Source organism: Notolepis coatsorum (assembly GCF_963971535.1).
Source record: "Notolepis coatsorum genome assembly, chromosome: 9".
Taxonomy (NCBI): Eukaryota; Metazoa; Chordata; class Actinopteri; order Aulopiformes; family Paralepididae; genus Notolepis; species Notolepis coatsorum.
This window is the reverse complement of record NC_140173.1, coordinates 45,186,583-45,258,671: the sequence shown is the minus strand read 5'-3', so window position 1 is coordinate 45,258,671 and position 72,089 is coordinate 45,186,583.

Here is a 72,089-nt window from a genome sequence, read left to right as displayed (position 1 = left end):
CTATGCCCCAAAACTATGGAACAAACTACCCCAAAACATCAGGGAAGCCAACTCGCTAGACATCTTTAAAAGACAGCTTAAAACTTATCTCTTTGCTCAGGCATTTCACTGATAGATATCTGCTACCACCGAGTGGCAAGAGGAAACATCAGGGATATCCTGACACAACTTGTATTTACCTGCACTATTCTTACCCTGCCTACTCTTATACACTGCCTATCAAATTCATGTGTCGGTTATTGCACTTTTTACTTCTTACTGATGACTATTTTTAAACTGAATCATTTTAAACTATTTTTATTATTTGCTAGATCCAAATGTGAAACACTGTGATTATTTGTTCATGCAATAGGTCCCACTATTTAGTATGGGTTCGAGTCCCTGTGATCTAATATCACTAAAGTTACAGTGTGGGTTCGAGTCCCTGTGATCTAGTATCACTAAAGTTACAGTGTGGGTTCGAGTCCCTGTGATCTAGTATCACTAAAGTTACAGTGTGGGTTTGAGTCCCTGTGATCTAGTATCACTAAAGTTACAGTGTGGGTTCGAGTCCCTGTGATCTAGTATCACTAAAGTTACAGTGTGGGTTCGAGTCCCTGTGATCTAGTATCACTAAAGTTACAGTGTGGGTTCGAGTCCCTGTGATCTAGTATCACTAAAGTTACAGTGTGGGTTTGTGTCCCTGTGATCTAATATCACTAAAGTTACAGCAATATGTACTGTGAAGTATGTTGGGAATTACAGGAGTATTACTGAATAGAGAGCCTATTAGGATGCTAGATCCTAATGTGAAACACTGTGATTTGCCATATCTTGCTATGCTCGCTCATGCCTGTATTTTTTTATGTCCGTTCTATTTTATAATTTTTTGACTATTTTTAAACTGAATCATTTTAAACAATTTTTACTATTTGTGTTACTGAAAACTGTAAGCGGAGAGCCTATTGGGATGCTAGATCCTAATGTGAAACACTGTGATTCTACCTGTCTATCTTTTTATGCTCGCTTATGCCTGTATTTTTTACTGTTGTGAAGCACTTTGAACTGCAACCTCTGTATGAAAAGTGCTATACAAATAAAGTTATTATTATTTATTATTATTATAAATACATGGTTCCCAAAGTATTCAAGGCGCGACCCCCGAAATAACATGTCAGAGAGGGTTGGAGGCTATACAGTTTCACTATTAATCAGGTTTTAATCTGTTTCGGACATCATCCATACATGCATTGAATTGATTAACCTTTGGTTTATACCAGTGACACCAGTCATGTTCATCACCCTCTTGTTCATCATCAGATAACAGTGCTTGAACAGATAAATGCATTTTCTCAAATTCATTCATCAAAACGTCAAAGGCTTGCAATTGCTCATTCACTTTTCTCAAGTCACGTCCACGTCATCAAATCCGTCAAATCGTGCATCTCCTCAGACATTTTAATCCCAGTTACAATATCACAATAACGTGTGAGTGACAGTGATACAATCCACAGATTCAGAGTTTTCGTAATTCATGCATAAAGATAAAGATGCTTCAATTTATGCTTGAATGAAACACATTCCGGGCGTTCCGTTAAGCAAATACATCCACAGCGGAGAATATGAAACGAATCAGAGCCAAACGCCCGATAGGTTTCATTCATTAAAAATATCCCGCGGGATTCACATTTGCAATGCTCCATTATTAAAATAACCACATAGTTTGTGTCGCGACTTGCGAGCGCCGTATAGCTATGACGTGCATTATTTAGGACAAAGTAAGTCCATAGGCTGAATATGATTTATTATCAGCATTTTGGGTCTATTACTTTACATTTCAAAAGCCCCCTCTAGAAAGACGAAGCACACAAATATAATTCAGAATGGGATCTGTGAGGAAGAGAGCTGGTTTTTTGGCCAGTTTATCCAGCTAACTGAACTAAAGCCTGCGCTGGAGCAGGTTAAAACTTTTTGATCTGTTGCCATCAGGGCTTGACGTTAACTTTTGACGTTAACCCATAAAGTAACAAATATAGGTCATTGGACAATGTAACTGCAAGCATTTGTTTGGACATATGATTTTATCTTAATTTAGATTGGAAATACTTTGGCAATTGTATCGACTAGCTGTTATATCTATTTGCAATTATGAAGAATGGTGAGTTGAAGGGGAAAGTCTAATCATTATATAGTCGACTACTGCTATTAATGTCTTGGTTGGAATGATTCCCCCCCTTTTGTGCAGCAACAATCAGAATGCCAGGGCCCTCATTCATCAACGTGGCGTAGAAAATGTTCTATTTCCACACGTAAGCACAGAATTTAGAATCAGTGCACGCACAAAAAAAACGGGATTTACCACACGTGCGTACGCAGGTTCTACGCACATCTGTCATGATAAATATCACCTTGGCCCTGCGCCGAGGCTCGTGCACACTTTCACGTATTTGCATACCAAAACCGCCCCGATTAACCATATACGGTAATGGGCACCCCCATGAAATGTGGAAGAATGGACTAAACCGAGGGAAGCGTGTTATTAGACAGGCTGACAGTGTACACGTACGGTGATGTCGGATATGATATCTATTAACCATTGCTGCCTGGGCAGCGCAAACACTAATAAAGACCGTGCTGGAATATGACTGCCTTTTTCCGTTTTGTTTGATTAATACCCAGGGATTAAAGTTCTCCTAAATTTTATTCCAAATCGCGACGGATTTTCCGTCAATTTTCTACCTGCATATGATTTTTAGAGTCATACAATCTATTTTGATGTCAGTATTGGGTAGCCAATAAACACAATAATACAAGAGCATATACAAGAACAATGAATCTCACTGCCAATGATGTAGCCTATACGCCATGTGTAGCCTGCCTATATGTGATCAATACAAACTTGAACTTGAATTCCATCATGTCTGTGTGCGGGTCACTGCGGGAACTCACAAGACTGTTGTCACAATGTAAATAAGAACGTGCACTGAAAAGTTACAGTATGTAGTTGGTTGATTATTTGTATGACAGTCAGTAAACCCTTGCAAAAAGTATCCGTTTTATTTAATGAATTGAAAACATTCAGCATCGCCTTCCTCCCGGCATGCAGCAACAACATGTATCAGGCAAATGCGCATCGCAACATTGACTTAGTGGAATCCCTTTCTATTCACATAACTGCATATGTGATGGAGCTTTGACAGCTACAGTAACAGTCTATTGCTCGATCCATCTCCAATATCACGATGGGCCGTGCCGGTGGCAAAGACCCGAGGGTGGAGAGGATCTTGAATGAATTCCATCATCATATTTATATGTTGTGTGTCTGTCCACTATGTCTGTTACTTTGTTATTCCCCCCCCCCTATCTATGTAAAGCGACCTTGGGTCTCTTGAAAGGCGCTATGTAAAATGAAGCTATTATTATTATTGTTATTATTATCACATCTGAGCGGGAGCTCACAAATAGACTGTTAGTCTCAGTGAAGTTTCAACGGAGGTCATCTATTCTAACCAACAAATTGAAGTAGAAAGCATTTCGTGACCAATCTTATTTGGAAACATGAAACACAAAATAATTCGCTTTTTATTTGAAACAATATTTAATCGCGTTTGGAGGTTGGTGTTTTGCGTCTGCCCCCCCGTGCCAAACAAGCAGGCCAACCTCTTGTTCGCGTGTGAGCCTGTTATAATTACACTACTGTCGCTATTTTATAATGAACTATAATGAATTACGGGTCATACAGAAGTTGAACACTAATGCACGGAAGCTTATTTCCGCCTTGAAACTAATGCAGAACTGAGGAGCGCTTATGCCGTAGTAACGATGTTCTACCACTGGGCGTCAGCTAAGTGTGCTCCGAGCTGTGCGTACACATAAGCACGAAGTCAAGTTCAAGTTGAAATTGATGAATCCCACTCTTTGCTTAGAAATGGTCGTACGCACAGGTTAAGCACATATCTGTGCGTAAGTCAGGTTGATGAATGAGGGCCCAGGGCCCTGTTCCCCGTACCTGGTTCAACTAAGTCGATCAAGATGTCATTATCCAGATTCAGTTAACCCGATGTTTGAAGCCGGGATTTTCCTGTTCCTCGAAGGTGGATTCAGTCTCGTTAACTCAAACCAGACTTGAGACCCAGGATTAGTGCGCGCGGCCGCTCCAGTTGAAAAGCCAGCACGTATCGATAGCAGAGATCCTGATTCTCTAGCGGCATTGATTGATTAATCGATTTAAAACTTTATTAACATATTGCAGTACGGCTCAATCGCCTCGCCGACAAGTTAAATGCGTTATCTATAGGCTAATTTTAAGTCCCTCATTACCTCAATCAATCAGATTATATTTCTTTAAACTTGCCTGCTGGATTGAATAATCAAATGAGATCTTGCTAGCGAAAATAATTAGTTAAACTGTTATACAGAATAACGATACGGCTCTCTTACCCATTGATTGATGTAAGGTCGATATTTTACTTATCTCCACTGTGGTGTAACGGGTTCTTCTTTTGACTTTCACGCAGACGACCGGGGTTCGAAACCTAGTCTTTCCCTTCTTTTTGCGATGTAGGAATAATTCAATTTGGTGCACGTTGAGAGCTATATAAAGAATGACATCCTCAATGCATGTAGATTTATAATATTTTAACTTAAAACTAGGCTACTTTGGCGTATAATCATTAATATTATATTCCAAAAAATTATATTGGAAACACGGGGTTTCAAACACCGGTCGCCGGGTTGCCAGGATTGAGCACTACCGCTGCGCCACTGTGCCAGATGGGATAAATTCATTGTTTATACATTAATGAACGAGAGACCCGTGTTTAGAATATTCTTTATTTTGAATGAAGTTTTATCTCTTTATGCTCATTCATTAATGTGACGTCAACGGCTCATTCAATTTCTCAAATCCGTCAAACAGCGCATCTCATCAGACATCTTAATCCCAGTTACAATTAAAATAACCACATAATGTGTACATCGCACCGAGCGAGCGCCACGGTATATAACGTGCATTATTTAGGACAAAGTGAATTTAGTATCAGCATTTTGGGTCTATTTTACATTTAAAAAAAACCCTCTGGAAGAATGGAGCACAAAAACGTAATTCAGAATGGTATAACGCAGATCCTAGACTGTGGGAATAATTTCAGGAAACGCGCTGTCACTTCTGTGCGGGGGGTGGCGATGGTTCATCCGGCTAACTTGAACTTAAACCCTGCTTTCGACCAGGCTCAAACTTTTGGATCTGTTGTCATGGTGATTTGGACAATCCAGGTACGGGGAACCGGAAAGTCCGGCTTAAGTCAGACTTCACCGAAAGTTATCCGGCTAACTCAGTTATCCAGGTACGGGGAACGGGGCCCAGGTCTGCCCATTGTGCTTCACAGTGTTGTAGTGGCTGGAATATTCTACAGTCCACAGGAAACAAAACCAGTACATTGTAAAGACAGTCCAGTGATATAGACTAGAGACTGCCTAATGGCATTGAGCAGGCAAAACATATTTACAGTATGCATTGCAATACATGTAATATTGAATATACCGTACTTGAATATACTATTGTCCTATGACAATATTTCTCACTGAACGGTTGAGGAGCAGCTGGGTATATAATTATAAATCGTTTCTAATTTTAAATTGGTTGTGCCAATAACAAATGACAAGCTTTTGGCATGGGCGGAGTTTATGGGGGTGGCCGGGGGTGAAATTGCTTTAAAAAAATAAAAATAAAAAATAAGATTATTTTTATTTTAATAAAATTATAATAATTGTGAGAAACAAATCTGAATTCTATTATGTTTTGTTTTACAATACATTAATTTTATAGTAGTAATCATGTCACATTATAAGGCGAACCTTCTGTAGTGTGGCAGTGAAAGGGTTAACGTGCGGCCAAGCACCACCATTCGGCAGCAGCAGCAGCAGAATGCCCCGCGCGATAGTACATTGTAAAGCTTGTACAAAGCCACTTATTCTGAGATGATAATTAATGTATCTGGATAACCAATGCACGGATTTTGTCGAGGCAGGTAGCGTTATTTCGGGAAAATTGATATCTATAGTTGGTATATTTTTCGTCCACGAAAAATGGAGGCTGTAATAATTATTATTGCTCGAGAGTCTCTATGAATAATAATAATTAGACCCTCCATTTTTCAAGTCAGTTAAAAATGATCCCCCGTAGTGCTGTGTGTGTGAGTGTGTGTGTGTGCTGCTGTACTACCTAAATAAAATAAAAAATTAGGGGTTAGGGCATTGTAAAAACGCTAAAAGCGCGCGGGGATCATTCGCCAGGCTGTCGCACCCCCGGGCGTGAAGTTCAAACTCCGCCTATGGCTTTTGGACTTGTCAGTGCCATACACACGACAATCAATGCAGAACATGAACTTCTGCTGTGGATCATATCCTAACCACTCGAGACCTGAACGCCACTTTTCAATGAACACTCGCTTTCTTTTATTTCTTTTATTATCTTTTCTATTTTTTGTTTGTTGGTGGTTTGGTTCACCGGGTCTTTTCACACCCACAATACAGTATGTCACCACATTGTAACGTTACGTTAGCTAACTGTCTGTATTGTAACCAGTTCAGCTATTAATGTTAACAGCGTTCGTTCAGCTGTCAGCTGCCAGACACACAACACGGAAACAACACGACGCGCGCGATAGGGGCCGGGCGAAGTGGATGGGCCAATGAATGAGCACACTGTGCGCACCCAGTCCTGTGGGACTTGTAGTATTATATAGTATGAGCTGGATTGACTTCATTATTCCAGATGCCTTTTTTTCTTTTCTTTTTTTTTTTGTATTTTCTTTTTTTATTATTTTTTAAACAAACACATAAACAAACATGACAACACACGATTAGATATACAAGCATTGTAAAACAGTGTACATCAGTTAACTCACCGTTTGGATAAATGTCTTATACAAGATATACCCCTAATACCTGCTATCTATTCCCCTACACACATATGCTCTTGCTCGCACCCCCCCACTGGACCCCCCAATGGATAATCCATCCATTATCCTTCGCTCCTAACCAGACACTTCCATTAAATGCTAGCTTTTATTCTCTCCACCACTTCTAACCACATTGTCAATTTGGATTCATTGAGACCCAAAATTCTTGCTCTAGATATTTCTAGATAAATCACATCGAGATATGTGAGAATCCAGACCTTCCGGCAAATTTTTTCCGGTTGAAACCATCGTGATGCTATCAGTTTTTTAGCCACTGTAATACCAGATAAAAACAATCTCTTTTGCTGTATAGGTACTGCATATTCAAAAACATCATTCAGCAGTAATATAGAGGGGTGTACCGGTATATTCAGAATTAAGAGATTTGATAATTGTTGGGTCACTTCTTCCCAGAATATCTTAACTGGTGGGCAGTCCCAATACATGTGCATAAATGTCCCCTCGTCCCCATTTGTACATAAGGAGCATTTGGAGTCTTGTTTAAGACCCATTCTGTTCAGTCTTATAGGAGTCAAGTATGTCCTATGAATATAGTTAAGATTGATTTGTTGATGGTCCGGGTTCCTTGATGCAAGTCGAACATTTGCCCAGGCTTCTTGCCAATCAAAATCTTTTTCTAGGTCTGGTATATCCCTCCTCCAAACAGAGTCTAGGTGGAGGGTTTCATACGAAGCCGCTAGTAATTGATGATAAAAGTCTGATACAAAACCTCTCGATGTCTCTCTTTGGGATTGGGATTGAAAAAAAATTGGGATTGCCATCCCTCCGTCGGCTTTGTTTCTCTGTGCGGTGGATCTTTTTATACGTGGTGGTTTGTTATTCCAAATAAATTTATATGCGGAAGAGTGTAATTTTCTTCCAGTAACCATCTGGAGGGGGTAACGGAAGCATTGAGCTGATGAAGTTGATTCTAGGTAAGACATCCATCTTAACTATTGAAACCTGTGCTTGTACTGAGTTTTTAAGTTTTGACCACCTGTCAAGGTCGCATTTGATTTTATTTTGGATTTCTATGTAATTGTGTTTCACCGTTTGGCTTATTCCAGATGCCTTTTGTAGACTACAATGTTTTTTTTCATAGAAAAAAAACCACCCGCCCGATTGAATGACGCATCTACCCGCCAATGACAAATTCTACGCACATTGGGCAGGTGGGCAGGTGTCAACGTCAAGGCCTGGTTGCCATAGTGATTTAGACAAACGTGCTTCCGGGAACCGAAAAGTCTGACTTATGTCAAGTTATCCTGAAAATTATCCTGAGTTAGCCAGGTACGAGGAACAGGGCCCTGCGCACCTCTGGGAGATTCGAGATTTCGAGATAATGTATTTAGCCAGATTTACTGGTTTCAATATTTACTGAAAATATAGTCTATATCCTCAGGTGTGTGTACATGCATTTTGGTGTCTATATCATGTCTGTACATCACTGTGTATTGGTAAATATACTGTACAATATAATATACAGTACAGATATCTCACACACACACACACACACACACAAAATACCACACACAGTATACCACACACAGTATACCACACACACACACTATACCACACACAGTATACCACACACACACTATACCACACACAGTATACCACGCACACACTATACCACACAGTATACCACACACAGTATAACACACACACAGTATACCACACACACAGTATACCACACACACAGTATACCACACACACCATACCACACACACAGTATACCACACACAGTATACCACACACACAGTATACCACACACACAATATACCACACACACAGTATACCACACACACAATATACCACACACACAGTATACCACACACACAGTATACCACACACTAGGGCTGCAACGATTAGTCAACATAATAGACGACGTCGATCATAACAATTCGTTGATGCGGAATTTTAGTGTCTGCATCGTATAAAAACAGAGAGCCGGTAACGTTCATTCAAAACTGCGCAAATGCACTACAGGAAGTGCTGGGGCAAGAATTACGCAAGAATCAATGCTCAAAACTAGCTGAACTGGAAACGCTTTACTCAACGTTATTTAATTCTTTACAATACAACAACTCGGTTCGACTGGAAAATCAAGTCAACATACTAAAAAAAGAGATTAACGCCATATATAGACAACAATCTGAAATGCAAATACGCAGCACAAGACAACAGCAGTACTCCCAAGGTTCCAAACCAAGTCACCTATTAGCTATGCGATTAAGAGTCAACGCAAAATTTGCAGATATAACTACCATTAGAGCACAACAAGGACTTGTTACAGAACCCAAAGAGATAAACACGAAATTCAAAGAATTCTACTCCAACTTATACAAATCAGATACAACCTTCGATCCAAACAAAATGGACACATATCTTAATCAAATTAACCTCCCTAAACTTTCAGAGGATGACGCTAAACAGTTAGAAACACCAATCACATTAGATATGCATTAGGCCATATCTGAAATGCGAAGTGGAAGGGCTCCTGGAAGAGACGGTATCCCACCAGAAATGTACATCTCTTGTTGGGACATAATTGGACCCTTATTACTAAATATTATTTTATACTCAGTCAAGGAGGGGAACTTCCATAAGAATGACAATATTGCACTCATAACAGTCCTCCATAAAAAAGACAAAGACCCCACCGAGTGCGGTAGTTATAGACCTTTAAGCCTCCTCGGAACCGATATCAAATTGTACTCTAAGGTATTAGCCATCAGACTACAAAAGCATATGACGTCTTTAATTCATCCGGACCAAACTGGCTTCATAAGAGGTCGCTTGATCACTGATAACATAAGACGATTACTACACGTACTAGATGCCAACAAGGAAGACAACACACCTAAGGCGATACTGTCCCTGGATGCAATGAAAGCTTTTGACAGGTTGGAATGGTCGTATCTATGGGCAGTATTAGAAAGGATGGGGTTAGGAAAAGGATTCATTGATATGATTAAAGTATTATACAAAGACAGGTACAATCATCTCCGAAATCTTTCCGGTATCACGCTCAGCTAGACAGGGTTGCCCTCTTAGTCCCGGACTTTTCGATCTATCATTCGAGCCTTTAGCACAATATATAAGACAATCCCAATCCATAGAACCAATCATAATCAAGGGCACACAACACAAAATTAGTTTATATGCGGACGACGTAATACTGTTCATGCAAAACCCCAACACCGCATTGCCTCATCTTCTCAAGCTGATTGAGGACTTTGGAGATCTATCGGGATTTAGGATAAATTGGCCGAAGTCGGCCTTCCTCCCACTTAACGCCCCTGCAAAAAGAAATATAACCCTCCCAAAAGAGATACAGATGGTAAAACACTTTAGATGTTTGGGAGTTGAAATATTCCCTACCATAAGCCAAACGGTGAAACACAATTACATAAAAATCCAAAACAAAATCAAAGACGACCTTGTCAGGTGGTCAAAACTTAAAAACTCAGTACAGGCACGGATATCAATAGTTAAGATGGACGTCCTACCTAGAATCAACTTCTTCAGCTCAATGCTACCCTTACCCCCTCCAAAGGGTTACTGGAAAGAATTACACTCCTCCACATACAAATTTATTTGGAATAACAAACCACCACATATAAAAAAATCCACCGCACAGAGAAACAAAGCAGACGGAGGTATGGCATTCCCAGATTTCTACCACTACTTTAAGGCGTACACTTTAAGACCACTAACAACATGGTTTGATCCCCAAGCATCAGTATCTTGGAGAAATTTAGAAGAAAATATAGTAGCTCCATATAGGCTGAAGGGCATAGTATACACCAAATTATCAATTAAGCAATGCGAACGAAAATTTGGCCCCATAATCACTCATGTGATCAGGACATGGCGTGAAACACAAAAAAAATATTCTATCCCACATAAATGGCATAATCATACTCCCTTATTCAATAACAATGCACTCTTGATTGGAAAACAACCTATAAGATTCCCATGATGGGAAAAGCAAGGCATACACTCATTAGGAGACGTTTTCAACAAACAGGGTTTTTGTAGTTTCAATGAAATACGCAAAAAATTTAATCTCACCAAGTCCACATACTATTATTACGCACAGTTATTGGCATGTTTGAAAGCTCACGGTGTTCCATTAAAGATACCAATTGTACACCACAGATACCACAAATTTTTCTATGAAAGAGAGACATCGAAAGGTTTTGTTTCAGATTTTTATCATCAATTACTAACGGCCTCGTATGAAACCCTCCATCTAGACTCTGTCTGGAGGAGGGATATACCAGACCTGGAGACAGACTTTGACTGGCAAGAGGCCTGGGTAAATGTACGACTTGCATCAAGGAACCTGGACCATCAACAAATCAATCTTAACTACATTCACAGGACATACTTAACTCCTATAAGACTGAACAAAATGGGTCTTAAACAAGACTCCAAATGCTCCCTATGTACAAATGGGGACGAAGGGACATTTATGCACATGTACTGGGACTGCCCACCAGTTAAGATATTTTGGAAAGAAGTGACCCAGCAATTATCAAATCTCTTGGATCTGGATATACCTGTACACCCCTCTGTATTACTGCTGAATGATGTCTTTGAACATGCAGTACCTCCACAGCTAAAGAGATTGGTTTTATCCGGTATCACAGTGGCTAAAAAGCTGATAGCATCACAATGGTTTCAACCGGAAAAAATTTGCCGGAGGGTCTGGACTCTTACATATCTCGATGTGATTTATCAAGAAATATCTACAGCAAGAATTTTGGGTCTCAATGAATCCAAAATGACTATGTGGTTAGAAGTGGTGGAGAGAATAAAAGCTAGCATATAATGGTAGTGTCTGGTTAGGAACACATTATAATGGTTGGATTATCCAATGGGGGGTCCGGGAGGGGGGGTGTACGAGCTAGAGCATATGTGTGTAGGTTTTTAGATAACAGGTATTAGGGGTATATCCTGTATAAGACATTTGACTAAATGGTAATTTCATTGGATATGCACTGTAATTAATGCTTGTATATCTTATCGTGTGTTGTCATGTTTGTTTATATGTTTGTTTAAAAAAAATTCAAAAAAAAAAAAAAAAAAGGAAGTGCTGGGGCAGTATCATTTCCCTTGTCTGCCATGACTGCATTCTGTGTACTAACGACAAAGAAGAAGAAAGCAGTGATGCACGAGCAAGCACCCTGGAACCGTGATGACAGCTACTCGGATCATGGGTAAGTTTTAGCTTACATGTTGGAAAACAGAATGTCTCATGGATAATGCTTGCTAAGCGAACGCTATTTCAGTTAATATGTTGTTGAGGCTGCGTGTCCACCAACGAGCTGTATGTAACGTTAGCTAACGTTAAACATCGTCAAGCTTACAGCCTACTAGAGCTTGCCTAGGCTACCGGTGTTTAAAGCTCCGTGAATTAGCACCAAGTGTCGTATTTTTGCAGACTGGAGTATTAATTAGGCAAGTTAAGATAGCTAGTGCCAATGTCCACTGTCTATATAGCGCCATGGTCTAGACTAGACTGCTTTTTTTTCTCAGTTGAAAAAAGTTGAACTTTTTGGGCTAAGACTGCAGAGACAGGGAACGTTAGTGCTAGCTATCTTATATCTGATGATTTATAAGTTTGCTATAGCAATGCAATCACGGGTTCCTTTATGGACGCTGTCATTTGTAAATGGTGTGTTCCCCTGCAGGAGATCAGAGTAAGACATACACACACACACTGCTCATCTCACTCACACACAGCAAACAAAAGACCTAGAAGTCTGTGATCTGACTCATCCACCTCCTCTCCTCTCCGCCTACAGAGCCTCTCCGCCTATTTTTTATTTGTGTTTTGTTTTTATTTTTTATTCATATTTTTTGTTGTACATTTGTATTGTATTTGTAAGGCATTTGATACAGTCAATCACAATATCCTCCTGCAGAAGCTCCCACATCTTGGAATAAAAAACAATGCACTGCTATGGTTCACCAGTTACCTTAAAGATAGACATCAGTCTGTATCCTATAATGGGATAAATTCTCCTTTTCTTCCTTTACTTTGCGGTCTGCCCCAAGGTTCAATTATTGGGCCTTTGTTATTTTTGTTATATATCAATGACCTCCCTAACGTCTCAGACAGGCTGTCGAAAATTTTATTTGCAGATGACACGAGTGTATTCTATTCACATAAAGATCCTGATACCATCATTATGGTCATAAATGAAGAACTTAACAAACTATCAATTTGGTTTAAATGCAACAAATTATCACTAAATATTAAAAAAACGAATTTCATTTTTTTTGTCTCAAATCTGTGATTTTTAACTCCTCATCTAAAGTAGTGATCAATGACATCCCCATAGCTAGGGTGTGTTCTACACGATTCCTTGGTGTTCTGATTGATGAATCCCTATCATGGAAACCTCATATCACAGCCATAACTACAAAAATGGCCAAGAGCATTGGTATTCTTGGAAAAACACGTCACTTGCTGAGCACCGAGGTTGCCACAATGTTATATTACTCTATGGTTTACCCATATATCAATTACTGTAATTTAGTTTGGGGTAGTACTCATCAGACCAAACTTGAGCCCATATACCGTCTGCAGAAACAAGCTCTAAAAATAACCAGCTGTGTTCAACGAAGTCATTCTTCTCAGCCTCTATTCCATAAGTTAGGTATACTCAGTGTTTATCAAGTGAATCATCTTCAGACTGGTTTATTTGTGCATAGTTCTTTAAACAGAGCCCTTCCCCCTTTCTTTCATGACAAGTTTGCCCACAATCACCAAATTCATAATTACCCCACATGTAGTTCCTGTTTGCTTAGACCACCCTTTTCCCGCACTTCCCAATCTCAGTTTTGTTTGCTCTACCGAGGGTCAAAGTTGTGGAACTCTTTGCCTCCACATATTTTGGAATTTTCTTTTCTGAAATTCAAAAGAGCACTGAAATCTCATCTCCTAGATCACCAATACTTCCCATATGGACTTCCTTTACAAACTGTGGTCTGATGGCTTGTTGTATTTTGTTATTGTATTTTCGTTTTATTATATATTCTTCCTGTCATTAATTGTTTTCTCTACCAGAAATCGTATGGCATGGGTGCCTGCTTCGGTGTCTATGTAGGCCTGCTTGTGTGTGTTTGTTTGTTTGGGGGGGGGGGGGGGGATTTTATATTTTATCTTGATATAATGTAATTTTGCTTCCTGGTGAATGCCACATGCAAGCCCCTTGAGGGTTTTTAGGCAATTCTCCTACACATCCCTTGTGGATTATATTGTATTATATATGTAATTGTTTTTATATGTGTAAATAAACAAACAAACAAACAAACAAATTTGTAAATGGTGTGTTCCCCTGCAGGAGATCAGAGTAAGACATACACACACACACTGCTCATCTCACTCACACACAGCAAACAAAAGACCTAGAAGTCTGTGATCTGACTCATCCACCTCCTCTCCTCTCCGCCTACAGAGCCTCTCCGCCTATTTTTTATTTGTGTTTTGTTTTTATTTTTTATTCATATTTTTTGTTGTACATTTGTATTGTATTTGTTTTGTCCAGGACCCCAGGAAGACTAGTGTCTCTAATGGGGATCCTTTAATAAACATAAACATAAACATAAACATAAACATAAACATACAGCTGTTGGAGATGGTGGAGCCTAGTGAGTGGATCCACGTCACCCTGCTGGACCAGGTTAACAGCCCCATCAGAACCGCAGTGCTGGGGCAGAGGCTGCTACTTTTAAAACATAATTTGTACATTATCTTTACATTTAAACTTGCACTTTAATTTGTATTATTTAATTTGTTTTCATTATGATTGATTATTGTATTTGTTATTAAAATACATTTGATTAAATTAAGCAAGTAGCTTAATTAATATCCAAATTCAAATGTTTCATGAGTCCTTATTTAAATTTGCTATGGGATCATGTTAAGGCAGAGGGAGGGTGACATTCACAGGTGTGCAGACTTGAGCAGACTTGACCCCCCCCCCACCTCCAATGTACAGCCCCACCCAACCCCACCCCACCTACCCAACCTCCTCCAATGTACAGCTTCTATGTCAAATGTATGTCAGTATTCCAATGTACAGTGTACAGTGTCCCCCCCCCCCCCCCGCCCCCCCCCACCTCCAATGTACAGCCCCACCCAACCCCACCCCACCTACCCAACCTCCTCCAATGTACAGCTTCTATGTCAAATGTATATACACTCTTTCTGGATTTTTTTAGTATCACAAACAGTACTGTATTTGCAAATCTGGTATGTCATAAATGTATAGATGTAGCAGTACTGTCTATCTGTATGTCGTGTGTGTCATATGATGAATTGAAAATGGGGGACCCTGATGTAAACAAGACGAAAGTCTTTCTCTGGTCTGCATCCCCTTAACAATTGTATGTTTTGAGCTGTACTGTAATGTACCCATTCTGCAATCTGTTAATAAACTTTTCAATCAATCAATCAATCAATCAATCAATCAATCAATCAATCAATCAATCAGGTAAAACATGCACTGGATCCCTGAAAAGGAGCCGCGCCCACAGGAAGCAGAGATGGAGCGTGTGACAGAAATAATCGTTAGATTAGTCGACTAATCGAAAAAATAATCGACAGATTAGTCGACTACCAAAATAATCGTTAGTTGCAGCCCTACCACACACACAGTATACCACACACACAATATACCACACACACAGTATATCACACACACAGTATACCACACACAGTATACCACGCACACAGTATACCACACACACAGTATACCACACACACACACACAGTATACCACACACACAGTATACCACACACACAGTGTACCACACACACAGTATACCACACACACACACACACACGCACACACACACACACACACGCGCACGCACGCACGCACGCACGCACACACGCACGCACGCACACACATACACACACACACACACACACACACACACACAGTATACCACACACAGTATACCACACGCACAGTGTTCTGAAGGGCCAGATTAACATTGAGAATCTACGTTTTATTGTTTTATATAACTTGTATATTATTTATATATATAAGCTATATCCCTTTAAGCCTCCGTTTGAATCATAGCATTATTCGCTTTCCTCATTGGATAATGCCCTTGACGTCGGCGGCGCCTAGAATCGCGCCCCTGAGACAAGTTCAAAGACGAGTCTGGACAAGTTGGGACATGCCTGGGGCCAGCGCATTGATTCCAGACAAGAGCTTCGGCTGCGCACTAGAAAAGTCCTCTAAGTATATATATTGTGGAAGGCGCAAACAGTAGCAGTTCGTCTAGCAAACAGTAGCAGTTCGGCGTTCGTGTGTGAAGTAACGTGAAGTTCGTCCGGAGTAATGCAACAGCAGTAGTTGAACCTAGCGTATAGCAGAGTCAAGTTCGACCTAACTTAATGTGAAGTAAAGAGTCGTCATTTAGTGTGAATCGTATTACAGCAGTTCGTTCGGTGTGCAGCATTAACAAGCAGTTCGTTCGTTTAGTAACTAGCGTGAACCTTAGCAAGTGTGTGTGGACTTAAAGTAATTAGTGCCAGCACACGAGGTGGGCCTAGTAGCAGAACTATTGGACATGTGCGCATTGGAACCTACCGCGGCGATATTGTAGAACCATTATTGGTTGGATTATAGTGATTGTGGAAACGTAGTACCGTGGAGAAGAGCATCGTTAATACCCACTGTCATTTGGATTTAACTACCCTGAAGATTCTACATCGGGCTAGCTTCGTGGACGAAGCTGGCTGGCTATCATCATTGCTATCGGGCATTGGATTACAGCTATTACCTTGCTGCCGAGCACTTGGATTATAAAGACCGGATCCGTATGAGAACCCCTTTTTCTTCAAGTGAACAGCCTGAGTATCCGTACATTCTTCCTTCCTCTGGAGCTTACAACTCTGGGAGGATATCACCAGTCTCCAGCTGTACCCTCGTTTTGCCCCCCTATATTGCCATCCCACGCCAGGCGGCGTCTGGTCTAGTATACCTAGCCTAGGAATTATTCATTCCCACTGACTTTGCTACTCTCTGACTTTCTAATATCATTCGCCATAAAAGAGCGACCCAGTAATTAACAGTTGTATCTTCTGCATAATAATAAATACTGTAAATGATATCTCCTTGTCACCATGCCGTCTATTCTGAGTGTCTGCCATAATTAACTGTACTGTCTGGCAAGTAATAATAATAATAATATGTAGTAGTGGTTTAATCTATCACAATCTTTAATACAGTCAGGGTTTTGTAACCCCTCAGTTACAATTGGTCCTTCGAGCCGGAGGGTATCAGTAATACAAATCATATTAATCGTAATATGGCCAGCGGCGGACACTCTCCAAACGGCTCTCCCAAACTAGCGCGCCCTAGGCTCCAACGTCAGCCCCCTCCACAATTGGAGGACTACGCTGTCGTTTTACCTCCTAGCTTATCTAAAAAGACGTTAAGCACGGATAAAATTAATATTTTAAGCATGCCCAACCCTATCGACTTGTCGGCCCCACTAGTAGAGACCCAAGCGGGTTTAAACAAAACTGACTTAGCTCACGGGGGGGGACAAGCGGGACATGACGTGACTATGCCCAAAGACCACAGCGCCACCGAGATGGACCTCGGAGCGCCAGAGGATAAAGACAGCGCCACCGAGATGGACCTCAGAGCGCAAGAGGATAAAGAGCGCGCACCCGAGATGGACCTCGGCGTGCACCAAAGAAAAGAGTACCGCGTCTCCGAGATGGACCTCGGAGCTCGTAAAGAGAACAGGTCAACGCCAAGTCCTGTCAACTCCAGATCACCCTCATCAGCGTCATCCCCAAGCGAGGCCGACCAGAGACTAGCGCAAGCCCTGATCGCCACGCTGACAGCTTCAACCAAAAGAGACCGCATCCAGGGTGAGCGCGACCGTCTCCAAGCGCAACAACAGAGTGAGCGCGAACATTCGGCAGTGGAAAGAGAACGTCTCCAAGCGCAACAACAGAGCGAGCGCGAACACATCTGACTGGAAGAGAGGCGCCTCCAGGCTGAAGAAAACATCCAGCGAGACCGCGCCAATGCGCAACGCGATGCACAGCGCGACGCCGCCAATGCACAGCGCGAGGCGGAAAGAGACCGTCTGCAGGCGCAGATGATGGAGCAAGTGCTCCAGAGGGCGACTCCCCACTCCTCCACCCGGAGCTCCCGGAGATCATCACGACACGGGTCGAGGGCACCTTCCCCTCCCCGACCAATCTATACAGGACCCAGCCAACGGGAAGATCCCGCCTACGTCGCCGAGAAACTAAATAAGAGACTTCAAGGCCTAGCGGAGGACGAGGGAGGACACCAAGCCCACCAGCACAAACCTATTTCGGACCAGGAGGCACAGTACAGCCCCGACCTCAGCCCAGAGACGCTGCGTTACGAATCCCCGACCCAACCCAGCGGTGAGTTTAATCAACAGTCAGCACCGAGGAGCAGTACCTGGGGGCCCGGCCTCTGGTGGAAAGGAGTTTCTACGTGGACAACTGCCTACAGAGCGTATCTACGCCAGAAGAAGCTGAGAGCATCTTGCTGAAGCTACGAGCCTCCCTGGTCAAAGGTGGATTCGACCTCAGGCAATGGGCCAGCAGTGACCCTCACGTACTCCGCAGCCTCCCCCCAGAGACAAAGGCAGCAAGCAGCGAGACCTGGATGGCGACCACCCCAGGTGAAGCACAGGAAATGACATTGGGCCTCGTCTGGCGTTTCAAAACAGACTCGCTCCATTACAAGCACACACCCCTGACCAAGGAGCAGGGAAGGTCGACCCCTCTACCGACCACTCGGCGGAGTGTATACAGAACACTCGCAAGCCAATACGACCCGCTGGGGTGTATCCTACCTTACACCACTCAGGCGAAGATGCTGGTGCGAGAACTGTGGGACAAGGAGCAGGGCTGGGATGACCCCATACCCGAGCACCTGGCTTCCACCTGGAGAGAATGGGAGGGAGAACTCGACTCACTCCAAGATGTGAACATTCGACGGAGCTACTTCCCCCCTACAGTGCAGCTGGAGACGTGTCAGATAGACCTGCACGTCTTCAGTGATGCCTCTGAAGTGGCTTACGGATCGGTGGCTTACCTGAGAGCCCGAGAAGAGGGAGGAGAAGTACCTATAGCCTTCGTCCTGGCCCGCTCGAGGATAGCTCCCCGCAAGCAGCAGTCGATCCCGCGTCTAGAGCTCTGCGCAGCTCTGGTAGGCGCGCAACTCGCCACGCTGATACAAAGTGAACTCACCATAACGGTGCGAAAGACAATCCTGTGGTCAGACTCTATGACTGTGCTCACTTGGATCCAGTCCGACTCCTGTCGATACAAAGTTTTCGTCGGAGTCCGAGTCACCGAGATCCAAGACTTGGTAGGATCAGCATGTTGGAGATACGTTGACACAAAGCAGAACCCAGCGGATGTCATCACACGGGGGATGTCCTTAGACGACCTCACACGTCTTAACCCTTACAGTGACGGTCCTGAGTTCCTCAAGCTCCCGGAGGAGAAGTGGCCTACCCCCACACCACGGGAGGCGAGTCAAGAGGAGGCAGAGATCAAGAAGTCTATGTTCTGCGGGCTGACGCACGCCCCGGCTCCAACGGACCCGAACCTAGACGACTGCTTAACTCTTGAGAGTGCTCAGAAAAGGACATTCTTGTGGCACCACCCTGAGGTTCCCCCCACCACAGACCTTGACGCATCGAACTACAAAGAAGCCGAACTTCTTCTGCTAAGGAGAGCCCAAAGAGACTCATTCCCAGAAGAACTAGACTGCCTGACAGGGGAAAAGCCAGTCCCCTCAGACAGCCGACTTCTCACCTTGGCCCCAGAGCTCGACGCCCAGCACCTCATCAGGGTGGGTGGTCGATTGAGACGGGCCCCGGACGTGACTGACGATGCTAAGCATCCTATCGTCCTCAACAGCCGACACAAGATAACCGAGCTGATCATCCAGAAGTACGACGAGGTGGTGAACCACGCGGGGGCAGAGAGAGTCTTCGCTGAGATCCGACGACGCTTCTGGATACTCCAAGGGAGAGAAGCAGTACGTCGCTTCCAACGGACTTGCCTAACCTGTCGCAAGTGGAGAGCACAGCCTAGTATCCCGATGATGGCCGACCTGCCTCCCTGCCGCCTCCGACTCGGCGAGAGGGCCTTCCACTCCACGGGCGTGGACTGATTCGGCCCATTCAACGTCAAGAAAGGAAGAGGGACAGAGAAGAGGTGGGGCATTGTGTACAAGTGTATGACCACCCGAGCTGTTCATATTGAAATCCTCCAGACCATGAGTACGGACTCATTCCTCATGTCCTTCCGGAGATTCCAAGCCAGGAGAGGAACCCCATCTGTGTTGTTGTCCGACCAAGGGACAAACTTCAGAGGAGGAGATACAGAACTGAGAGAGAGCTTCATGGCTATGGGTGAAGAACTTAAGACCCGCCTCGCTCCCGCTCAGATCACATTCCAGTTCAACCCCCCGAACGCCCCTCATTTCGGGGGAACCTGGGAAAGAGAAGTCCGTTCTATAAAGACTGCTATGTACACCGTACTTGGGGCCCAGACCGTGGTGGAGGAAGTCCTGATGACAGTCCTCACGGAGATCGAGGGCGCCTTGAACTCTAAGCCCCTCGGTTACGTCTCAAGTGATGTAGCAGACGTCGACCCAGTCACCCCAAACTATCTCATGATGGCGCGGCTGGACCCTGCCCTTCCACAGGCGGTGTACAGACAAGATGAGATGAACGGCCGGAGAATGTGGAGACACAGCCAAGTACTGGCCGACCAGTTTTGGACCCGCTTCCTCCTCCATTATCGACCATCCCTCCAAGCCCGTCAGAAGTGTGTAAAGGACAGGGACAACCTGAAGGTGGACACAGTCGTCATGATAATAGACCAGTCACTACCCCGAGCTACGTGGCCGGCCGGCCGCATGAGCAGAGTGATTACTGGTGCCGACAGGAAGGTCAGAGCGGCAGAAGTCATAGTCCAAGGGCGGACTTACACCCGACCTGTGGCGAAGTTGATAGAGCTGCCGGAGATCCCTGACTCCCCTGATGACGACCATGACCCACTGACTTTGTAGATTGCCATACTCCTCACAACAAGTATGGAGAAGTTGACTGGACCCTAATATTAATCTGTGCTCCCTTTACTAATTAGGTGCGGACTAATTAGGAGGCGGCTATTCTGAAGGGCCAGATTAACATTGAGAATCTACGTTTTATTGTTTTATATAACTTGTATATTATTTATATATATAAGCTATATCCCTTTAAGCCTCCGTTTGAATCATAGCATTATTCGCTTTCCTCATTGGATAATGCCCTTGACGTCGGCGGTGCCTAGAATCGCGCCCCTGAGACAAGTTCAAAGACGAGTCTGGACAAGTTGGGACATGCCTGGGGCCAGCGCATTGATTCCAGACAAGAGCTTCGGCTGCGCACTAGAAAAGCCCTCTAAGTATATATATTGTGGAAGGCGCAAACAGTAGCAGTTCGTCTAGCAAACAGTAGCAGTTCGGCGTTCGTGTGTGAAGTAACGTGAAGTTCGTCCGGAGTAATGCAACAGCAGTAGTAGAACCTAGCGTATAGCAGAGTCAAGTTCGACCTAACTTAATGTGAAGTAAAGAGTCATCATTTAGTGTGAATCGTATTACAGCAGTTTGTTCGGTGTGCAGCATTAACAAGCAGTTCGTTCGTTTAGTAACTAGCGTGAACCTTAGCAAGTGTGTGTGGACTTAAAGTAATTAGTGCCAGCACACGAGGTGGGCCTAGTAGCAGAACTATTGGACATGTGCGCATTGGAACCTACCGCGGCGATATTGTAGAACCATTATTGGTTGGATTATAGTGATTGTGGAAACATAGTACCGTGGAGAAGAGCATCGTTAATACCCACTGTCGTTTGGATTTAACTACCCTGAAGATTCTACATCGGGCTAGCTTTGTGGACGAAGCTGGCTGGCTATCATCATTGCTATCGGGCATTGGATTACAGCTATTACCTTGCTGCCGAGCACTTGGATTATAAAGACCGGATCCGTATGAGAACCCCTTTTTCTTCAAGTGAACAGCCTGAGTATCCATACATTCTTCCTTCCTCTGGAGCTCACAACTCTGGGAGGATATCACCAGTCTCCAGCTGTACCCTCGTTTTGCCCCCCTATATTGCCATCCCACGCCAGGCGGCGTCTGGTCTAGTATACCTAGCCTAGGAATTATTCATTCCCACTGACTTTGCTACTCTCTGACTTTCTAATATCATTCGCCATAAAAGAGCGACCCAGTAATTAACAGTTGTATCTTCTGCATAATAATAAATACTGTAAATGATATCTCCTTGTCACCGTGCCGTCTATTCTGAGTGTCTGCCATAATTAACTGTACTGTCTGGCAAGTAATAATAATAATAATATGTAGTAGTGGTTTAATCTATCACAATCTTTAATACAGTCAGGGTTTTGTAACCCCTCAGTTACACACGGTATACCACACACACAGCATACCAGGGACGTGCACAGGACTTTAGAGGGGCAGGTGCTCAAAGGCAGAAAAGGGCACTACACATGTCTGTATATATTAACTGAGCGCGCGTAGCGCGCAAGCACGATTCTTAAGGGCCCTTTTCGGGCGGGGGCCCCCTTTTTATGCTTTTTGGGGGGTTTTGGTGATCAAATATTGAATATTGAACTATAATAATCAGTGCAGGAGCTTACTTATCCTTGAAAGACACTCTTATCACTGACTTAAAAGGCCCATACATCTCCATAAATGTTCAGGGGGCAGGGAATAAGTGCTTACCCTACAGACCCCAAGAAGTGCTGTATATTCTGTATTGTTTAATATAAATGCATTTTTTATTCCAATCCCGATTTGTATTTGAGATTCCCAAATCCCATCGGACTTGACTTCTTCGTGTCCCTCAATGAGTGTAATACCAGCATTCAACTGTATGCGTCACAGCGGTTTCTATCATCATCATCATCACCACCCACGCTATGCATAAAATATATAGGTCCGCGGAGAGGCACGCTGAGGAGGCCGTGCAAACTGCAATGGAATATGGGGCATCTCTCTCTCTTTACCTAATATTTTGATTCTATCCCGACATTTTTCAGTTGGAAGGGCAGTCTATGCGTAACGGTAAAAAATAAATTAAAAAGTTAAAAAAATTCTTTTCAAAAAGGGCACTTTTTTTATGAGGCTCAAAAAGGCAGGTGCTCAAGCACCCCTTGGCCTCTATGTGTGCACGTGCCTGCAGCATACCACATACAGTATACCACACACACACTATACCACACACAATATACCACACACATGACCCCAGTGTGAGAACCTGGTACAGTGGATGAGCTGCATGTTAGCCACCGCAAAGCTATGGCTGCTGGCGGCACCATTATTTTACAAAGGAAGGAATTATCCCTACCATGGCTGTGCAGGCTGTGTGTGTGTGTGTGTGTGTGTGTGTGTGTGTGTGTGTGTGTGTGTGTGTGTGTGTGTGTGTGTGTGTGTGTGTGTGTGCACGTGCACGTGCGTGTGTGTTTCATCATGTTTTTGTGTATGTGTGTGGCTATGGTCTTATCCCATTATCCATATAGAATAATCTAGTGTGTAATTAGAAAAATGCTGTCTCAGTATTTGTCTGAAAGAGGTATATTAGTCAACATTGTTCCACCGTTGTTATTTAGGACAAAGACAGAAACAATTTAGAAAGATAGAAACATATATTCTATGTGAGTGTGTCTGTGAGAGAGAGAGAGAGAGAATGTATGATGTATATGCTCTCTAGCTTTCTTTCTTTTGTCATGAATACCAAATGAGCGACATCTACTTCTGTCTGTCTGTCTTATCTCTGTGTCTGTCTGCCTGTCTTCTGTCCATCTGTCTGTCTTCTTTCCCTCTCTCCCCCGCTCTCCCTTTCCCTCTAGCTCTTTCTCTCCCTCTTCCTTTCCCCCCTCTCTCTCCCTCGCATGTTCTATGAATAGGTTTATATAGCTTTCTGTCTGGTTAATATTGGTTGATTCGTTTTTTATGGTAGTGTGGCTGCTGGGATGTATTGGTGAGTCGATTGCCCCGTGAGTGTAGACCGGGCTCATCAACCAAACACCAAACCATCCTAACACACACACACACACCCCTGCCGCGTATTTCCTGTACAGAATAATGAAAGCCAGGAGCATGATCTGTCAAAATAATGGAAAACTGCTTGTTTGAATCTCAAGTCACACGTGTGCTCCCCTTTCCAATTTGCTGCATAACCTGCACATAACATGTAGGAGACTGTGTCGGTAAAATGGCACACTCCTACACAGAGCTGCCCATAAAAGCCTGAACGTCGCAGCCTGCAAAACAGCTCTGCCCCCAGTGCCTTAACCGGACTGGACTCAGGCTCATTCATTGGACTTGCATGTCGGAGAGATCTCCCTGCCCAAGCCCTCTCAGCGGCTTTAGTTGTCACTTTCAAATAGTGGCGTTACACGGACCAAATCCAGACGTCCGCAACCAAATTAGTTTAGTAATGAGAAAATGCGGTTATAACTTTGTATTGGGTGCATATGTAACGGATGGTATCGTGAAGCGCATGGCTGGGGTGAGTAGCGGTGCTATGGTTTAAACTCACTCTCACATCCTCAAAAAAAACGCATAGACCCAGTACTTCGAAGTGAATTCACCTCTTGGTATAGCGGTCTGTGTTGCTGCCCGCGGTGTGGGAGACCGGGGTTCAACTCCCACTCGGGGCATCGAAGTTTGAGGTGATGTTGTCACAACCGTTACACATACAGGGTATCACAAATAACCAGAAATTAAGCTTGTTTGGACATTTATGTATTATGCAGCGATAGTAGAAACTTAAACGGACTATCTTTTCTGCATAAGGAAACCATACCTGGCTTCCACCCAGAGTGCAAATGTAACAGTAAAGTGCAACAGCAATATACAATGTACAGGTGCACTTTACTGTTAGTGTTACACTTGCACTCTGGTTGGATGCGTCTCATCCACAAACACGGTGAACCAGGCTGCACAGACGCAGTGAAATTATTGCACTTTTTTCAAAAAAAATGCACCTCTTATTTATAAAAGAGACAAAAAAGTTTGAGGGGAGGGGGGGGGGGGGGGTGCAACAGTGGCTCGAGAGGTAGAGCAGTCGTCTGGCAATCCGGATGTTCCCGGTTCGATTCCCGCCACTCCCAGGCAGCCTGTGGAAGCCGCTTAACACTTAACCCTAAATGCTCCTGTTGTGTAGGTTGGCACCTTGCATGGTTGCCTCTGCGGTCGGTGTGTGAATGTGTGAGTGAAAAGATCTAATGTGCGGAACAAATTGTAAAGCACTTTGGATAAAAACGCTATATAAATGCAGCCAGCATTTTACATTTACAATAACACAATAGTATTTATTCAATACGTCATGGGGAAATAATTACAGTATAGGAAGCACTGGTGGAGAGATGTTAGACAGTGGAACGTCGTACAACTTTGAGTGTGGTGAAATTAATGCACTTTAGAATCCTCCTTTTCTTGCTTATCTTCTTGTTGGAACTGTACATAGCCATTTTGTTATTTATATTTTATATAGTTTACTATTTGCATACTGCGCATCCTGTTACCTAGACACTATACACACTTTGTTAGAATTGTAGTCATCTTGCCCTTATTTTATTTTATTCTATGCTATTCTATGCTATATCTAAACTTTTACAATTTTAATGACAAAAAAACGAGGTCATTATGTTTGGACCAAGCGGGCCTGGTACAACACCTCCAGACATGGGCCCCCTTGACTCATGTGTCAAACCCTTAGTCACCAATCTGGGGGTGAAAATAGACAATGATTTTTAAATGGACAAACTAATTAATTCTGTGGTTAGGTCCAGTTTCTTCCAGCTGAAGCAACTCTCCAAGGTCAAGCCTCTTCTCTCTTTTAAGGACTTTGAGAGAGTTATGCATGCCTTTGTGACAACACGGCTGGACTACTGTAATGCACTCTATGTTGGCGTTCGCCAGGCCTCGCTGTCGCGTCTTCAGCTGGTCCAAAACGCTGCTGCTCGGCTGTTGACAGGGACATGCAAATGGGAGCACATCACTCCTGTCCTCGCCTCCCTTCATTGGCTGCCTGTGCAGTTTAGGGTACATTTTAACATCCTGCTGTTTGCTTATAAAGCAATGAATGATCTGGCCCCACCCTACCTCACCGAGATCCTCCACCCCTACACACCCCATTACGGTCCCATTACGGTCTCTGAGGTCTGCTGACCAGTCCCTCCTTGTTGTCCCTAAATCCAGGCTAAAAAACAGGGGGGACCGTGCATTTGCGGTTACAGCCCCCAAACTGTGGAACGAGTTGCCCCCCCACATTAGGCTGGCCCCAAAGCTCCCAGTGTTTAAGCCCCATCTTAAAACACATTTGTTCTCCCTAGCTTTTAGAAAAATGTACAGTCTGCTGCCGTAATTTTGTTTGTAGTTCTGTGTACTTTGTATTGTGTTTATGTTTTTTACTATATTATGGTTTTTACTGTGAAGCACTTTGGTCAACCATATTGTTTTTAAAAGTGCTATACAAATAAAGTTGGATTGGATTGGATTTAATTACATTTTATATTATATTGGATGCCGCTACAGTCGAGGAACCACAACAAAGCGAATGTCACTCTTTTTTGCTGTAAAAAGTACCGAATGATGTGACAATAAAAGGAATCAGTCTGAATCTGCGTTCTAGCGGTTTGTGTTGGCTTAATGTCCATCCGCTTCAGAACATGAGAGACGGATACGGGGCTCAGTCTCTGCGCTACGGTATTAACGTTCAAGCCTCCGCCACATCATTAGCAACGATCCGGCCTCTCGACATGGTTAGCTTCATAGCCGGAGGAGTCAAAAGAAGTGGCTTCTTCGTTCCGAAGGTTGCCTATCACTCTCCAACCCATTCTGTCCCCACTTCTTCTCTCCAACTCCGTGACTCCGGCTCTCACTCCGCTCCAATCACAGACGTCGTCTACCCACCCTCTTCTTGGTCTTCCACTTCCTCTCTTTCCATCCACCTCCCCATCACCACCTTCTTGAACATCTCCCCGCTGGATCCTTTCAGAACGTGCCCACACAACTCCATCTTTCTCTTTTTCAACCTCTCCAGCAGCTGTCCTCCTTGCATACCCGCTCTTCTCAGTACCTCCTCATTATTGATCTTATCCTTCCATGTTATCTTCAGCATCTTCCTCAGCGTCCACATTTCAAAAGAGTCTATCATCCTCTTTGCCTCTTCATTCAGCGTCCATGCTTCTGCTCCGTATGAAAAGACTGACATAACATACATTTCCAAAATCCTGGTCTTCGTTTTCCTTATGTTTCGTCTCAATAATTCTTTATGGTTCCAGAATGCGCCCTTTGCAATTCCGGTTCTTCTCTTAATGTCCATGTTAGCTCCTCCACCTTCACTGATCCAGCTTCCAAGGTACATGTACTCCTTCACTTGTTCAAGTTATTCTCCATCCACCTGTATTTTACAAACAGTTCCTGGTTGATCATTGGTTTAGTTTTCTTTGTGTTTAGCGATATTCCATAGTTTTTACATTCGACATTCAGCTTATTCATCATGTCCTGTAGATCTTCTTGACATTTACAGACTATAGCGGTGTCATCAGCGTATCTTATATTGGTGATGTTCTCTTTGCCAAGTTTTACTCCTTTCCCTCCTCTCAGACCTTTTTCATCAGTGATTCACTGTACATATTAAAGAGTACAGTACAGATGCATCCTTGTCTTACACCCTTCTCCACCGGGAAGTCTCTTGATTTTTCCTTTCCTATTCTAACATTAGCCTTCTGCCTCCAGTATAAGTTGGCAATTATTCTTTGGTCAGAAACGGGTATTTCGAATTCTTCCAGGCAGCATCACTGGCGGTAAAAACAGCCCTGCCCCCCCCAGCCCTCCCCCCAACAGCTTCGACGTCTCCATCTACTCGTTCGTCTAGCGCCCTTCTCCAAATTGTCTCCCTCTCGCACCCTTTTAGTTTCTATCTATTCTCGTTCCAGTCTTCACCTCTTCCTCCTCGCCGTCTTTTTCCAAGTTCTGTCATTCACTATTCTGTTGCTCCGCTCCCGCTAAGAGAGTAATTAGCCGTCTCCCTCTGAGATCTGTCTCGCTTCCTCCTGGCACTTCTCCTCCTTCTGTATTAATGTCTCCCTTTTTTCTCTCTCTCTCTCTCTCTCTCTCTCTCTCTCTCTCTCTCTCTCTCTCTCTCTCTCTCTCTCTCTCTCTCTCTCTCTCTCTCTCTCCAGGCTCTCTCTATCTCTCTCTCTCTCTCTCTCGCCCTCCCAGTCTCTCTCTGTCTTCCTGTCACACTTTTTCCATTCTCAATCTCTATTTTCTACCTCCCTCCTTCTCTCTCTCTCTCTCTCTCTCTCTCTCTCTCTCTCTCTCTCTCTCTCTCTCTCTCTCTCTCTCTCTCTCTGTCTCTCTTTCTCTATCTCGTGTCTTCTCTATATCTCTATTCTAATCTAAAAGGCTAGGCTGCATCTTGAGTCATTGGCAGGTCACAAGGTATTTTCCGATGCAGGTCACTTTTCTGCTAAGCTTAACAAATGCTGACCTAGTAGAGATAAAAAAAAATTATAATAATAATAATAACTTCCGGAGATATATCTATTTGATGCACATCCATGGACAGGCTGCGGTATTGAGCGGTAGATCAGTATTCGTACCGTGCCGCGGTGGCAGCATACATTAGTATCAAGGTCAGTGAGCTGGTTTGAGGTCAGTGTGCTGGTCTGAGGTCAGTGAGCTGGTCTGAGGTCAGTGAGTTGGTCTGAGGTCAGTGAGCTGGTCTGAGGTCAGTGTGCTGGTCTGAGGTCAGTGAGCTGGTCTGAGGTCAGTGAGTTGGTCTGAGGTCAGTGAGTTGGTCTGAGGTCAGTGTGCTGGTCTGAGGTCAGTGTGCTGGTCTGAGGTCAGTGAGCAGGTCTGAGGTGGATTGGTGGCCTAAGGCGAGCTGGTGCCCAGTGTTGAAAGAGTGATCAATAAAGTCTTAACGCTACATGGACAGAGGGAAGCACCGATACTGATGTAACAGTTAACGTTTGACACAGAGAGCTTCGTGCCACAAAGTGAAAGCAAATGTGATCTTTTAGTCCTTTGGAGATGGATCTAACTCGGGGAGTCTAATGAAATGAGCCCAAAACAGTGGTTAATTACAATTTACATTTAGTCATTTAGCTGACAAGCGACTTACAGATTGTGAACAACAAGTCAGCAGGAAGGGTACATCTCTGGCAGCTAAGGGTCGTGGCATTGTTTGTCAAATACAGTAGTTTTGAGCTTGAGTGTTGCACTCTCAGTGGATATAGTAATATAGACATAATTATTAGCATGATAGGTAGTAGTATAAGAATAGTAGCATAGTATTAGGGTACATAATAGCAAAATAAATTCCACCATTGTGGTAGAAGACCAAGAATAGCCTGCTTTGTTTTTGATGACCCCTCAGGAGCCTGGATAGGATACGAGTGGGTCTGGTTAAACTCTAGCCCTATTTCCTACTTACAGAATGATGATGTTGATTGGTAGAATCCTGTCTCACCAGTGCACGATGTTCCTCACACTAGCTTCCGGCATAGTTAGCCAGAAACGAACGCAAAGTCAATCTCGACCCCATGTGTCACTGTACATATTATTACTCAGTAGTACTAATTTATATATTCTATAATATAATATATAATTCTTATATAATATAATGCTTAATATGCACTACTTTTATTGTCTTTTATACCTATTCTTATGTCTGCACTTTATGCCTTGTTTTTAATTCTATCAACTGTATGCTCATTTTATGCCTTATGTTCATTTTATACTGTTTGCTGTAGGGCACTTTGGGCTGCGGTCTATGTGTGAAAGGTGCTATATAGATAGAGTTATTATTATTATTTATTATTATTATATTGTATGCATTGAAATGTCTAAGTCTCGGCGACATTGAAAATGAGGGTGACCTCAATTGTCCTTTGTTTTAGGTTTGAATTAATAAATATAACCAGTTTAATCACCTGTACATTGTATATTACTATTGCACTTTACTGTTACATTTACACTCTGGTTGGATGCCAAACTTATTTTTGTTGTACTGTACTTGTGCTGTATGATGACAATACATTTCAATCTAATTTAACACTAGCACAGCCGACAAGGGGTCAAATGACCCCTAGGCATTTTCAATAAATGTATCCTCGTCACTCGGTCGAGCTCCAGCTCTGTCACTCAATGACTTTTTTTTTAAAAGTACCCGTTTTATCTGGCACGGTTTCTGAAATTTCTAAATTACTTCAGGAAAATGTAATTAGAATGTTATTCCACATGGGCCGTTGGAACAGATGAAAGTCACAGCACTTTGCGAGCGTCTAGCGCAGGAGTGGCCAACCAGTGGCTCGCGAGCCGCATGTGCATGGCTCTTTGCCAGTCAATGTGTGGCTCTTCTTAATTTTTTTTTTATGTCACTCAAACCTACATTTCATTGTGGTAAACCTCATATTTTTATATTCAGAGGTAATAATATAGTTTACACCAGTGGTTCTCAAACTGTGGTACGCGTACCACTAGTGGTACTTGGTGGTACTGCTGGTGGTACTTGAAAACATTTACAAAAAAGCAAAAAAAAATTAAGAAAATTGCAGTCAGGCCATTGAACTTAGAAGCAGGCCAGGCCAGTGTTTCTGGTTGCGGCGGCGCGATAGTTAGATAACCTAAGTGGGGAACAACCAGGAGATCACTGTGACAGAGAGTAATGCAGTCTAAACAGTCATAAATCTTTAATTCAACTTCAGCCCTGATCATAACCATTTATTTTTTGATTTTTTGTAATGTCAGATAAAAAATGAAATACTCCCACTTTTCTGAAAAGAGTTGGTGTTAAATTACAAAAAATCCATAAAAATCTGTGTTGCTGCTAATCATTGACACATGCCTAGCCTGTAATAATCCCGCCCAGAAAAATGTACTTTGCATTTGATATATTGAAAATATTTTACTTTTTGTGTGTTTTTTTTAACAATAATTTGTGATGCCATCACACAAACTGGCATTTAAAGGGTAAACATTCAAAAACGTATTGAATATGTGTTTTCTTTTCTTTTTTTACAATAATTTGTGATGCCCAACACAAACACTGGCATTTAAAGGGTAAAAATTCCTGCACCAGAATGCAGGAAATTAAGTTTTTGTAACAAAATAATTGTGTGTGTGTGTGTGTGTGTGTGTGTGTGTGTGTGTGTGTGTGTGTGTGTGTGTGTGTGTGTGTGTGTGTGTGTGTGTGTGTGTGAGAGAGAGAGAGAATGACGGACAATTGCTTGCTGAGAGAGAGAGAGAGAGAGAGAGAGAGAGAGAGAGAGAGAGAGAATTAAGTACATTTGCTGAAATACAGTTGTTCTTAATTTTCTCACTTGCTATGTGAGAATGTTAGTTATTATGTTCTCAATGCCCCTTGCATTGTATGAGTTGTGTGGAAGCGTTTGCTAGTTCTAGTGCTATCCCTTTGTACATTGTGGCTGTGTCTGACAAAGTTAACAATAAATAATGGTATTAGGAATACATTTGCCTCCTGCGTGAACTGTGCATAGCTGAATAGACTGTATTTTAACGCTGGTCATATGGTGGTACTTGGAGAGCCAGCTACGTTCTCAGGTGGTACTTGGTGTAAAAAGTTTGAGAACCACTGGTTTACACTGTTTATTTTTCTCATATTTCTCATATAAGCTGTTGGGTCATCTGACCCATTCCTGGCGGGAATTAGTGGCATTTTCTCCATGGCTGTGCTAGTGCTAATTGACTTTGCAGTAGTCTAAGGTCCATGAGGAACGGTATGGAATGTGCTGAAGGATTGACAACTATCATTTCTGAGTAGGAAATATAGCTAGTGTTCCAAAAGTCAGAACTACCCCGTTAAGTCTACGTTGTTGAGTAAAAGTGGTCCTTTATACGGCAGCTCAGCGGGTAGGGTGCTCGGCACTCTGAGCAAGGCACTAATACTTCAGTGTCAGGGGTTCGGTTACCAATGGAGCTCACAGGGCCCCCAAATATTTGAGCAACTATGTTCCTACTGTCAAGGAATGGCACAGCTACAGAACCAGATCTAGCCTGCATCCTCCAAGGTGTAGAGCAAAGACCGGACGAAGCACAGGAGTGGAATGAGTTTCAGGCTTGAACCTGTATAGGTTAAAGGTGAACGTTAGGAAACAGCTTCTAGAACATGTAGTGTATGAGATCTGTACATTTTGTACATATTTGATTAATAATGTTGTATTTTACTTTTTTAATTGTACTTTTAGCAATATACTGTGTAGACTGATGATTATAATGTTTATGTAAATACTATGTGCTGCGGAGACCAAGGACCACGATGGAAATAAGCCTGTGACTTCTTTGTGCCATCATTTTAGGATGCAAGACTTGTTGTAACATATATTTGAATAATTGTGAACTAAACTAAACTATCTGTACAGAAAAGAATTATGCAACTGCAAGAGCTTTGTATCACAGCACTAGAAAGGCGCTGATAAAAATGCAGTAATTTAAGTCATATGTTGGATCGGCGCTCAGAACCGGTCGACACTGATTGATTGATTGATTGATTGATTGATTGAAAACTTTATTAACAGATTGCAGAATGGGTCCAATACAGTACGGCTGAATACACACAATTGTTAAGGAGATGCAGACCAGAGAAAGACTTTCGTCTTGTTTACATCACAGGGTCCCCCATTTTCAATTCATAATGAATTGTAAGTAAGGGTGCAATTAGCACCGTGCAATACATTCTTTGTGGATCCCGCCCCTACATTGGAGTCATGACGTTTTTACAATACATTTCTCTTGTACCATCTCACTAATAGGTTCAGACCTTGGGAACTGACCCCTGACCTCTCTATGAACATTCTTTAGGGGTCTGCTGGTGAGTGTGTCTCTCTCTCACTCACACGCACGCACGCCCACGCACGCACGCACGCATGCGCGCACGCACGCACGCACGCAGGCATGCACGCACACACACACACACACACACACACACACACACACACACACACAGATGGCTGAAACTCAGCCACCTCCTCATCTACAGCAGACTTAGGGGTTTTACATACTCTACAGTAGCCCATGCATGTAAAAACTCAAAGGGCCACGCGAGGGCCATTTGTTGTGTACTTGCGTAGCAAATTGAGCAGTCAAAATTATGTAAAGCTAAAGCAGGTGTACCGGCATCTTAAAGAGAAATAATTTTTTTTTGTATTCCTATGTTCCTGTGCCACTCTCTCCTAAATCTATCAATGAGCGCCTGGGTCCTGGACTTTCTGACGACAGGCCCCAGGCGGTCAGGGTGGGTGGACACACCTCCAACTCAATCTCCCTGAGCATCGGGTCCCCCCAGGGCTGTGTTCTCAGTCCTCTGCTGTACTCACTATACACACATGACTGTGTGGCCAGGTTCAGCTCCAAATCCACAGTGATGTTTGCGGACGACGCGTGGTGGTGGGGCTGATTTCTAACAATTACGAGAAGGCCTACCAGGAGGAGGTTGATGTACTGGCACATTGGTGGCGGGATAACAGCCTACTCCTGAACATTGGTAAAACCAAGGAGCTGATCGTGGATTTTAGGAGAATACAGCAGGGGACACACAAACCACTGTGGATAAATGGGGCTCGTAGACAGGGTGAGCCGTTTTAAGTACCTGGGAGTCCACATCACAGAGGACCTGACATGGTCAATACACATAGACACTGTGGTAAAAAAGGCCAGAATGTAGAAGGGTGGATTATCCCTGCTTGTGGGAGTAGTAGTACACAGACACTGGGTAGTAGGATACTATAGTATTGGACCTATAAGTACCCCCGTCTTTGGCCCGGAACGTCGTACTGGAGGGCTTGCAGCTGGAGTGGATGGGGCCCAGGAATTACTAACCTGGGGACTGGTACTCTGGTCTCCCTCGCCTTCCAAGGCGGTCAGCAGTAGCTCCCCACACACCCTCACTCCCTCAGTACCTCCAACAGCCCTCCCACACCCAGTGACTGTCAGTTCAATAGTATTATTGGGCTTCCCTTTAAGCAGTACCCTTCCTTGACCACCTGTATAGACCCTTCAAATGCTATTCTGTAAATGGGGTGTAAGGGTTAAATAATTATGCCGTCACAATATTTACCCAGAGAATAAAATAGCAAATGGAACTCAAAGAAAGAGACACACACAATGATCCCAATTAAATCTACGTTTAGTGAAGCCTGGGCAGATTATACATTACAACGTTAATGCTTACTCATATGGCACCGGGTGCTCATGTTATCAATGTAGGGGAAGCTCTTCCCACCATAGGCACTGAGTGCTCAATACATTAAACCACCCCGCTTGTACTGCGGGAACCCAGGCATAGAACGTAGACACATTGGGAGTCTCAGAATCAAACAGTCAAATAAACCAATAACCAAAATAACCAATAAATGTGGGCCCACGTTATCAAAGAAAACCTAACCTAAGCCGGCTTAAATTGTTTGGGGTACCCCTTAGACACTGGTGATTAGTGTTCACTTCAATGGACGTTGCTGTTGATACACACGTGGTACTGTTAGTACTTAGCCAAGATGGCGGACCCACTCTTGTCACCACTAGTCCGGATGACAAGATGGCGTCGGCGATCCGCGAGCACAGCCAGCAGGTTGGGCGAACAGCAGGCAGTGGTTAGCGGGCAGAGCTTGCTGTATGGCGTCCTCTGCTGGTGGGAAGAGGCGTCCTCTGTACCGTCTGGGAAACGTCCACCGCTGCTGTTGCTGGCTTGCTTCCGTCGCGCGAGCTAATACTTTAGCTACCTTAAACACAGCTAAGCTTTGGGTCTCGGCGCACCCTCCTGCTATTCGGTTATACTGTTAACGCAACGTGGCTGGCTACACCACCGGTCTCTTCAGCGCCTCGCGCCCGGTAGTCTACTCAAGTCAGACGGAGCCGTTAGCGGCATGCTACTATACCACACACAGTAACTACTATAACCCGATAACGTTAGACGTTAGTCTCGTTAGCTTAGACGTTAGTCCTTGGGTTCGGTTTCTCTTACTCACACACTATCACGGATACTTCTAGGATAACCCGTCACTAGCAAGTATGTCTCATCACCCGTCGCTCGCTCCGGCGGGGCTCCCCTTCACTGACTTCTTCAACAGGGCTATGCCAAAGCACCTCCCGTTGTGGCTGCGACCGTTCACGGCCAAGTCCAATGCCGAAGAGAGCTTCCTGTTCCCCTCACCTCCAGGTAATTCCCTCTTCCTTGTTGCTTGCTTCTCTCCACTGCTCCACCTGCCACCACTGCACTCCGCCCCCTGCTGGCAACCTCCACCGGTCCCACGCAAAGACCGCTCCAGAAAGGGAAACAAGTCAAGTCAAGTCAAGTCAAGTCAAGAGTTTTAATTGTCACGGCATACAGGTATACAATGAAATGCGGCTGGTCTTGCCCGCGACGATGTGCAATACAGTGGTACAACATATAATAGAATCCAATAAAATACAGTGGTACAACATATTAATAGAATCCAATAAAACAGTGCAATAAGCAGGTACATGGTGTGCCATCTCGGTATCTGTACATTAGTATTTACAGAGCATATAGGACATGCTAGGTAGCTTTAGTAGTGCAATACACTGTTCCTGATGGTATACTACTTTAAGTGGCCTTTCCTCTGGCCATAAGTGTGCGTGTGTGCGGCATGAGTGTTAAAGTGGCTGCTAGTGTGTGAGCGTGCTCAGCGTGCGTGTCGTGTATGTGCTTGTGTGTGGATAGTTCAGTTTCTGTGTCTCTCAATGTTCATTGTTCAAGGCTCTGATGGCCTGGGGGAAGAAGCTTAGCCTAAGCCTCTCCGTCCTAGTAGCTGGAGTTCGCAGGTGTCTGCCTGACCTCAGCAGCTGGAACAGGCTGTTATTGGGGTGGTGGGGGTCTTTCATTATCCTGCAGGCTCTGGATTTGCACCTCTTGTTGTATAGAGCCTGCAGGGGAGGTAGCGCAATACCCGTGGTACGCTCGGCTGAGCGCACCACTCTCTGTAGGGCCTTCTTGTCCTGTGCCGTGCTGTTCCCATACCAGGCAGTGATGTTTCCGGTCAAGATGCTCTCTACAGCTCCTGAGTAGAAGGACTGGAGTATCTTCCCCGATACTCTGAACTTCCTTAACTGTCTCAGGTGGTAGAGGCGCTGCTTCGCTTTCTTTACTACTGTGTCTATGTGTGTTGACCATGTCAGGTCCTCTGAGATGTGGACCCCCAGGTACTTGAAGCTGCTCACCCTGTCCACGGTAGCCCCGTTAATCGTCAGTGGTGTGTGTGTCTCCTGCTGTCCTCTCCTATAATCCACGATCAGCTCCTTGGTTTTACCAATGTTCAGGAGCAGGCTGTTGTCCTGGCACCAACGTTCCAGTACCTCAACCTCCTCTCGGTAGGCCTTCTCGTCGTTGTCCGAGATCAGCCCCACCACCACCGTGTCGTCGGCGAACTTCACAATGGAGTTGGAGCTGAACTTGGCCGCACAGTCGTGTGTGTAGAGTGAGTACAGCAGGGGGCTTAGAACACAGCCCTGGGGGGACCCGATGCTCAAGGTGATGGTGTTGGAGGTCTGACCCCCCACCCTGACCGCCTGGGGTCTTTCACTCAGAAAGTCCAGTACCCAGGCGCTCAGGGCGGAGCTCAGGCCTAGCTCGATCAGCTTGTCCACCAGTCTGGTGGGGACTATGGTGTTGAACGCTGAGCTGTAGTCAATGAACAACAGTCTCACATAGCCCCCCTTCTGACGGTCAAGGTGGGAGAGAATGCTGTGCAGTACCTGGGAGACCGCGTCATCAGTGGACCTGTTTGTCCTGTATGCAAATTGCATAGGGTCCATATCACTGGGGAGAGAGGCACAAATGTGGTCCTTGACCAGCCTCTCGAAACATTTCATGACCACAGAGGTGAGTGCCACCGGTCTGTAATCATTTGGACATGTTGGGGAGGGTTTCCTCGGTACAGGGATGATGGTAGACATCTTGAAGCAGGCAGGGACTACTGACTCCGCCAGGGATTGATTAAATATGGCGGTGAACACCGGGGCAAGCTGGTTTGCACAGGACTTAAGTATGCGTCCTGTTATACCATCTGGGCCTGCAGCCTTCCTGGTGTTCACCTGCATAAATGCTCTTCTCACACTGTGTTCCGACAAAGGCTCAATGTTATTGCTAGTAATCCATACTGCATCTGGAGAAGAGTAGCACCTCACTTCGTCGTTAGACTGGGCGAGCTATCCAAAGGAACACTGTTAGTCTATCCAAAGGAACACTGTCAGTCTATCCAAAGGAACACTGTAAATCACACGTTATACACACACAGGGAAAATAACAGTTAGTTAGCACTACTGAATACTTTGTAGAATATTCAGGCTGCTACAAGAAGCAATGGGTCAGCGTTCATGTCACGCTTCTTGTGAGTACCTGTACAGTGGGAGACTAATGTGTCATAGTATTGTTAACTGACTACAAGAGGAGTATACGTTACGACATGTTTACGACAGTTACAGTAAGTGGGAGTGGCGCGAGAGGCAGGGATTGTGGGGATTGAGGAACCACCTGAGGTAGTAATAAAGCGTCTTGTTTACCAACCAACTGTTCCGTTGTCCGTTAATATCTAAGATATTACATGGTGTCAGAAGTGGTCGAGGATGGCAAAGTTTCAACCACCAGAGAGTTTTTGTTTCGAGAAACCCGCCGAATGGTCAGACTGGAAGAAACGGTTTACACGGTACAGGACAGCTACTAAGTTGGACAAAGAAGAAGGTCCAGTTCAAGTAAGCACGCTGGTGTATGCGCTCGGGAAGGAAGCAGAGAACATTCTCAGCTCTTTTACCTACGGGGAAGAGGAAGATGACTCGCAGTATGATGTTATACTGGCGAAATTTGATGCATATTTCATCCCGAGACGCAACGTTATACATGAACGGGCGTGTTTCAACCAGAGAGTGCAGCGTGCGGGAGAGCGCGCAGAGACATTCATCCGCGCACTATATGAGCTGTCGGAACATTGCAACTTCGGAACGGCTCGTGAGGAAAACATAAGAGACAGAATCGTGGTGGGGATTCTAGATAAGGGTCTGTCTCAGAGGCTACAGCTGATCCCTAACCTCACTCTGGAGATGACTGTACAAGAGACGCGTCAATCAGAGGAGGTAAAAGCTCAAGTTAACCAGCAGGGGGAGCAGGCTTACGCTGTGCAAGAAGTAGCACAACGGCATAACAGAGGTGCAACACAGAAGTGGCGACACCCACAGAGAGAGAGGCGCCAGGAGAGAGAGAGTGAGAATGACCACAGGAAGTGCTGGAGGTGCGGCAAAATGCCACACAGTCAGCAGGATGACTGCCCAGCAAGGAGGTCTAACTGCAATAATTGTGGGAAGAGTGGACACTGGGGAAAAGTGTGCAAAAGCAAGCAGGTGAGGGAAGTGACTGAGGGTGAGGGATCAGAAGATGGACAGTATTATTATCTGGGCTCAGTTAATAGCATACCTCAAAATGATAATGAATGGACAGTCACATTAGAGATTGGCAGCTCACCTGTAGAATTTAAAATAGATACTGGAGCCGATTGTTGTATCATAAGTGAAACTGTGATACAAAACGGGTCCTACAGAGGCCAAAGAAGGTGCTGAATGGTCCAGGGGGTGGATTGAACTGTTTAGGGCAGTTTATGACTCAGACCAGCTACAAGGGGAAAACATACACATGCAGGCTCTATGTCATTAGGGGGCAGAGTGTGAATAACCTACTCAGCAGGCCAGTAGCTGTAGCTATGGGGTTAGTAAAGCGAGTGGGCGAGGTCAACACCAGTGAACAGGAGTTTGGCCTACTGAAAACACAGCCTGTGAAGATAGCTCTAAAGGACAATGCCCAGCCCTATGCAGTATGCACAGCACGCCGGGTCCCCATACCGCTCCTGAGTGCAGTGAAAGAGGAGTTGGAGAGGATGGAAGCCAACGACATCATTGAAGCCGTGACTGACCCAACAGAGTGGTGCGCACCCATGGTGCCAGTCCCGAAAAAGTCTGGAAGAGCACGCATCTGTGTGGACTTAAAGAAGCTTAATAAGGCTGTCAAAAGGGAGAGATTCATCTTGCCGACATCAGAGGGGATGGTAGCACAGCTCAGCGGCTCCACAGTCTTCTCATCACTTGACGCAGCGTCAGGGTTCTGGCAGATCCCACTGGACAAAGACAGCCAGAGGTTAACCACCTTCATCACACCGTACGGAAGGTACTGTTTCAAACGTCTTCCCTTTGGGATAAGCAGTGCACCTGAGATATTTCAGAGGAAGATGGTGGAGACGCTGGAAGGGCTGGACGGCGTTGCCGTCTACATGGACGACATCATCATCCATGGCAGCAACACCAGCGAACATGATGAGCGGCTGCAGAAGGTTCTGGATCGGCTAGAGTCTGCAGGCCTGAAGCTGAACGATGAGAAGTGTGTGCTGAGAAAGGAGGAGCTGCACTTCCTGGGTCAGGTGATCAACAAAGATGGTGTACGACCCGACCCAGCCAAAGTGTCTGCAGTCAGCAAACTGGAACCACCAGAAAACGTGCAGGAACTAAAGAGAGCACTCGGCATGATCAATTACCTGGGGAAATATATTCCAGACCTCGCCACAGTGGGCCAGCCACTATATGCACTGTTAAAAGCAGACTCAGTGTGGATGTGGGGTCCGGCGCAACAAGCAGCCTTTGAGCGAGTTAAAGAGCTCCTCACAACGTCACCTACCCTGGTGTACTATGATGTTAACAGGAGCACAGTGGTCTCAGCAGACGCAAGCAGTTATGGGATAGGCGGTGTCCTGCTGCAGCTCCATGGCGAGGACTGGAGACCAGTAGCATACTGCTCAAGGCGACTGAGCGACGCTGAAACCAGGTACGCTCAGATAGAGAAAGAGTGCCTGGCGAGCGTGTGGGCGTGTGAGAGGTTTCAGATGTATCTCTATGGTCTGCCAACATTCAAACTGATTACGGATCACAAACCCCTCATCCCACTGATGAACTCCAGGGATCTCGACAATGTGCCACTCCGCTGCCAGCGACTCCTCATGCGGTTGATGAGGTTCAACCCGGAGGCTGAGTATGCACCGGGGAAAACGCTGGTGGTGGCAGACACACTGTCCAGGAGCCCACAGGCAGACAAGGGGCTCAGTAGGGACACAGACGTGGAGTGTTACGTAGCAGCTGTGATGAGCAACATTCCAGCATCGCCGAAAAAGATAGACAGCATCCGCGCGGAGACGGCGGCGGACGAGCAGCTCCAAGAAGTGATCAGGTACATACAAGAGGGGTGGCCTGAACACCTAGCACATATAAACACCTGTGTTAGGGAGTACTTTCCCGTTAGGAACGAACTGTCTATGCACGATGGGGTAGTGACCAGAGGGAGTAGAATAGTGATACCAGGGAGATTGAGGTCGGATATACTAGAACGCATACATGAGGGCCATCAAGGTCTTAACAAGTGCAGAGACAGGGCCAACACTTCGGTGTGGTGGCCTGGCATAGCCACACAGATCACACACAAAGTTGAGAACTGCATGTACTGTCGTGAGCAGAGGAGAGCACAGAACAGGGAGCCTCTCCTGTCAACACCTCTCCCAGACAGGCCGTGGAAGAGAATTGGCATAGATTTATGTGAACATGAGAGAGAGAGTTACCTAGTCATAGCTGACTACTACTCTAGATACCTGGAGATACTCCACATGCCTACCACGACTAGTGCACATGTGATCTTGAAGCTGAGAGCCACGTTTGCCCGGCACGGAATACCGGAGGAGGTTGTCAGTGACAACGGACCGCAGTTCAGCAGTGATGTCTTCAGAGGCTTTGCCTGTGACATGGACTTTAAGCACACAACCTCTAGTCCCCACAACCCACAAGGAAACGGTTATGCTGAACGTGCAGTCCAAACGGCCAAGGGGATTCTGAGACAAAAGGACCCCCTACTTGCTTTAATGGTTTACCGTTCTTCTCCACACAGCAGTACGGGTGTCAGTCCGGCAGAGCTCCTAATGGGCAGGAAAATCAGGACGACACTGCCCACTCTGGCCAAGAACCTGCAACCAAGGTGGCCGAACAAACATCACGTCAGAGCTCGAGATGCTGCGGAGAAGAGCAAACAGGCCTTCTACTATAACAAACGCCATGGCGTGAGAGAGCTCACACCACTGCAGCGAGGAGACCATGTTCTCACCAGACTGGACAATCAAAAGACCTGGTCCACACCTGCAGTAGTGGCAGGTGAGAGCGTTACACAGAGGTCTTATCTCATCGAGACAGAGCAGGGTGCTCTGTACAGGCGTAACCGTCGACATCTCCAAGCGGTGCCCGTAGCGGGGCCTCCAGCGAATGATGACACAAATCCCGGGAATGACACACCTGACATTCAGATGAGCCCAAACCATGGCTCGCCTGGTCCAACAAGGAACACTGATGGACTGATCCAAACCAGGTCTGGTAGACCTGTTAAACCTGTCCAGAGACTTGACCTGTGAGGGGAGAGTTCAATAATAATTTTTTTTGAAGGGTGTTGATATAAAAAAAAAAAAAAAAAAAAAAAAAAGGGAGATGTCATGGTTATTGATATGTGTTGATACTGTTAAAGAGAAGATATCAAAGTTATTGATATGTGTTGATATTGTTAAAAGGAAAAAGGGAGATGTCATAGTATTGTTAACTGACTACAAGAGAAGTATACGTTACGACATGTTTACGACAGTTACAGTAAGTGGGAGTGGGGCGAGAGGCAGGGATTGTGGGGATTGAGGAACCACCTGAGGTAGTAATAAAGCGTCTTGTTTACCAACCAACTGTTCCGTTGTCCGTTAATATCTAAGATATTACATAATGTACATGGAAACTAATGATCCTTTTACAACATACACACCACCAGCTTGATTAAATATTTTCTATTCAAGTAAAAAATACCAAAAGAATGTGTTCTAACAATACTCGAGTGAACAAAAATGTATATTAAATCATGAGTCATGACTCGCCAGCTACTGTACCATGTCATTCTCCATCAATTTAGGAAGCATGTGTAGCTTGAAAAACCTCTCTAGAAAGTCAAGGTTGCTGCCCCATGCCTCTGCCCTTGTTGTCCAGATGACCAGATGATACTGTATGTCTCCCTGTCTGTTAGATGCAGTTGTCCCTGGATCTGGTGCCAGTAGACGTGGGACTCCTTGAGCTGGTAACTCTCACCAGACTTCACCAGATAAAAATCTGGGCTTTCACTAGCCTCTGCAATGGCCATGCCCCTGTGTTTGTAGGGACACTTCACTTCCACCAGTGCAGAACTGCCAACAAGTCCGTCGGGGGATGCTCCCAGGATTCCGGACCTGCTGAGCCAGAGCCCAGCCTCCTCCACCTTCATCTCAGTCAACTCCTCAAACCTCTTGATTCCCTCCTCCTCGTTAGAAACCCCCCAGTTGACAGCAAGAACCCGATCCAAACAATACTCTCCCAACACTCTTTTCATCAGTGAAGGTGTAACCCGCTTTGCCTTCAACACAGCACCAAAGTTACTGGACAGTGCTTTGTATTCTTTCGGGGGGGATACAGTTCCTTCACAGACTTGACCTCCTTGGAGGGGCCAGGTTGTTTCCACCTGCACTCAACGTCTGTTGGAGTGAGGTTGTGGATCCCGAAGATCACCAGGGCTGCTGCGTGGCTACATTTGTAGAGTCCGCATGGACATTCACACTTGGTAGATGAAATACCATGGTCACCGATGCTGACCATACATAGGAATACTTTGTTTATCATTTTTGTTTGTTAGGTTTTAGTCACATTATGCATTTTCAGTGGTCAACTAATTCAGAGGATATTGTAATTGAAAGGAACAAATGAGGCAGTAAAACACACACTACAGACACTATCATCTCAAAATATTTGGTAATATATACTGAACTTTGTTTGGAATCTATTACTGTCAGAATGAAAGATGTTTGCAAATTGAGTATTGAGGTGAATGGTGTTTTTGTTTTGTGTTCGTTTTAAAAATTCACGTTACAAAAAAGGGATATTTCTAAAGTGTTTGACATCAGAAGTGCTATTATAATCTATATCTGTGGGAAGGCAAAAGTGCCCTTTTCATATAATAAATATGTAATACTATTTGTATTTGATACTATATAATATGACGTAGTAGTAAAACTATACATTAAAACTTTTGTTTTATCACATGTAAGGCACATGTACATTACAATTAAAAGCTTGGTTATGTATGACCCTCCTGAGATTGTGTTTCATACATATTTCATATATCAAATTAATTACTAGTCATTCAAACAGCTCTCTTTGAATTTTTGTTCAACCAGGAACACATCCATGTACTATTGAGATTCAAAGTGAAAATTCTAACTTTAGTAATCCAATCCAAACTGTAATGTCAATTCAACATTCAAAGTGATGTAAGCAAACACACTGGAAATTATATTTTTTGCAAGATACTGCCCTGTTTTTCTGTTCATTTGTCTTACAGACTTGAGGAGACAGCTGGGGGGAATGTTCCACCTTGAACACCCACATATATCCCTAGTTTGGAACTAGTGCTGTTCTTTCCTCATCCTAAAATTACCACACGTAACAGTACTATGCCCTTTGACTGTTTGATGTTAATAAAGTGTTATGTTTTGTGGGCATGGTACACAGTGATTACGTTCTAAACAGGGTTTTAACAGTATTTTAAATAAGTTATTTCAGGTTTTAAGTTATTTCTATTTTTTTAGATTGATGTTTAACAGCATTTAGCCATTTGTAAAATGGGGTTTTGGTTGTTGGTGATTACATGATTGGTGTTTTTTTTTGTAGTGACAACATTTTCCATTTATTTTGGAATGTGGTGGGAAATTACTCACCAAAACATGATACAATCTGTCTCTCATGCTTGCCCTGACTCCACCGGTAAGCTGACCCTCCGCATACGAAAGCTCTTTCTCTACATGACCTGATTTAAAATGGTTCTCTCCTCTTTGTATACTTTTGTCCTCGCCAACAAAGTATTCTGCCAGGGAACTTATGGACACGACAGTAAACATTGCTAATGTCTAGTACGTTTAGCTAGGTAGGATACAGTAACTAACGTTAACCTCGTCCCAGTTTTATCTCCGTGAGTTAAAGTTAGCTAGCTATAGTAGGTGTCAGCTGGCCGTGACGTGGATTATGCAACAGCTCAAAGACAGGCTGCCTACTGGTAAGTGTAGTTTGTTTTTAACGACAAATTTAAAACCTTATAACTACCTTTATTTTAACAAAAAATGCTTAAACAATTATGTTAGTGGTCGAAGGGAACTCATTGTGTGCAATTATGGAAGCTTGTCAATTTCCATGCGGCAGAATTGGTACAATAGCCCATAATCCATTTTCCCAATGATACTGTAAATCCCTATACGGGTGGAACAACCAGTGACGTCAGACTACACCTCCCTATTCCGGGGCTGTAGAGAGCATTCTGACTGGGAACATCACTGCCTGGTTTGGAAACAGCACGGCCCAGGATAGGAAGGCCCTACAGAGAGTGGTGCGCTCAGCAGAATGGACTATGGGTATTGCAGTACCACCCCTGCAGGACTTATACAATAGGAGGTGCAAATCCAGAGCCTGCAGAATAATGAAGGACCCTCACCATCTCAACAACAGCCTGTTCAAGCTGCTGCAGTGAGGCAAGCGCCTCTGTATATACGCAACAAGAACAGAGAGACTAAGGCTCAGCTTCTTCCCTCAGGCCATCAGAACAATGAACACTGATCTCTCCACACACAAGCACACACAAACACACACATACACACACACAACACAACATTCTGCACTCACACACACACAAATGCACCACAGTGTAACGCTTGGGTTCTCTGGCGCCTGAGAACCACCCACCATTCTGACACCTGTCACTTTGCTTCCCTTTCACTTGTCTCCCTGTCACTTATTGTTTGGGTCTCCTGATTGGTTGTCACGTTGGTGCGCTTGGTATGTCTGGAATGTGGTCTTACTTAAACCCCTGTCTTTCTACTTCCAGTTGTCGGATCTTCTCATTCTCCTGCAGAGTACACGGCGGTACCGCAGACACTGGACGTTGCTGTCATTATTGTTATCATTATTATCTTCTCTCCTAGACGCCCTGCGTCCGTGTTACTACCTGTTGCTATTACTCTAGGTGTACCGTTCTACAAATAAAGAGAACCACCGTTAACGAATAAACACCCTCTCTGCTTCTACTTATTACTCCACAACTGGAACCTACCTGTCTCCGTCATAACAGAAGATCCGACCATTCAAGGTTCCATGGAGTCGTACGCAGAGATGCCCCGGAAACTGGAGATCGTTCTGGGGCAAGTATCCGAGCGACAACAACAGGTCTGCGCCGAGCTGGTTCGACTTGGAGGTCTCGCCATTTCCTCCCAGGAGACGGCGAGTTCGGCGTTGGCCACAGCCCAGAGAGCCAGTACCGAGGTGGCTGAGGCGAGGACGGCGGCAGCTGAGGCGGCGCCGGAGGGAGCGGCTGTCGGCGGGAGGAGAGATTGTGGGGCTCTCGGGACCCAGGAAGAGGTTCGGGAGCCACGGCTATCACCGCCGAGCCGCTACGCAGGAGCAGAATTCATCACCCAGTGTTCACTCGTGTTCCAATTGCAGCCACGCTCTTTCCCCTCTGCTATTTCCCAGGTCGCATACATCATTACCCTCCTCTCTGGCCGAGCGGGAGAATGGGTCAGTAATCTGCAGCAATGTGGACGCCTTTACCGGGGAGTTCAGAAGAATCTTCGATACTTCCCGAGTTCTCTCTATTTATGAGGCCGGGGGTGCGGCTCCTCGCCTGCCGGCAAGGCCTCCGCAATGTTGCAGATTACGCCATTGAATTCAGGATCGTGGCTCGGGAGGCAGCTTGGCCAGAGAGTCCCTGTTGTGTCTTGTTTGTTCAGGGGCTCTCCGTACGGATGAGAGACGAGCTCTCCGTACGCGAGTTGCCGGAGCACTTGGATGAGATCATCACCATGGCCATCCGCATGGACAATCGACATCGGGAGAGGGAACGTGAGCGAGGAACAAAGGCTCAGGTACGTGTCCCTTCTTCTCCCGGTGTCGACATCTCTCTGCATTACACGAGTGAGCCACTGGGTGATAAACCCATGCAGCTCGGGGCGCTGTCGCTCACTGACGAGGAGCGACGGCGCTTCGTCGAGGAGAGACGCTGCTTCCGATGCGGCCGCACCGGTCATCGCTTCGGGAGCTGTCGGGGCTCCTCTGGAAAAGGAGGAGCCCACTGGAAAAGGAGGAGTCCGCTAGGTCCTGAGGAGGCGCTCGTAGGTGGGCTGAAATCCTCACATTTTCCTGATACACACACTTTTTTTAAGGTGACTGTCAACACAGGGAGCGACTTCAAGAGTACTTTGGCACTTTGACTCAGGGGCAGCGGGTAATTTCATCCATGTGGGGCTGGTGGAGGAGTGGGGGATCCTTCTCGAGGAACTGGTGGTACCTGTTCCTGTCCAGGCCCTGGATGGTCGGCCGCTGGGCAGTGGGAGCATCACCCATCACACTGCTCCCATGCTCATTCAGGTGGCGGGTGGTGGGTGGGAGTGGTTGCAATTTTTCGTGCTTGTCTCCCCCATTTCTGTCATGGTTCTAGGTCATCCTTCGTTAGCGTTTCACAACCCTGTGATTAATTGGTGCACGGGTGAACTCTCAACGGGGAACGGCCTTGAGTCAGGCTTCGGCGAGAGTTTGCCCCCCCCCCCCCTCTTCTCTTTTGTCTTCCTCTTCTCTTTCCAGGATGGTGGGGAGCGTTGCAGATGCTGGCAGCCCTACTAATCCCGATTTGATAGGTGTACCCGAGATCTACTGGGACCCTGCGGACGTTTTTAGCAAAACGCGTGCTAAAACACTACCGCCTCATAGATCTTACGACTGCCCCATTAATCTTCTAACTTGTACCTCTCCGCCCCATGGGCATATGTTCTCCCTCTCGCGCCCTGAGACAGTGTCTATGAACACTTACATTGAGGAGGCATTGCTCGCGGGGCATATACATCCTTCCACATCTCCTGCCGGCGCTGGGTTCTTTTTCGTTGCCAAAAAGGATGGTTCCCAGCGACCGTGCATTGATTATAGGGGGTTGAACAATGTATCCATCAAGAACCGTTACCCGTTGCCTCTCATGGACACCGCCTTTGAGGGCTTACAGGGGGCACAGGTCTTCTCTAAACTTGATTTACGTAATGCATGCAATCTGGTCAGGATTAGAGAAGGAGACGAGTGGAAGACTCCATTTAACACGCCCAATGGGCATTATGAGTACTTAGTCATGCCCTTTGGCTTAGCTAATGCTCCAGCAGTCTTCCAAGCCCTGGTTAACGATGTGCTGCAGGACTTAATTGGGGTGTTCGTTTACTTAGATGACATCCTGATTTTTTCTCGCGATATGTTGCAACACCAAGTGCACGTTCGTGAGGTGCTGAACCGTCTCCTCGAGCATCAACTATTTGTTAAGGCAGAGAAGTGTGTGTTTCACACTGACACCGTTTCCTTCCTGGGCTTTGTGTTGACGAAGGGCGATCTTTGCATGGATCCAGCCAAGGTGAGTGCAGTCTTGGACTGGCCACGGCCTTCGTCGCTCAAGCAGTTACAATGGTTTTTGGGCTTTGCAAATTTCTACAGACGTTTTATTCGCAATTTTTGCGCCTTAGCCAAGCCGTTAACAGCTCTCACTAAGTCCTCTCTCCCTGGCTTTGAATGGTCGCCTAGGGCAGAGTCGGCCTTCTGCGACCTCAAACGTCGATTTACCTCCGCCCCTGTACTGATCAACCACGATGCAGAGGTTCCGTTTATTGTGGAGGTGGATGCCTCTGACATCGCGGTGGGGGGGGGGGTGATCTCTCGGGTGTTTAAAGGACGGTAAAGTGCATCCTTGCACTTTTTTTTCTCGCCGGCTGTCTTCGGCCGAGCGTAACTACGACGTGGGTAATGGGGAGTTATTGGCAATTAAATTGGCACTAGAGGAATGGAGACATTGGTTGGAGGGAGCGGCACATCCCTTCATTGTTTGGAGTGATCATAAGAACTTGGCTTACATCCAAGGGGCTAAACGCCTTAACTCTCGCCAGGCCAGGTGGGCGTTATTCTTCACTCGATTTCGATTTACCATCTCCTATCGACCCGGTTCCAAAAACTTTAAACCTGACACGTTGTCGCACCAATGTGATCCTCCGGGTCAGGAGGAGAGCCCCAAACCCATTATTCCACAGGCCTTGATTTTGGCACCCGTGTCTTGGGGCATAGATAAGGTGGTAAGATCGGCTCTGGCACGGGAGCCTAATCCTGGTGGGGGTCCTCCGGGGTGGTTGTATGTGCCCAAGGCTGCACGCTCACGCCTGCTGCAGTGGGCACATACCTCTTCATTCACCGGCCACCCTGGGGCCACTAGAACCCTGGAGTTTATCCGTAGGAGGTTCTGGTGGTCGACAGTGGAGGGGGATGCGCGCGCAGTAAGATATCTCACCGTGCACCAGCGGGTCTCCTCCGGCCTCTTCCTATTCCCAAACGTCCCTGGTCGCACATATCCCTGGATTTTATTTCTGGCCTTCCCTTGTCAGATGGGTTCACTACCATTTTGGTGGTGGTGGACCGTTTCTCCAAGGCGGCCCACTTCATTCCCCTTCCCAAGCTTCCCTCGGCCCGAGAGACTGCTTATCTGGTTGTACAGCATGTCTTTCGGGTCCACGGGCTCCCAGTGGATATCGTGTCGGACCGGGGTCCTCAGTTGTTCGCCTCCAGGTTCTGGAACGCGTTTTCCGCCCACCTCGGCGCCTCCGTCAGCCTGTCGTCTGGGTTCCATCCGCAGTCGAACGGGCAGACAGAGCGCGTCAACCAGGACCTGGAGGGGGTCTTGAGGTGTTACGTTGTCGTGTGCCCGACAACGTGGAGTAGGAGGTTGGCCTGGGTTGAGTATGCGCATAATACCCTCCTCTCCTCCTCTACCGGTATGTCTCCATTTCAGTGTCAATATGGTTTTCAACCTCCTTTGTTTCCCGAGCAGGAGCAGGAGGCGGAGGTGCCTTCAGTCCAGGCACATGTGGCTCGCTGTCGCCGGACGTGGAATCGGGTTCAAACGGTGCTGCAGAAGGCTTCGGTTAAAGCCCAGCATCAGGCTAACCGCAAGCGCCGTCCGGCTCCGGTTTTCCATCCTGGGCAGCGGTTTTGGCTTTCCACCCGTGATCTCCCTCTCCGGGTGGAATCCAGGAATTTGGCTCCTCGCTTCATAGGACCCTTTAGAGTTGTTCGTCGGGTGAACCCTGTGGCTTACAGGTTGCGGCTTCCGAGTTTGATGAGGGTTCATCCGACTATTTCATGTGGTCTGTTGAAGCCATTCCTCTCATCGCCCTTGTCCCGCCTCTACCCGCGGTTCCTCCGCCTCGGTTGACCGGTGGTCAGCTGGTCTAAACGGTGCGGAGGATCCTGAGTTATAGGCGGAGGGGTAGGGGGTTTCAGTTCTTGGTGGATTGGGAGGGGTACAGGGTAGAAGAGCGTTCTTGGGTGCCTCAAAGGGATATCTTAGATCCCAGCCTGATCGATGATTTCCGGCGGCTGCATCCCGAGGCCCCTAGGTAAACGTCTGGTGCCATTTGTCGGGGGAGGGTACTGTAACGCTTGGGTTCTCTGGCCCCGCCTGAGAACCACCCACCATTCTGACACCTGTCACTTGGCTTCCCTGTCACTTGTCTCCCTGTCACTTGTCACTTATTGTTTGGGTCTCCTGATTGGTTGTCACGTTGGTGCACTTGGTATGTCTGGAATGTGGTCTTACTTAAACCCCTGTCTTTCTACTTCCAGTTGTCGGATCTTCTTATTCTCGTGCAGAGTACACAGCGGTACCGCAGACACTGGACGTTGCTGTCATTATTGTTATCATTATTATCTTCTCTCCTAGACGCCCTGCATCCGTGTTACTACATGTTGCTATTACTCTAGGTGTACCGTTCTACAAATAAAGAGAACCACCGTTAACGAGTAAACACCCTCTCTGCTTCTACTTATTACTCCACAACTGGAACCTACCTGTGTCCGTCGTAACACCACAGGTCACTTTAAACACACAAGAAAAGGACACATTAAAAGGAAGGAAAAGGACACAAGAAAATAACTGGTTGTGATTGTTGTATAGTATAGTTAGTAACAGCAAGTATAGCATAGGGACATAGAAGAAAAACTGCACATTGTATAGGAATGTACATAGGATCCAGTGCCTTTAAGCAATTTATTAACATGTATATTTACCATGTCCATCTTTTTATTATTATTACTATTACTATTGTTTCATTGCACAATCGTAGCGGGCATGGCCAACCGCATTTCACTGTATGCCCTGGTATGTATGTGATGAATAAACTCTTGAATCTTGAATCAGAGAGAGGACCCTCCAATTGGATAAGTCAAATCTATGGTTGCTCCATAGACAGACAACGAACGGGGCTGAGGCCATCGCATGTTTGTGTGAGCTCTTACACCCAAATGAGGTGTATATGTATATGCTCGCAGTCAGGGCCGCCTGGGAGAAATGCGAGGCCCTGTGCGAGATTTAAACTGTGTGTTAGAAAGAGAGAGATAGAGAGAGAGCATGTCTGTTTGTGTGTGTGTGTTAGAGAGAGAGCATGTATATGTGTGTTAGAAAGAGAGAGAAATATATAGAGAGAGAGCATGTCATTTTGTGTGTTAGAGAGAGCAGGGCCGCCTCAGGGGGTGTGCGAGCAGTGCGGTCGCACAGGGCCTCGCGGGAAGGGGGGCCTCGCAAAATAAAAAATAAACATATTTTTTTTTTTTTTTTTTGCGAGGCCCCCCTTCCCGCGAGGCCCTTTTTCATCACATACCTAAAATCTAGTTTTGCTTATATGCTTATATATTTCACATTAGACACGTTTGTAGAATGTGTCTGACTTGTTCCTGGGTCTGCACCTGGGTCACTATTGGAGCTCTGGTGCTCTGCAGCAGACATACTATTGGTTTCAACGAAGGGAGTGGTTACTTACATCATAGTACGCCGCCGGAAACTTAAACGAAGAAGAAGAAGAAGAGTCAGCTGCGTTTAAATATTTCGCGCGTGCAGCTTTTGACTATTATGCTTAGTTATGCCAGCCAAGGTCGGTCATTATCAGTCGGTCAGTCACCAAGGAACGTTGACGAAAGGCGGGACAAATGGCCGGAGCCTTGTCATGATGCAGTCGGGATATAGCCATGGCCCATGATGATGTCGGCTAGTAGCTAGCTTAGCTAAAGGCTATCTAGCGTTAGCTAACCTGCAGCCAAGATGAAGAGGATGGTCGTTTGGCAGATGAACTTCGTCAACTCCACGCGGTTGTCTTCATCCTCCTGGATGTTTGGTGAGTTTTTAACCTATTCTATTAACTCTATTCTATTCCCGCCGTGGACATCGCTCTCTCTCTCTCTCTCTCTCACTCTCTGGAGCTAAACTGGCCGACTAGCTATTGTAGTACTACTAGTAGCTAACGGTGTGTGCCTGGTGTCAGCACCTGGCTGTATGTAGCCGCATAGCTTGCTTCTGCGTTAGCTAATGGTTAGCGATAGCCTGGTTGAGCTAACTGTTAGCCAGTTAGCTGTTTAGCTTCGACGTTAACTGCCGGCTGCGCTTGGCTGGGAACGTTCGTTTGATGCTATCAGTTAGCCTTGAGTTAGCTGTTAGCTTGTGCTACGACCATTGACATTAGCCGTGAGAATAGCAGGGGGTTCTGGCACTCTGACTACGACATCATCTTTGACAGAAGATGTAGTCGGGCCTGCACCATGACAAGGCTCTGGCAGCAGCTTATTTTTGTCCCGACAGCGAGAGGCCTTTCGTCAACGTGGAGACCTGTGTTGTGGCCTTTCGCCCTGCGTTCCTTGGTGCAGGTAAGATTAATGAAAATGTCATGACATTACCCCACTCTTCCTTCCTTCCCCTCCTGAATGTTTTGTTAATAACGATGTTTTTTTCCAGGCAAAACATATGCTACTTCACAACATTTGGAGATACGACATGTGCTGTGTGTGAATGTCTTGGTCGTTTGTGTGGCTTGGGTAGCGTTGGGCCGTTGGCCAAAGCTGTGTGTGGCCTGGTGTCACAGTACCTGGCTAGCCTATTTAGCTGATGTCGGCCATTGGCTCCTTGCTGCTTTGGTTTCTCTGGTATAGACCCTCTTCTCTTTGGATTTAAGTGTTGATCTTTGTCCTTTTGGATCTCTCATACATGCTCTCTCTCTAACACACACACACATGCTCTCTCTCTCTCTCTCTCTCTCTCTCTCTCTCTCTCATACATGCTCTCTCTCTAACACACATGCTCTCTCTCTCTCTCTCTCTTTCTAACACACACAGTCTGCCTATGGCGGCCTTTCTCAATGGCTAGGCTGTGCTCGCTGAGTCTGTATAGTCAAGGATCTTCAGTCACAGTGCTCAGGTATTCTGCCACTGTGTACTCTCTGTTTAGGGCCAAATAGCATTTCAATTTCTTTCCAATGTGTCTCTCTCTCTCTCTCTCTCTCTCTCTTGGATTTAAGTGTTGATCTTTGTCCTTTTGGATCTCTCATACATGCTCTCTCTCTAACACACACACACATGACAAACACACATGTTCTCTCTCTCTCTCTCTCTCTCTTTCTAACACACACAGTCTGCCTATGGCGGCCTTTCTCGATGGCTAGGCTGTGCTCGCTGAGTCTGTACATAGTCAAGGATCTTCAGTCACAGTGCTCAGGTATTCTGCCACTGTGTACTCTCTGTTTAGGGCCAAATAGCATTTCAATTTCTTTCCAATGTGTCTCTCTCTCTCTCTCTCTCTGTACACTGTATATTGACTGTAGAACGGGAGCTCTCTCTCGCTCTCTCTTTTGCTATATGTTGACTGTATCATGCCCCGCCTCGGGCAGCGCTATTATTTAAGAATATGTTGACTGTATGAAAAAAAAAAAAAAAATGTTTAACCTTTTTAGAGCGAGAGAGAGCTCCCGTTCTACAGTGTACAGAGAGAGAGAGAGAGAGAGACACATTGGAAAGAAATTGAAATGCTATTTGGCCCTAAACAGAGAGTACACAGTGGCAGAATACCTGAGCTCGCGTTAAATCTCGCACAGGGCCTCGCATTTCTCCCAGGCGGCCCTGAGAGAGAGATATAGAGCATGTCTGTGTCTGTTAGAAAGAGAGAGAGAGCATGTGTGTTTGTGTGTTAGAGAGAGAGAGCATGTCTGTGTGTGTGTGTGTTAGAGAGAGAGCATGTATGAGAGAGATAAGCAAAGATGAGCCCTTAAAGGATATTCAACTTTTAATGGAAGAACAAAACAGAAGGAAAAGATAACTTCACAAAGGCAACATGAATATACATAGATCCAAAAGGACAAAGATCAACACTTAAATCCAAAGAGAAGAGGGTCTATACCAGAGAAAACAAAGTAGCAAGGAGCCAATGGCCGACATCAGCTAAATAGGCTAACTGCAAATAGAGTAGCCAGGTACTGACACCAGGCCACACACCGTTAGCTACTACAACAGCTAGCCGGCCCGTTTGGCTCCAGAGAGAGAGAGAGAGAGAGATATATCCACGGCGGGAATAGAATAGAGTGCATTAAAAACTCACCAAACGTCCAAGAGGATGGAGACAACCGCGTGGAGTAGACGAAGTTCATCTGCCGAATGACCGTCCTCTTCATCTTGGCATAACAATGCTGCACGCGCTCTCTCTAGGTTAGCTAACGCTAGTTAGCCTTTACCTAAGCTAGCTACTAGCCGACATCATCATGGCTATCCCGACTGAACCACACGTTAGCACTCGATATTATAACATAGCTAAATCCCTGCCTTTAGCCGGGATGGCTAGCCTGACTGAACTGTCTAACATGCAACAACTTTCATCTTCAGTCCATCTGCCGAATGACCGTCCTCTTCGTTTTGGCTGGCATAACTAAGCATAACCTCCAAAGCTGCACGCGCGAAATAGTCAAACGCAGCTGACACACGCCGGCGTACACATGATGTAACCCCTCCCTTCGTTGAAACCAATAGTATGTCTGCTGCAGAGCCCCAGAGCTCCAATAGTGAGTATGTCTGCTGCAGAGCCGCAGAGCCAGGAACATTCTACAAACGTGTCTAATGTGAAATATATAAGCATATAAGCTAAACTAGATTTTACGTCTGTGATGAAAAAGGGCCTCGCGGGAAGGGGGGCCTCGAAAAAAAAAAACAATTATAATAATAATAATAATAATAAAAAAAATAATAAATAAAAAATATTTTTCTTTTATTTTCTTTTGTGCGAGGCCCCCCTTCCCGCGAGGCCCTGTGCGACCGCACTGCTCGCACACACCCTGAGGCGGCCCTGCTCGCAGTGCTAGAAGGTCTGCACCAAGAATCAACTATGAGTTTGAATGCAGTGGCGGCTCGCCACCGGGGGCGCTAGGGCGCCGACCCACCTGTTAAATGAGAGAAGAAGGAAAAAAAAGTTTTTGTTTTTTGTTTTATAGCCCTATAAATAATATAAACATGTTTAAAATGAATAATATTTACTCATTTTAAGTATGTTTGTGTTTCCAATGCACAATATAACTTAATTTTACAAAGATTAATAATAGTTTTCCTGAACAGGAAGTGACGATTCTGTCTGATATAGACCTTTTCATTACCGTAGCTGCAGGCATTTCTCCTCGCCGTATTTCTCTCTGGGCTAGGCGCAATTGCGCCTGGAGTGCGCGTGCCCGCCGTGCACTGGTTCATCGCTGTATCCGTCGCAGCCACGCGCTTTGCGTTGAATATGATGTATTATGATGGAACTCGGGCGCTGGTTTGAAACGACCTAGCAAGCAGCCGAGCGTCTAAAAGCTCTCTGATTGGCCGACGCGGTACTTTCCGTAACCGCAGTTTGCAACATGAGTTTATGCTGTTGTTGTGTTGTGTGATGCAGATATTTGTCTTGGAGCGTGATGGCAAGTTCTTTCAACGGTTAGGCTTAGGCACTCTTTCAAAGTTGGTTAAGGTTAGAGTTTGTCTTAGAGCATGGCGATAGAAAACACCAGGTAGTTTGCAGGCTGTTCGAGGCGGACATGGACAAAGGCACTCACAGTACTTGTTGGCTATTAACAAGCTATATTATGGATGCAGTGTGGAGGGACATGCATGGACAATGGATGGACATCAACACAGGCTGGATGGACAATGCCATGGAGTGGATATACTTTATCAACAAGCCAACCACAAGGTAGCCTCTCTCTCTCTCTCTCTCTCTCTCTCTCAGCCACTCAGATAACGCTTCTCTCTCTCTCTCTCTCTCTCTCTCTCTCTCTCTCTCTCTCTCTCTCTCTCTCTCTCTCTCTTTCTTTTTGATTGAAAATACGTGGATTATGGCTTGTTCAATATCGTCTATGTTTGAATGAATGAATGAATGAAAACTTTATTAACAGATTGCAGAATGGGTACAATACAGTACGGCTCAATACACACAATTGTTAAGGGGATGCAGACCAGAGAAAGACGTTTGTCTTGTTTACATCAGGGTCCCAGATTTCCGATTCATATCAATAGTTTAATAGCTAGCCTTGGCTCGTTTAACAATATGCAAAATATGTGTACAGCCCTGTACTCATACTGAAGTTATTCTTGGTATATAATACTACATATACTAGGTCTGATTGTGTAACGAATCGATTCCACGTCGCGCTGTGTGTGAGAGAGAGAAGGAGAGAGAGGGAGAGATCTGCGTGTGTTTGGAGACGGAGCGAGTTTTGTTTCTAACTTTTCTATTTATATATTGTGTTTCAAGTTGTGAATTAGACTATACTTTATTTGACTGGTTGTGTGTTGTTGTAGTAACAGCTGAGCGACTCGTTCATAAGAGCCGATTCATTGCCGTGAGCGTGAGTCGAATCGCTCACGTCTTGCCATGAGTCGGTTGGCAAAATGTTTTGGTATAGCGCCCCTAGTGGAGAGAGAACCAGCAGCCGCTACTGTTTGAATGTGAACGTGCATGTTTTTGTATACGTGCACACGGTATAACACTGCACTTTAGTGTCCGGTAACATGGACACAGTCCTGCGCCCAGTGCCTGACTCCATAGTGTCTGTGCATGTATGTATAACGTACACGCCTGTGTGATAAAACCCCAGAAGATAACCCTCCATTTTCAATCAGGCTAATCCCATTAGCACAGGCTAAAATATGTGTGGCTAAGCCCCAGTGTGATTCCAGGGCTCTGAGCTTTGCCAACAATAATTAGACATGACTCCGTAGTCTCATCCTTTACGCCGAGTCAAGGGACCGCGGCTTGAATCATTTGTGGAATCCTCACATAAATAAGATGCGGTTTTTGCCTCCCTCTTACAGTTTTTCTCAATTGTTTTGAACAGTGGTTCCCAAACTTATTTTTTTATCCACTTTTTCTCCTTCTCTCCCATCCCAATTTCATGTTTCCAATTCTCCCCTCCCCTGTCTTGAACGTTACTCGCATATGCCCCCCACTGGTCGGTTGTAGGGAGGATAGAAGCCTTGCATCACGTGTCCCCTCCGGTATACGAGGCGGCAGCCTGTCACATCTTTTCACCTGCCAGCGTGGACTCTCATTGGCGAGGTGTAACGTGTGGGAGGCTCACACTACCCCCGCCATTTTCCTGTCTCTGCTGTGCAGGCGTCCCCCAACCGACCTGTAGGAGTCGCTGTCCACAACGTCCAGATTACCACCCATCGACTTCCACCCGCTAACTCTGCCAATTGAGTTAGTATGACGGCCGGCCCAAGCCGGAGGCAGCGCAGACAGCCGGATTCGAACCTGGTGTCTCTTGCGTTGGTGACGAGTGCAATGTCCGCTGCGCCACCCAGCCGCCCTGGTTCCCAAACTGTTTACAGTCCCGTACCCCATAAGACATTCAACGTCCCGCTGAGTACCCCCTCTAGCACCAGGAACAGATCACTCTCACATTTGTTTGCCATGTGTGTAAGCCTGCTACACTGATATAGATGCATATTATTATATAACAGAGTGAGTAAGGAATACATTTGCTCTTTATTTAGCCTTGTAAAAGTCCTCTCACATATCAAACATGTTATTTGTAATTTGTGATTGACTCAACAAATCAATGAGAAGGGTGTGCTTGACATGACGCACATAACTCCACAATGTTGGGTCAATCTGAGGGGCGGAGCAGCAAGCGTGCGGCCGCACGTGGTCCCGTGAAATTGTTGCACGCGTGTTCTTTTCATGCACATGCCCGCCCGCCACAAAAGCTGGATTGTGGTCAGCTTTCCCCGCTGCACGCATATCAGCCTGCGTTTTCTCGCGGAGCGATTGTGTTTTTATGTAGGCTAATCACATGAGACGCGTTGCGTTCCCGATTATCCGAGCAAGAACGCATGTGGACTATCAATCCCTGCGTGCAACAGCCTTAAATCTGATTTCTTTGGCGTACCCCCGATGTCATTGCACGTAGCCCAGTGTTGGAATAGCTGTTTTAGAACATGTTTCCTGACACTATAGCTCAATTTCTCAAAGCTCTACACGCAAAGCACAGCAACAAAGACCATGGCAAATGTTGATCTATTCTAGAGTGACATAAATGTTGGATGAAAGTTGCATGTTGTTTGTTCAGACTGAGGTCACATTGCAAAAAATCTGACCTGTATCTGATTTAGGACCACATTTGAAATAGGCCATAATCAGAGTTGAAAAGATCGGATTCGATGATATTTCTGCTGTTCACACTGTCGTGAAAGAATCAGATCTGATTCACTTATGATCAGAAAAATCGAATTTGGGCGACTTTTGCTTGCACTGTGAACGTAGCCTTTTTCTGCAAAACTCTCAGCACAATTCCTCTGTTTTCACTCAAATTCTAATTCTAGCAAAATGCTAAACACAAATTGCATCATTTAGCATAGTTTATTCACCTGGAAAGCACTACGTTTATAGTATGACTGATTATTTGGTTGTGTCTTTAGGACAAACCTATTTTGGGACAAAGCTAAACTAAACTTTACAATAAAAAGGAAACTATTTCTAGAAAATTGTATACATTTGAATATGGCCTCATGAAGACAGCATTTTTTGATGGTAGTATTTTAAATGTATCACACCAGTGTTTAATCCATGCTCTGTAAGATATATTCATAATTATGATAGCTGTGTGTATTGTTTTGAGAAGAGAGCACATGGTTTTGAGTGCAGTGTCTCATTTTGCAATAAATCTGACAAAATGGTTCACTCTTTTCAGTTGTCTGTTTAGAGTTCTGAGAAATTGAGCAATAGTTTCAGGAAACCCATTTAAACAGTTGAAAAAAACTGTAAGACCGGTGGCTGATAAAAGCATTGTTGTTGTTTGCTTGTTTGCCTCAAGAAGAATATTCTATTTCAAAATATTCAAAGAAAATGGCTGTCAAAGTTAACACGGTATTAATGTGTTATCGCCCGATTCTATTAACGCCACTATTTTTTTTAACTCACGATTAACTTTTACGATTTTCTTTTTAAACTTTCAATTTTTTTTTTTACTAGACTTCACTCAGGTGTATTATTGATGCTCTCATTGATACTATGTTTGTTTCTGAAGTGTGTGTGTGTGTGTGTGTGTGTGTGTGTGTGTGTGTGTGTGTGTGTGTGTGTGTGTGTGTGTGTGTGTGAGAGAGATATATAGAGAGAGAGGGGGGTGTGAGAGATGAGGAAGGGGCAAGAGAGAAAGAGAGCTGGGAGAGTGTGTGTGTGAGAGAGAGAGGGAGGGTGTGTGATTACTCAGCCCTTGTGTGGGTGAATGTAACAAGTTCCTAACGTTTTCTTTCCCCTATTATTTCATGCACTCTTTATTCATTGTTTTAAATTATTATTTTCTTTTAAGTTATTTTGTGCATCACTCTGTTTTGAATTTGATGCAAATTTGCAATGCATGAGGGTCATCCTTTTGTGGTAAATGGCTGCATAAAGCAAGCATTTGTTGACTCTCATGTTGATAAGAGTATTAAAACTTGGAACTTGAAAAAGATCTGTTTAAGGTATATAAAAAAAAGTGATTAATTTGCGATTAATCGTGAGTTAACTATGGACAATCATGCGATTAATCGCGATTTCATATTTTAATCGATTGACAGCACTAAAAAAAAACACATCTTCAATTCCCCTCCATGCTGTGTCCTTCTCTGCTTTTGACATTGCCTCCGCTGGATCACCGTCCATTCTTATGAAGCAAAGTGTATCAGCAGGGCTACAGTACATGACATTCAAGATACACAAATACACATATTCATGGTTGCCTTTATTTTATGGTGTATTCCTGTGACTCTGGATAGTTTTGTTATGTCTCTCCAAACCCCCCTGTGGTGTCCTCTTGTTCTGTCCTCATTCTCTTTCCACCTGATTACTATATATGGCTCACGTCTTAAGATAAGATAAGATAAGATATTCCTTTATTGATCCCCTTGGGGAAATTCAATCGTCATTTTCCCCATTCATTTTCTCCGGGCAGTGGTTACAGGTCGCTGGCGAACGGTGAAGGCACCTTTTCTGCTTTACCGCCCAGCCTTCATACATATAACCACTCAAGACACCAAGAGACAACTAGCTCAGAGTTCCCATGCTGCTTTGGGGACAGCTTATAAAATGGCTGTGAGAATCCAGATTAAAATCGACCGTGACGGGTGCAGAACTAGTGGGCGAGTAGTAGCTATTGATACACTCAGTAGTTGTTATTGATAAATTCAGTAAGAGGTATTGGGCTTGGCGTTGGATTAGGGCGACGGTTCTCTCACTCTCTGGGAAGTGTTGCTGTATAGATTATCTGTCTTACCCGCAATGCTATTTTCTACTCTTTTCTCTTTCTGACAGACACACACATTTTAATGATTTATTTACATCCACATAAATACGAGTCTGTCAAGGACTTAAACACATAATACAATCAGATATTGAGAGACAGTTGGTTACAAAAGTGTCTGATTGGCAAGCACATTGTTGCATACAAACAGCATAATAACACATGATGAAAATAACAGTAGCAGGTGAAAAGGTAAAAAAACACCTCATGGATATAAATAGCAGCATTGCCTCCATGTTGAGCGGCTACCAATAACAGCAGACACTGAACAACACTGACTGCTTGGTTCTTCTCTTAGAGAGACCAGTCACCTGAAGGCCCCTCACAACCAGCGTGTGTACATGACCTATAGGCTATTAATATCAAAACGAAAAGTCTACACGTGTAGCCCGGCCGTGAAATTGTCTGTTGTTGTTGATATTTCATCATGTTGGTTAGAAAGGCTTCCGGAAGTACAACCAACCTTTAGAACGAACACCCCCCTACTGATTTTCAGAGCGTTAGCCGTGATGTTAAGAGAACATTCCTGAATCATCACTACACAGATTAAACATGCTCCGCTTCACAGTAGCCTAGAGTGTTTATAGAGCACTACGGAAGATCTAAAAAATGGAAGTAACTCACACAAACACATATAGATTTCATCACACATTTATTTGAATGATCACATCTATATAAGTATGTATATAAGTAATAACATCACCCATAAGTAGGATTTAAATATTATAGGGCAAGGGTATTCTGAGGGGTTGGATACGTCAACACTCAACAGGAGATGTCATGATGTAGAAGTGTCAGTGAAGATGAATTTGATAATGCAGCTTAATAACAAGCGGGCAGAAAAGTGGAATTTTTTTACTTGAACTTGAGGACTACTTTTTTTGAAAACCAAAACAACATACTTTATACTTATAGCACATGCATGAGCCTGGTCTCTTTTGAAAGATGACATTCTGAAGTTCACTTTTAGTGCTAACGTAATAGAGTAACATAGGTCTGAACTTGAGTTGTAAAAAAACTTGTTACTCAAGTACACGGGTTGTGTCTTCTTGGTTCGGCAGCGCCTCAGTGAACAATCTCCCGTGAAGTTTCTCAGAGTTCCGCTCGGGTCAGTCCATTATTTCACATCCCATGGGGGGTGTTTCATGACCATATATGGATAATCATGCACGAGCATTGACGGTAGAACAAAGAGGTATTTATCAACACGGAGGAGCGTAGGACCTGTGTACGCACGGTTGATAAATCCCAATATTTCTGTGCGTGCACACATTCTAAATTCTGTGCTTACGTATGAAAATAGAACACTTTCTAAGAAGTGTTAATAAATGAGGGCCCTGGAACTTGATAAACATGCTTAAAGCCAGGTAAATTTTTCAAGCACGACATGCAGATTTGCAGTTTTGCCTTATTTGAATCGAACTCTATAAGCTTAGTACACACGTCACAAACTGCACGATGCAACACACCGAGTGAGAGAGAGCGAGAGAGAGAGAGAGAGAGAGAGACAGAGAGAGACAAAGAGAGCGAGAGAGAGAGAGCGAGAGAGAGAGAGAGAGAGAGAGAGAGAGAGAGAGAGAGAGAGAGAGAGAGAGAGAGAGAGAGAGAGCAAGAGAGAGAGCAAGAGAGAGAGAGCGAGAGAGAGAGCAAGAGAGAGAGCAAGAGAGAGAGCAAGAGAGAGAGCGCAAGAGAGAGAGCGCGAGAGAGAGAGAGAGAGAGAGAGAGAGAGAGAGAGAGAGAGAGAGAGAGAGGGAGAGAGAGAGAGAGAGATCCATGGCGGGAACAGAATAGATTGCATTAAAAACTCACCCTAACGCAGAATCAGGTCCAAGAGAAAGGAGACGACCGTGGAGATGACAAAGTTCACCAGTCCCATGATATTGTCCCCCCTGTTGGGATGAACTTGGGAGTCTGTTCCTAGTTTGTCTGCCACACTTTAGCACTCGATAACGTAGCTGACGCTAGCTAGGTTAGCTAACGCTAGTTAGCTGTCCCTGCCTTTAGCTAAGCTACTAGCCGACATGGATAGCCTGACTGAACGTTCTAACACGCAACAACTTTCATCTTCAGTCCATCTGCCGAACGTCCTCTTCGTCTTGGCATAACCTAATCACTATACTTGGTATTGATAAGCTTACGGCATGCAGCGTTATTTCTTCTGCTCCGATGCTGCACATTTGGTTTTCAAAAGTAGGATGCTCTTGGCCAAGACATCCACTCGCTCCCGTGGATAGCGCCGAATAGACCCCGTACCTGTACCCCCTCCCCTCGTGGATAATACCGGTCTCCTTCACATCTTTCTACCGACTACCAGACCTACGCCAACCAGCTCCCCCTAGTGTTAGTCCTCCCACAATGCTTTGCACAAAAGTAAACGGGTCATTGAATGAAATCAATAGTATATCTGCAGAGCTGCAGAGCCCGGAACACTATTCTACAAACGTGGAGCATTTCGGTTATAGATACGCTCCAGTTAAAACTCAAACTGCATATGATCGGCACGATCCTCACGCATGTATGCATGAAAGGGGGGGGGGGGGGGGGCATGGGACGTCGTTTCTGATTAGTGATTACCAATAAACACGTTAGCCTCATTAGCCTCATAGGCCGAACGCCTGGATGGCTATCAAAACAAGGCCCGATCGGGATGTACTTTACGTGAAAAAGATCTTACCGTGGTCCGGTGAAATCCCCCAAAGCATTTCCCCGTTATCGATCGCCATCTGGTAGATCGATATGTCCATTGGCTGATCCCCTTATTGCATGGTGAAATCTGCGATGCAAAATGTAATCCAAGCTACATGCTGCACATCTAGAAAAAAAATACTGATCTGTTCAGCCACAGGGCACACTGCATTATCGCGATAGCGCCCCTAAGAGGATCTGGCCGGTATTGCACCTTCTCGAATTCATAGAGTAGGGTAAATATGCAATATTTGGAATAAAAGCAATAACAACTTGCCACGGATTTATCCGTGCTTCTGTCCAAACGGGTGGAATCGAAACACGGAGATCTCCGTTGTTCGTCCCCATTGTGTGCTGAGACATTGTGGTGTGCCTTTTTGAAATGTAGAGCTACTGTTTATTTTTTTTATCCCCATTCCATATCGTACTCCTGTTTTCAGCAATACATGTTTTTAAAGCATGTGTTGTCTTACCGACATATGCTTTACCACATGGGCACTAAGGTCCCCCTATAGGGGGACCCTGCTTTTCTTTATCATAAATCGATCAATAGAGACTGTATTAGATCCCCAATTATCATATCATGGGGTATCATTGGAAAGCCACACTCATTGGCTACAACCCTGTGCAAAGACTTTCGAGATTGCCAAATGATTGACGGAGCTAGAGCCCCGGGAGTCAGGGGTGGTAATGTGTACTTTTGCGTACTTTGGGGCACGCCTCACATATCGGCATGTAACTCGAGAACTGCAGAACGGATTTTGTCACCTGAAAGGGCAATTGACAGGCAACAAAGAGGGCTTTAATTCTATCTATATATTGTATTAAAAGAAATGCACACCCGAGCCACTAGAGGTCGGCAAAGTGGCATCGCGAATAGTCCACATGTGGGCCCTTGGATGTTAAGAGGTTAATGTTTTTTCATTTTTTTTCTGTAGCCAAGAGTAAAGACCATAACCCTATTCGAAACAGTAGTCAAAGTGTATATTTTCATTTATGTTTTATATGATTTATCGGAAATACGAATTTATCGGAAAAATGCTAATTATCATAAAACCGCAAGGAAATTACTAAATACAGATTCAACCCTGCCATTGGAAAGAGGAGCATTTCCCCTATCCATAGATGTATGATTTGGCCATAATAAGGTCAAGGTCAAGTTCAAGGTCAAATATGAATTCATAAATAAAATCGATTATCATTTATTACTGTATCTACAAATCCTTCTGTTTAATCATCTTCCCTTTATTCATTTGCTTAGATTTTTTTACACTTGATCTCAATAAGGTGGTGAATGAGCTCAGTGAGCGACCTCGGTTACGGCACAATTGTAACATGGTGTTATTCACCGGCACAGATGCAAAAATAAATCATAATTTATATTCTCCATTTCTTCATTACAATTTACTCAAGCCTAGTAACATACACAATATTTCTGACACTGGAAGTACATACCCCAGGTCCCTAGATGTTCCCAGATACCAAGAACATGATAATTGACCTTGCAGAAGTGGAGCAATCTTCCATTTACTTAGGCATGTACCTTTAGGCGAAAACGGGCTACAGCTTAAAAGGTTAAGCATATAGATTACATTGGTAGTTTTACATGTAATTTTGCCTCTTATTTTTATCTCTTTCCCAGGTGATAGAAAAAAGTGCATTTTTCTGTAAAGTGACACTGAGCACACAAACCACAACGTCGGTTTCCATCTGGCAGGTCATCTAAAAAATGTTGTGTTTTTTTTGGAGGCAGGTCTGATTTAACCACAATGTCTCTGATGTTCTGTATCGTTAGTGGCTTAGCTTGGCATCACACTGCACTATCTCGCGTACGTGCACGCGTACTGAATAAACCACAAATGTACCTCTAATACCAGTATTAGTCTGACCACACCCCTCATCAGCTTACCTTCATAAGCAGGTGTGTGGTCACCTGCTCTCCTCCTTCTCGCTTTCACCACAAGGAAGAAGTGCCTCGGTAGATCCCCACACTTGACACCATGATGGAAGAAATTGGATTAGGAACAGCTTGGGAAACAAGGATACGTTGACATCATATCTTTATTTTCTCTCTCACTATTTTCGAGAAAATACGGCGATATTGTCTTCGTACTGGAGTGTCTAGAAGATGATGATCATTCTAAAAACCCTCCACCGGTTTTCGTATTGGGAGCACGCCGCTGCATGCTTCTCAACTGCAGTTCCTTGCTGTGTTTGTTGGGGTGAAACCTGTCAGGCCACAGCTGAACTGTCGGACATGCCGCTGTTGTGAGAAGCGGTGCGTTCCAGGTTGGGTGAGTAGTGTTTGCTGGCGGGCTCCACTTGTCTGTTAGTGCTATGGGGGCTACTTGATAAAGTTTATGGAAACCGGCCCCAGGCTAGGGTCCTTTGTTTAGCCGCCTAGGCGACAGAAGGCCTTGGTCTGGAGACCATTATAGTTTTAACTAGTGGGCCGCGACCATTGACACTGGTGATCCCTGTGTGTTCTGGACGAGTGGATTCTCTCTGTCACCGTGTTAAGGCCCCATCTTTCATATCCAAATGAGAGTATTCCTTCACGAGGGGATATGTGCATGTAATGTGCGATAGCGGCAGATTCATGTTCAAAGTCAGCTATACAGGCCAGTTGGTACTGTGCTGATTCCGCCGGATGTGGTAAAGTCACCGTTGTGAAGCGGTGTTGACGTCTTGTTTTCTCTTTTCTCTTAAAAAGTGAGGAGAGGTTCAGAACGGCGGCCTGTCTGGGTGAGTGTTATGTCATTGTTTACATGTTCATAGCTTACGGTTAGCCAGTCAGCTGTTAACTGCTGCGTTAGCCTGCTGGATCGCTGCATGGCCTGCTTAAGGCCTACTATTAGCCAGTCAGCTGTTGGCTGCAGGGCTAGCATGTCGTGGTCGCTAGGTAACGTTAGCTTGCTGCTATGGCCATGGCTGGCGCGGGGTAGCTTAGCTTCTCGCGCGCCGCCGGGAGCTCGCTTCTGATCGCCGTTAGCTTGATGCTATTCTGTTGAACGTGCTTTGATTTTAACATGTTTTACACTCTTGACCGCGACGTCATCCTTGACAGGGGATGTTTCGTCGACCCTGCCCTGAGCCTGGACGGGGATTGCGTCAACTAAGAGGACTGTAGCGACTGGTTGGAGCGGCGACGCTGCCCGGATCGAACAACACAGGACGGCTGTGTTCTACGGTGTCTTGTGACTGCACTTCGCTGATCTGCGTTCCGGGTAGGAACGGGGTTGACCAGACCTCATAACACGTCTTCTGGTTTTACTTTGCTAAATGTATTGTGAATAACGGTGTTTTTTCCCAAAACGTGTGTTGTTGCAATGCATTTAGGATACGTTGCGAGTTATGTGTGAGCTGTTTTTGTCACTGGCAGTTAGCTTCTCCGTGCAGATCGTGATGTATTGATCTGGTTGTTGTGTGAGAAACATCATGGTGTTTATGTGTACCGTGTACTCACTACTAAGGCAACTAACCTATGAAGCTATGCTTGGTGACAAGTGAGTAAAAGAATGTTCTTTCTCAGACTGTAATGACAATGAACAGTGTGTTCACACATTAACAGGTTTTCCTGTTTTAACTGGCCGTATTGAGGGTAAAATAGGAGGATTGTGTTTTCCCCCCCGGTTCCCTGGGGACTTTATCACCTCCTATCAGACATGTTGTGCATTAATTGTGTCTTTTGTGTGGTAGGGATACGATGTAACTCTTAGCTTGATTGCTGAGGTTGTGCTAAATCTGCTGGAGAAACTTATTTCCTAAAGGGAAATTGGTTTGGTTGCTGTCATGTGTGCTTAGCAAGGCCTGTGGTCGATACTAATCAAGAATGATGTATTCTCTCATTGTGAAAAAAACGGCGTTCCTCTGTTGAGTGTTTTTGCCATTTTTTGTAGGTGATGATGGGTTGTGTGTGTCATGTGACCTACAACTGGGTTGTACTGGCCACAGAAGCACATGTGTATGTTGGACCGGGGTTCTTAGAGCCCTCTCTATTCTGTGTTTTTCCTTAGTAAAAATCAGATAGCAGGTTAGCTCATGCGCTGTGTGGAGCTATGAAACGCTTCATAGAGCTGATTATGACTGTGTCATATTCTCTTTTTGTCGTTACGTCGTATCATGGGTGTGGGGTCGTAAAGGGGTGAACTGGTAACCTTTCCTCTCCCCATTGTTCTGTCGGTCAGGGGTACACCCCCTGTCCTTCAAGGTTCCCGTCACGTGGCGGTTCGGCACGTTACGGGGGGGGGGGGGGGGGGGGGGGAGGGAGTTCCTGGTCCCACGGCCTGGTATATTGGGCGTGTGCACCGCAGGAATTCCCCCGCCATAGAGTACGTCACCGTGCGCGTCTCTGTTGGTAGGACTTCCGTGTGCTGTTCAGGTCCATGTGATGGATCTGTTTTCAGGGGGGGTGGTCAGGGCTCCTCCTCACCAAGCGCCTATTCAGGCCTTCTGTGAGTTCGGACTCCTTCTTCCATGTGGGGAAGCCTCCATCAGAGTACAGAGCCTTCCTCCTCAGATTGTCAAAGTGAGTGGACCCTCTAGAAGGGTCCTTTTCTATTGTATGTATATTCGATTCAATTCGTTTATTGAGTGTGTATGGGTTCAGTGCCTCTTCCCCGGAGGCCCTAAAACCAGTTTTTTACATGGCTCAAGGTGCAATATATTCTTTTCAATCTGTACAGCTCGCGTGGGAAGTCTCTCTGGGGATCCCCGTCTCTTTCCTATGGGAGGGTGGTGGGATGTAAAAATGTGAAATTTTTTTACCCCGGCTGTGTAGACTGGGATACATACTGTTGATGCTTCCTTCTTTCTATTCCAGAAGTGTTGGAGTTAGGGAGTGTCACACCCCTCTTGTCGTTCCCCTGGGCGCCTTGGGGATTCAATGACAGGTCTAAATAGCCTGTTCATTGATGGGGGTGTGTCCCGACGCACGTATAGTGCTAGCTCGCTGTAAACAGGCGATTGACTGGCACGCCTTGGTTGCTTGTGGTTGAAACAGCGTTTTTATAAAGCAACTGAGATGGGGGTTTTTCCTCTTCCGACGACCACATCCCATGACCTGGGTGGGTTGTCGACGGATTCTCGTTCATGTCTGGGGGATGATGACGGGATGGATCTGAACATATGTAGTGGGGTCTCACGCCCTTGGGGTGGGCCACCAGGCGCGGTTTGTCCGAACGTCTGGGTGGCGCCTTCTTTTCATGTTAAGATCAACACGCATATCTGCCCTTCTCCTGGAGTAGGCATGTCGGCGTGGTTAGGGCACGGGACTGGTTCTGGTCACGCTGGTCCAGATCAGTTGAACCCGTTGTCCGCCGGGGATGCAGATCTGCTGTTCTGGTACCCTGAGGGACTTGGGCTTTTTTCAGGGGGAAAAATGCCAGGTCGGTCTGGGTGTCACAGGGTTAAGCGCTATGGAGACCCTGGTTGGGTATGTTTTTACTCAGCACTGTCGTCATGGCTTACAGCCATGCCATTCTGTACGCGCTCGATCTCGTCGGATCTCGGCCGCTACACAGGTTGGTCCTGGTTAGTACTTGGTTGGGAGACCGCCGGGGAATACCAGGTACGGTGTGCTTAGGGGCTGGTTCTCCATTATTTTTCGCTCCTCTCTCACGCATGGCGGTCCGAAGTGATGTTTGCGACCCGTAGGCCTGGGTTAACCCTTTTTGGAAACTGAAACGCTTGTACTGCGGTATAGCCGGTGTATACCCGCAGGTGTGTTTTGGAGTTTTTTCTTGAGGGGTTATAGGAACAACCACCGCATTGGGTAACACCGAGGTGGTTGATTCCCTGGTGTGTTGGAGCAGTGTCAACTCCCGGGTTCACCGTTTGAGGGTGCCCCTGCACGTTCATGACGTCTGCCAATCGTGTCAGCCTTCTCTGCCTCGACCCCTCTGGGTGGGGGTTGTTAAATGGAGGCTTGGTCATGCAACACCGCCAGCTTACGCTCCTTCCGCCGGGGCGGCTGTGTTCAGCTGTCCCCTCTGGCGCCTGTCTCGTCCGCAGTCTCCAGGCTAGGGTTAACAGCCTGTTGCCTGGTTTTTCCCCAGTGCGCTGCCTGCTTCCGTTGGTTAACCTTTTTTGTGTGCTTACGGCCATGCTGACTGCCTGTTCTGCAGGGTCAGTGTGCCAGGCGGTGTACTATTGGGGGGACGGGGCCCGCTCGGTTTACGGCCATACCGACCTGGACACGCCCGATCTCGTCCGATCTCGGAAGCTAAGCAGGTTCTGGCCTGGTTAGTACTTGGGATACCGCCTGGGATTACCAGGTGCAGTAACTGGGGGGCCTTTGTCCGAATACGCTGGCGATGTGGGGGGCGGGGCACTACGTGCCCACCTGGTGGGGTCTTGATGCTGGCATCATGGACTTCTCCGGGCCCCCATTCCAGGGAGTCCAGTCCTTTTGGTGGGTCTGGGTCTTCCTTCGCGCTCCGCTGCTACGGCCTTGCCACGGGGTTGGGTTTGCCCTTGACCCCGTGATTCTGGGGGCAGTAACGAGGTTGTTCCTCCGTTCGTTCCCGGGTGGCATGCGGGTTGTGCGTGTGTGTAGTCGTGGGGTCAAGCCACGGTCTGCTCACCCTGTGCGTTAAGTTGCTTGAGTGCCTCTTCGCACGGTCGGGTCCGTCGCCTTCCCGTGAAGCCTCTAATAGGGGGGATACCCTCCATTAGGGGGGGTCGGGGGGGCTCGGCCCTCCCTGTTCTGATGGTTTTGGGGGGCTGTCAGCGGGGTGTATTTGTCAGCCAAGTGGCTCCGCTTGGCCTCCCTTGTGCAGTGTGATGCCAAGCTAAGCCACTAACGATACAGAACGTTAGGTTATGACTATAACCAAGTTCTGTTAGTTAGGGGCGATGCTTGGCATCAGACGGCCGCTGCAGCCCTTGTCCTCACCTTGTGGTGAAAGCTTGGGAAGGAGGAGAGCAGGTGACCACACACCTGCTTATGAAGGTAAGCTGATGAGGGGTGTGGTCAGACTAATACTGGTATTAGAGGTACATTTGTGGTTTATTCAGTACGCGTGCACGTACGCGAGATAGTGCAGTGTGATGCCAAGCATCGCCCCTAACTAACAGAACTTGGTTATAGTCATAACCTAACGTTATGTGCTCTCCTGTAGACTTGTCTAGGGGGGATCTGAAAATATGTATCCAATGTTGTATCAGAACTGAGAAGATGCCAATGTTTTTTAATAGTTTGCTTAAAAAGTTTGCCTAGAGGTGAGCATTGTGTAACACACAGTATAGGTTGTGCAGAGGTCGTTTTGTTTCTTGTAGATTGTAAGCAATCTTCTTGGGTTTTATGACCTACTTTCAAAGCTGCTTTTTCTTCAATGTCCTGTGTGTACCCTCTGGTTTTAAACATAGTTTTTAAAGTATCCCTCTGTTCCTGAAAACACTCATCTGTACTACAGATTCTACGGATCCTGTAGAACTGGCTGATAGGTAAACTGTTTTTTAGGGGAGTAGGATGAAATTAATCACTTGTCAATAGAGAATTTCTGTAACAAGGTTTTCTGTATACATCTGTTTGGAATGTTCCATTGTCTTTTTTGATTATAATATCTAAGAAATTGACTTGGTGTTGGTCATATTCCATAGTAAACTTTAGATGTACATTTTTGGCATTGAGGCCATTTAAGAATTGTATCAGTGTCATTTCATCCCCTGTCCACAGTATGCAAATATCATCTATATATCTTTTCCACATCTTAATGTATGGTAAAAACAATTTTTCTGTAGAGTTGAATACATAATTCTGCTCAAAAAGACCCATATAAATATTGGTCTGATCACCAGGTGGGGCTGATATCTAATCTATTTAATTTCCTGTATAAAAATATGTCATTTTGTGTTGTATTCATACTTTCATACGGTCGAAACGTTGTATCTACTGCTATTATTTTGTCAATTAAAACACCTTGGAGCATCAAGTGAGTTGCGAGCCCCGCTTTGTTTTATGTATTACTGTTTTTACAGTTTGGCTCAGCACCAAGAAATGGAGGATGTGCGTTATTTATATTTTCTGAGAGCTCTCATCAATAGCTACATTTTTTTAAACTGCGTGCGAGACAGAGTGGTCAGCGGCAGGGAGACAAGCAAGCTTCCCTTGCAGTTTAAGCTCAGTCCAGTGTTGACACACACACACTTCTCTTTTACTTTGAGAGAGAGAGAGAGAGAGAGAGAGAGAGGGAGAGAAGGACTCATGGTTGGCCCAGATCACAGCAGGGGTTTGTACAGAGAAGATCCTACAATACATCATCCCTTGGAATCTGAGAGATGTTTACTGCGTGGACATCGATTAATGCAGGTCTGTGTGTGTTGGCTCAGCTCAGAGATGGAGAGAGATACAGAAAGAAAGAAGGTATTAAAGAAATAGAGGATGACAGAGAAAAGAGAGACAGACAAAGACAAAGAGTAAGAGGCAGAGTAGAGAGAGAGAGATAGTGATGATGAATGGCCTTTTTGATGTTGTTATATCACCGGTGACGCCAAAATATCAATACTTCATAACTATGGAAGCTTTTTGATAAATGAGTCCTCTGTTTTGCCAGAGGAAAGGGCAGAGAGAAGGCCAGTCACTGTTCTCCAAAGGCCACTGAGCACATTTAGAGAGTAAATGCCATGTGGAAGTGTTTTCCCAGAACACCTCTGCTGCACCTCCATTAGTTCAGCTTCAGGGCCACAATAAATTAGCCCTTACGTCCCCCCCGGGCCAGAGACGACAGTTGATTGACAGCTTGCCTACTGGCCTGGGGGCAAGACAAATTGAGTTTCTTTATTTATTATTATTATTACTTTTCTTTATGTTTTTATGATACTGTTGTGAATAAGACATTGCAGACCACGTTTGAGCTGCATATGCTGTCAGTTATCAAAGGCAGCGGTTAAGTGCAGTCCGGGGACCCCCAGGGGTCCTTGAGGGGCTTCTCAGGGGTCCCCCAGAAAAATGGGGACTTTTAATTTCACTAAAAGTTTATCCCAATGAAAGAATGTATAGAAATGACGCGCCTACAGACGGTTATGGGATTCTCAACTAAATCATATCTAACAACAAATATATTCTCAGATTGGAGTCCCGGGGACAAGATGTAATGAAACGGGCCTGCCGGCCTATTATGTATCAGTTCATGTAACAATTATGTACAAAGAATTATGTTAACCCATCCTTGTTGTTTGCCCCTGAAGCTAAACCCAGCTAGAGAGAGGAGAGGGATTCTCTCTCTCTCTCTGTAAAGACCTGGGCCCTCATGCATCAACGTGTTCTACGCACAGATCTGTGCGTAACCCGTGCGTACGATCATTTCTAAGCAAAGAGTGGGATTCATCAATTTCGATTTGAACTTGACTTCGTGCGTACATCTACGCACATTTCAGACCTGGCGTACCTAGCTCCCAGTGGTAGAATATATTATTACAACAAGGAAATGAGCTTCTGTGCATAATAACACTGGATGTTCTGTATGAACCGTAGTTCATTATAGTTCATTGTAAGATAGCAACAGTAGTGTAATTATGGTCAAAACCCTATAAATAGCATTTGGAA